The sequence below is a fragment of the Cynocephalus volans genome, chromosome 14, assembly GCF_027409185.1.
Source record: "Cynocephalus volans isolate mCynVol1 chromosome 14, mCynVol1.pri, whole genome shotgun sequence".
In the NCBI taxonomy this organism is placed as follows: Eukaryota; Metazoa; Chordata; class Mammalia; order Dermoptera; family Cynocephalidae; genus Cynocephalus; species Cynocephalus volans.
Window position 1 is genome coordinate 35930286 of NC_084473.1, and position 72089 is coordinate 36002374.

At 39.5% G+C, this 72089-nt stretch overlaps 2 protein-coding genes and 1 pseudogene across 2 annotated transcripts; 2 read left to right on the top strand and 1 right to left on the bottom strand.

Moving 5' to 3' along the window:
- The first annotated feature begins 6743 nt into the window (after nt 1-6743).
- Nucleotides 6744-22795, top strand: LOC134362496 (ubiquitin carboxyl-terminal hydrolase isozyme L5-like; annotated as a pseudogene).
- On the top strand, nt 20322-22354 carry LOC134362807 (cyclin-C-like). The gene is given in 2 exon segments (XM_063078086.1): nt 20322-20336; nt 20338-22354. Coding segments are annotated over 2 exon segments (912 nt in total). The 3' UTR covers nt 21235-22354.
- Nucleotides 22796-55298: 32503 nt separating the features above from the next.
- Nucleotides 55299-59955, bottom strand: LOC134363439 (cytochrome P450 1B1). Its single transcript, XM_063079049.1, has 2 exons — nt 58913-59955; nt 55299-55887 (listed from the first exon to the last, which is right to left on the bottom strand). The coding sequence occupies exons 1-2, from the start codon at nt 59953-59955 to the stop codon at nt 55299-55301; spliced, it is 1632 nt and encodes a 543-aa protein (XP_062935119.1).
- Nucleotides 59956-72089: the final 12134 nt, after the last annotated feature.

Sequence of the window (72089 nt, forward strand, 5' to 3'; positions counted from 1 at the left end):
GAAGTTGCTTTGTGCTCAGCTTTGATTTGAGTTTTGCAAGCGACAATAAAAATAATATTGTTCGAGCAACAGTTAAAAGCTGATGCTGTTATGTATATATTTTTAATTCATGTGGGTATTCTGCAAAGAACAGTCCTCGTTTTGAGATTGTCCTCATTTTACAAATGAGAAAACTATGGCTCAGAGAGGCTAAGTAACCTGCTTGAGGTCACACAACTAGTGAGTCACAGAAATGGAATTCTAACTCAGACCCGGTTGGTTCCAAGTCCACAGACTGGCCGTGAATGGGAGCTGACAAGTGGTCATTAAAGTTTTTCTTGGGCACCCCCAGGCAGTCTATTTTCTAGCTTCTTCCTCCGAAGCCCCTGACTTTATTGTGCCCCTTAAGTAAAGGGGCACAGTCTACTATCTGCATACACCCCCCACTCCTCTGGGAAAACATAAAAGTTACTAATTTGTCATTTATGCTTTGATGAACATTCACTCTCACTTGGATGTTGTCATTTTTCCGCTTTTTCAGTCCTATCATGAATTAGAAGGCCCTGCCTCTAATTAGAGAGGAATTAGGTTTGAGGACAGAGAGAGCAGATCCCTCTCACTCCCTTACCAGAAAATCACCCAGTGTCTGAGGCTGGCGTGTGGGTTCCCTGAAGTGAGTGGAGGACAGGCAGAGTTAGGAAGGACACAGGGAAGGGTGATGGGCTGGCTCTGTCCTCCCATGGACCCAACTTCTCTAGTTTCACCATCTGCTCCAGGATGTCAAGGATCAGGCCTTGCTGTGAGGATTAAATGAGACAACAAATGTGAAGGTGCCCAACACAGTGTCTGACAAATGCCCACTGTACCCTCCATGTGCCGTCTTCTACTGTTTGTAAGCATATCCTCCCTCTTGATTTTCTACTGTTTTCTTCTAGTTCTGTGTTTAACATTTAGATCTGCGATGCACTTTGAGTTAAGTTTTGCAGAAGATATAAAGTTTGTGCCTAGATTCACTTTTTGCATATGAACATCCAATTGTTCCAACACCATTTGATAAAAGACTAATCTTTCTCTATTGAATTGACTTCACTCCTTTGCCAAAGATCAGATGATTATAATTGTATGGATTTATTTCTGGATTCACTAGTCTTTTCCATTGACCTATCGTTGTGTTTACTATTTTATCAGTACTATGCTATCTTGATAACTTTATAGCTTTGTGGTTAGTCCTTGCTATAGTCTAATGTTGGTATACTGCCAAAATTCGTATTTTGCAACCTAATACCCAATGTGATAGCATTAAGACATGTGATATTTGGGAAGTGATAAGTAATAAGGGCTCCACCCTTGCGAATGGGATTAGTATTCTTATAAGAGGCTTGAGCAAGTCCCTTGGCCCCTTCTGCCATGTGAGGACACAGCTAGAATGTGCTAAATATGAAGCAGAGCACACCCTCACCAGGCACCAAATCTGATTGGTGCCTTGATCTTGGACTTTCCAGCATCCAGAAATAGGAGCAATAAATTTCTGTTGTTTATAAATTACCCAGTCTAAGGTATTTTGTTATAGCAGCCAAACAGGCTAAGACAGTTTTATAGTCAGGTAGTGTCAGTTCTCAACTCTGTTCTTCTTTAGTATTGCATTGGATATTCTGGATCTTTTGCCTTTCTGTATAAACTTTAGAATTAGATTGTCATCTAAAAATAGCTTGCCTGGATTTTGATTGAAATTATATTAAATCTACAGACCAAGTAGGGAAGAATTAGCATCTTAACAATAGTAAGTCTTCTACTCCATGAACATAAGATATCTCTGTATATTTAGATCTTCTTTGATTTCTTTCATCAGAGTTTTGCACATTTGCACATATAGATTGTGTACATTGTTGTTAGGTTTATACCTATGTATTTCTTTTTTTGTGTGCTACTATAAACATTAGTGTTTTGAATTTCAAATTCCAATTATTTATTACAAGGTTATAGGAAAACAATTGACTTTTGTGTATTAACCTTGTATCCTCCTACATTGTTATACTTGTTTATTAGTTTCAGGAAGTTTTGGTCAATTTGGGGAGACTTTCTACATAGACTATCATGTCATCTGCAAACAAAGACAGTTTTATTTCTTCCTTCCTAATTAGTATGCCTTTTATTTCCTCTTCTTATCTTATGATACTTGCTAGGACTTCCAATACAGTGTTGAATAGGAGTGGTAAGAGGAGACATCCATGCTTTGTTTCCTATCTTAGAGAGAAAGTGTTCAGTTTCTTACCAATAGTTATGATGTTAACTGTAAGTCTTTTGCTTATCAAGTTGAGAAGATTCCCCTCTATTCTTTATTTGCTGAGAGTTTTTATCATAAAAGTGTGTTGGAGTTTATCAAATGCTTTTTCTGCATCAATTGATATGATCATATGATTTTTCTTCTTTAATCTATTGATGTGGTAGATTACACTAATCGATTTTCAAATATGAAAACAGCCTTGCATACTTTGAATAAATCCTACTTCCTAGTGGTGTGCAGTTGGTTTTATACATTGTTAGATTTGATTTGTTCATGTTTTGTTAAGGATTATTGTATCTACATTCTTAAGAGACATTGGTCTGTAGTTTTCCATTCTTGTACTGCCTTTGTTTGATTTTGGTGTTAGGGTAATGCTGGCCCCATAGCATGAGTTAGGACATGGTCCTTCTATTTCCTGGAAGAGATTGTAGAGGATTGGTATAATTTTTTTGTTTGAATGTGTGGTAAAATTGACCAGAGAATCCATCTGAGCCTGTTGCTTTCCATTTTGAAAGGTTATTATTGTTCATTCCATTTCTTTAATAAATATAGGCCTACTTAGATTATCTATTTCTCTTTGTGTGAGTTTTGGTAGTTTGTGTCTTTCAATGAATTAGTCCATTTTATCAAATTTGTATGTGGAGTATACTACAAAACAAATGTATTTCACAGGGTCTCCAAAGCCCTGTAGTCTCAGGTTTAGCCTAAACTTTTGGGATTACATATAGAAATGTTAACCTTGCAAAAGACAGGAAACTCTCCCCAGGCTAAAGTCTCTGTTGTTAGATATAGAATTGTAACACAGCAAGGTTGCTGGCTCAAGGACAGACAAGTTACTTGACTGATATGTAAAAATGCTGGGGAAATTGCTATAGGGAAAAATAGTGTTTGCTAAGATCAAGCTTTTGTTGGTGGATCAACTTAACCTTTTGCAAATTGCATTATGGAATGTCACTTTGCTTATTTCAATGATGTTACTAGTTTTCCATTTGTTAGCCATAATTCTGCTGATATCCTTGTGTTTTTGTAATGGTTAAATCAACTGAATTTTCTTGTAAAACTTCCTTGTCTTTACAATAAAAGGGAGAGGCTAACTTTGAAGGTGGCCACCACATTCAGTTTTGCTCCTCCTAATGGAGAAATTACTGAAGTGCAGTCCATCCGGACCTCAATGCATACATAGTGCTTGAGTATTCACGTAATTGTTTTCTTCATATCCATTACACAGGGGAAAGTGGTGTAACAAATGGTGACCCCGATGTGATGAATTCTGGGTCCACAGATTGGAGACTGACATGCCAAGCCTTGGAAAGAAAAGGAAAAGGACATCTATTCATCCCATCAAAAGGGAAATCCCAGTAAGGAGGAATCACCCTGGTAAAAAGGATCACAGGTGGCTTTTGATTAAGCAATTGCACACCTGTGGCAGTGTCTAGCTAGGGCTTCACCCCGGAGTTTTGCTTTCTTCCTCTCTCAATTTTCTACCTGTTCTTGCGATTATGGGTAGTTCACTAAGAAGGAAGTTCAACATGGGTCACTACTTCCATGCCTCCTTAAGGTAGTAGGTTATAAAGTAACTAACCATCATCTGACTAAATTATTATTGATTATAATGGTTTGGAAATTATGTCAAATTGCTTTAAAAATTATTCAGGACCTTAACAAGAGGAAAAAACATGTTTATGCCATTAAAAAGGATGAAAAACAGTCCTCGCCTCCTCCTCCTCCTCTCCCGCTACCTCCACCTTTAGAGGCAAACAATTCATTTATTCCCTTGATGGAGTCCTGTCTTAAAGAAGGACATAACATGGGAGTTGATGCTCGTCATGTCTCTCCTGTTGTAAGAACTGGGACCCAGTCGAGACATGAAAACCTCCCATTCTCCTTGTTTGAAAGATTTTAAAAGAGCATAACAGAAAATGGCTTACATAGTACTTTTACTAAGGGATGCTTAGAATTGATTGCTATTGGGTCTAATATGACCCCTTGGGATTGGAAAACACTTGGAAAAACTGTTTTAACTCCTGCTCAATATACCTTATGGCTACAAGAATATCGGGAAGCCTTACATGCTATTTCACTCAAAAATTTACGAAATGAGGTTCAAATTAGTATGGACATATTACTTGACTAAACAACTAGAGCAGCTGTAAAGGCTTGGAACAAAATTCCTGAAATAAAATCTAAACTTCAACCTTTTGCTTCCCCTGATGCATTTTTGATACAAAGATTAGATAAGACTCAGCCACTGTTGACATTATCTGTTGAACAAAAATTAATTACAGATTCAGGGGCTGATGTTACCATAATTGCTAAAAAGGATTGGAATCCATTATGGAAAGTAACTTCTTTGCCAGTTGAACTTACTGGATTAGGTGGGCCTAAAAAAACCCTTATGAAAGTAAAAATCTTTTGTTGTGTACTGGCCCGAAGGGACAAACTGCCTCCATTTTGCCTTATGTTCCAGATCTACCTCAAACTCTATAGGGCTGAGACCTCCCTGCTCAATGGGATGCTAATATTGGGACATCTCTTTCAAAATTTATCATGATGGCCACGGCCACAGTCCCACCATCCGAATTACAGTGGACCCCTGGTCCTCCAGTTTGGGTGGAGCAGTGGCCTCTTAAAGGGGAGAGATTAGATCAGGCTACTTTACTTGTTAAACAGTTACAAATGGGACATTTAGAGCCATTGCATAGTCCCTGAGTACTCCCATATTTTGTATTCCTAAAAAAATCAGAAAAATGGAGATTATTACATGATTTAAGAAAAATTAATGCCTGCAGTCTTCCCATGGAGGCTCTACAGCCTGGGCTCCCTCATCCAGCCCTCATTCCTAACAATTATCATCTAATTATCATAGATCTAAAAGATTGCTTTTTTACCATACCTTTACACCCAGAAGACAAAGAAAAGTTTGCCTTCTCCCTTCCTAGCATTAATGCAGGAGCGCCTGCTCAAAGATATCAGTGGAAAGTTCTCCCACAAGGAATGATTAATAGCCCTACTATTTGTCAAGACTTTGCAGATCGAATGAGCTATTTGACCAACTCATGAAAAATTTCCAACTGCTCTTATTTATCATTACATGGATGATATCCTTATTGCTCATGACAATCCAGAACTGCTGTCACAAATTTCTTTACATTTAATCAAACAAGTTAATAATGCTGGTTTACAGATAACTCCAGATAAAATTCAAAAAAAGGAGCCTTGGAAATACCTTGGTTTTTTGATCACTCAAAGAAATATACGACCACAAAATATATCTTTCCATATTCAGGAGCCTGTTACTCTAAATAATTTACAAAAATTACTTTGCCATATTAACTGGCTCTGCCCTCAATGGGTATTCCTACTTATCAATTACAATATTTGTTTAATACCTTAAAGGGAAACCCCGATCTGTCCTCCTCTCATTACTTATCTGAAGAAATAAAATTAGAATTAAAACAGATTGAATCCTTTTTATGTTCCAGACAATTAACACAAATTGTTAAATCTCAGGTCATTCACTTCATTATTTTAAATACCCCACATAGTCCCACAGGTTTGCTTTGTCAATTTCTTCCTCAGATAGGAGTCATTGAATGGATTTTCTTACCCCATCAACAAAAAAAGAAATTATATACTAAATTAGAACAACATATTCATTTACTCACTAGGGGACAACACTGTTGTCAAGTACTTACTGGATATGATCCTGATATTATTAATCCTGGTCTTCCTGGCCCTTTATCAATTGGAAATGATATGGCTGATCACTTTGTTATGTATAATAATGTTTTACAGAAAGCTATTGATTCTCATCAGTTTTTTCATCAGGGTTCATGAGCTTTGGCTAACATGCATCAGATCTCTTACAGACAAGCTCAAGATATTGTCCATGCTTATCCCAATTGTCAGAGGTTTTCTAAATCTAATTTCCCTGGAGAAGTTAATTCTTGAGGAATAAAAGATAATGAAATTTGGCAAATGGATGTCACTCATTATGCTCCTTTCAGACGTCTTACATATTTACATGTTACTGTTGAGACTTACTCTGGTCTTATTCATGCCACTGCCCAAACAGGAGAGACTTCTAAACAGTTAAAAAACATTGTCTTTCTGCCTTTGCCGCCATGGGGATTCTAAATCAAATTAAAACAGATAGTGGACCGGCATACACCTCCAAAGTCTTTCAAGTATTCTGTGACAACTGGAACATTAAACATGTCACAGGAATCCCACTTAACCCCACTGGCCAGGCAATTGTTGAAAGAGCTAATGGCCTTCTTAAATCTCAAATAAGTAAACAAAGGAGAGGTAATATAGATATAGGACTGGGCCTCTCATGAACAGGTCTTTAAACTCTGTTTACACTACATTTTTAAAATTGTAACTCTCAAAAATTAACAGCCATAGAATGACACTTTATACCTCCTAAAGAGAGACCTAAACCCTTGGTTTTATGCTGCCACCTGCTGACAGAACCACAATGGTCGGGACCTGTGGAATTGTTAATATAAGTAGAGGGTATGCATCTGTTCTTTCACCCACAGATCCACTATGGATTCCTACTAAGGCTGTCAAACCTTATGTGGAACCCCAAACCAGACAAAAAATTGAATCTGATCCCAGAATCTCAATGCCTCACCATCATACCTCAACCCATCTCACCGGGGATGGTACACATGAGCCCACCAGTAATGACAATGATGACAACAAGCTCCAAATCGACCCGAGTAAATTAAAAAACTTCAAAAGTCAAATGGCTTTCATTAGCTCAGTGCTTAAGCTCAGTAACTCATTTGAGAAACAGAAACTAGACTAAAACCTACCTGTTTAACTAGATGGTCTCAAATTTTCTGATATCCAGCTGGTTATCTTGAACAGACTTCTAAATTTTCTTCTAAGCTTGTCTATGTATTTCTTCACAAAATCCTGTGGTAAAGTTCTATGCCACTTTTTTAAAAAGGGAAAACTTTCTCTGCATCTTCTTGAAAAGGCTTGCATACTTTGCTTTACAATGTAAATTTGTTATCTTGCTTTCTTTAAAACAGGGTGAGGCCTCACTGATAAGCTCTAGTATTCTTTAGAAACACAATCTAAACCTGACTGTCCTCTTATGCTAGTGAGGTATTTTTTATTACATTTTAAACAAAATCTATAAGATCTTTACTTGTTTTTGTTGTTCATGTCTATATATATATGAATGTAAGCTGTATGTCTACATGTTCATGTCTGTATGTGTGTTTGTATTGTCTGCATGGTACCAAATTGACTTATAATTAATGCACACTCATTAAATAAATAAGTATACTTTTCAAGTTCACGTGGCTTTAATTTTCTAAAGTTTTAATAAAATAAATATATCTTCAAAAATTGATTTAAACCTTTTACCTAAATTTGGCTCAAGGTCAATATGCCTCTTCCTTATCTCAACTCTGCCTCCTGGCCATGCTGGGAGAAACAATATCTTTTAGACATTATCTTTGCTCCACATGGCCTCTCTGTATTCTACATGGCCCTAAATGCCACATGGAAACTTGGGACCCAAAGTGGCTAGTGAAATGAAACCTATGCCCAATGTCTTATAGGCCCTAGTTAACAATATCTGATAAGGGTATAGATTTAATACACCAAGTTTTTGGTTGGAAAACCATAAATACGTATTAGGTAGAAATAGCTAAGACTCAATCTGGGATTTGAGTAATTTGCTCTGACAAATGGATGCCTATTTACTAACCTGAATGTATAAAAATGTTCTTATCAACACACATTGCTGCCTGGGTTTACTGATCAAACAGGATTACTAGAGGTCTTTTCACTTAACTGCTCTTAATACAAAATTATAAAAGATTTTCTTTATTCTTTAGATAACTGGTTTAAAAAACTTATTTCATGATAATTTCTTGTGCTCTCTGCCTTTAAAATCCTTTGGCACTATGGTTTTTGTAGTAATTTGTGATCTTATTCAATGAAATGTTTTAAGCCTTTTGTTATTTGACAAACTTTCCAAAACCAAATACTGAAAGCTCAACCTTTTGATTTAAACTAACTTTGAGGAGTTCCAAGGGTCCTGGAGTTTCTCAAAGGATATATAAAAAGTGTATCAAAACTAATTGGCTTATTTGATAAAGTAGACAATTTTGGAAATCATTGTCAGTACTGAGATGTTATGAATATGTGTTCCAAAATCTTGTAAAGTTCTTGAACATCTGTGTCTTGATATAAATGCTACTGGTCATAGTCTTGGTTTAATTATAATTTTAAAATGTTATGTCTTCAAATATTTCATGAAAAAACTCTGATAGGTACAATTTCCTGACAAACTTTGAGTTCATACCTTTAAACTAAATTTTCAAAATTCTAATAAAGAAACTGATGAGTTTGTGAACTTTCTCACCAAGGTCAAAACAACAAAAACTAACTAATGAACTGATTAAAAAGAATTATGGGTTTCTACAATTTCCTTATTTTGAAACACTGCTGGTTCTCTTAATGTTTCGTTTTCCAAATTTAAGAAAACTCTCTCTTAAACTATCTATAACTGACAACAGTTTAGTAAAATATCATTTAAAACAGAGATTAAAGCATTTGTTTTCTCTCTATTTGATTCCCTCCAAATTTAATAACCTTAAGTATCTTTATCATTATTATGACTATGTGGCTATTTGGATAACTTTAATAAAAATTAACTCTCTTTATAATGGGATATAATTTAAAACTTTGGTTATAAGATAGCATGTCTCTTCTAAGTTGCTGACCCCTCTTGATGTTGCCCTAATTTGGCCTAACTGCTGTTTCATCTCCCCCCCCAACAACATGGGACAGGACAGAACCTGGGAATGAGCCTTCCCAGCACTGAGGGATTTGTACAAATAAAAGTAAGACCTTTTCAATCAAAATATTGATCAATGATTTTATGAGGAATGCCTTGATCATAAAGGGGGAAATAATATCTTGTCTACAAAAGCAGTTTTCTAAATTTTCTCAGCCTTAAAGAGGTTGCTTATAACTTGGATGAGACATCCTATTTCTTAAACAAAAGATTTATAATTAATCAAAAATTTACAAAGACTAGATGCTTTGGAAACAGGAATGTCCTGGACTGGTGAACATTAACAAACTCTCTGGACTCAGAATCAACTATCATACAGAACAGAACCCCATTCCAGAGTTTCAACAACTGATGATTTCACCCCAATTCACAGCACCTGGAATGGTGTCGATGCAACAGCTCTGAGAGACAATATCATCAGTCCTCACCTGGTATAAATTAAAAGGAGTTGCCATAATAAATGATAGTAACGTTGCTTTAAATGCTTTTGTCTTAACTGTGAAAATCTGGTCTATAGCTTTTACTTTTTCTTTTAATTAAATAAATAAGATTGGGGGAGATATGGAGTATACTATAAAGCGAATGTATTTCAAAGGGCCTCCAAAGCCTTGTAGTCTCAGGTTTAACCTAACCTTTTGGGATTACATATGGAAATGTTAACCTTGCAAAAGACAGGAAACTTTCCCCAAGCTAAAGTTTCTGTTATAAGGTGTAGAATTGTAACACAGCAAGGTTGCTGGCTCAAGGACAGACAAGTTACTTGATTGTTATGTTAAAATGCTGGGGAAATTGCTGTAGGGAAAAATAGTGTTTGCTAAGATCAAGTTTTTGTTGGTGGATTGACTTAACCTTTTGCAAATTGCATTATGGAATGTCACTTTGCTTATTTCAATGATGTTACTAGTTTTCCATTTGTTAGCCTTGTGTTTTTGTAATGGTTAAATCAACTGAATTTTCTTGTAAAACTTCCTTGTCTTTACAATAGAAGGGAGAGGCTTACTTTGGAGGCAGCTGCCACATTCAATTTTGCTCCTCCTTCAGTTCTCCTCCTCCTCAATGCATACGTAGTGCTTGAGTATTCATTTAATTCTTTTCTTTGTATCCATTACTCAGGGAAAAGTGGTGTAACATGTGTAGATGTAGAGTTGTTCATAGTAGATCTTTATTGTCTTTTAAATATCCAGGGATCAGTACTGTTGAGCCCTCCTCAGTTTCTGATATTAATAATTTGTATTTTCTCCATTTGTTCTCTTGGTGAGCCTGTCTAGAGATTTATCAATTTCATCAATCTTTTCAAAAATCATGTTTTAGTTTCATTGATTTTTCTTTATTATTTTTCTTTTTACAACTTTATTGGCATCTGCTCTAATTTTTATTTTTATTTTTTCTGACTGCTTTAGGCTCACATTGCTTTTTTTCCCTTGTTTTATAAGGTTGAAGCTTAGATTGCTGATTTTAGATTATTATTCTTTTCTAACATATGCATTCAATGCAATAAATTTCCCCCTATGGACTGCTTTCACTGCATCCAAAAAAGTTTTATAGGGTATATTTTAATTTTCACTTAGTTCAAAATATTTTTAAATTTCTCTTGAATCCCCGTGTTATTTGTAAGTATGTTATTTTATTCCCAAATATTTGGGTATTTTCCAACTATCTTTATATTTTTCATTTTTACTTTAATTCCACTGTGGTCTGAGAATATATTTGTATGATTTATAATTTGTGAAGATATATTTTATGGCCTACAGTGTGGTCTCTCTGGTAATGTTTCATGTAACCTAGACAAGAATGTGTATTCTACTGTGTTTGGTGGAATATTCTACAAACATCAATTAGACCAAGATGATTGCTAGCACTGTTCAGTTCAACTATATCCTCACTAATTTTCTAATTGCTTTATCTATCCATTATTGAAAGAGGGGTGTTGAAGTCTCTAACTATAATAGTAAATTTATCTATTTCTCCTTGCAGTCCTATCAGTTTTTGCCTAATGTATTTTGACACTCTGTTTTAGGTGCATCCACATTAAGGATTGTTATATCATCTTGGAGAATTGGCCCCTTTAAAATTATGTAATGCCCATCTTTATCTCTGATAATTTTCCTTGTTCTTGTATCTGCTTTGTCTGGAATTAGTATAGATACTCCAACTTTCTTTTGATTAGTTTTAGCATAGTACATCTCTCTCTATCCCTTTACTTTTAACCTATCTGTGTCTTTAGAGTTAATGTTGGTTTCTTATAGACAACATATAGTTGGGTCTTCTTTTTTTATCCACTCCGACAGTTTCTGTTCTCTAATTGTGTAGGTAGATAATTCACATTCAAAGTGATTGTTGATATAATTTGATAAATATCTATGATGTTCATAACTGCTATATATTCATTATACTTGTTCTTTGTTTTTTTTTTTTAAATCTTCCCCTCTTTTTCTGTCTTCCCTGGTTTTAACTGAGTATTTTATATAATTCCATTTTTTTCTCTTCTTTTTGCATATCAATGATACTTCCTTAAAAAATTTTTAGTTGTTGTCCTACAGTTTCCAATATACATTTATAACTAATCTAAGTTCACTTTCAAATGACAGTGTATCATTTTTTTTATTTTGTCGATATACATTGTGGCTGATTATTGTTGCCCATCACCAAAACCACCCTCCCTCGTCCCTCCCCCCTCCCCCCATCATGTCCCCTCTGTTTGCTTGTCATATCAACTTCAAATAATTGTGGTTGTTATATTTTCTTCCCCCCTGCCCCGGTTCTTTTGTGTGTGCGTGTGTGTGAATTTATATATTAATTTTTAGCTCCCACCAATCAGTGAGAACATGTGGTATTTCTCTTTCTGTGCCTGACTTGTTTCACTTAATATAATTCTCTCGAGGTCCATCCATGTTGTTGCAAATGGCAGTATTTCATTCGTTTTTATAGCTCAGTAGTATTCCATTGTGTAGATGTACCACATTTTCCGTATCCACTCATCTGATGATGGACATTTGGGCTGGTTCCAACTCTTGGCTATTGTAAAGAGTGCTGCAATGAACATTGGGGAACAGGTATACCTTCGACTTGATGATTTCCATTCCTCTGGGTATATTCCCAGCAGTGGGATAGCTGGGTCATATGGTAGATCTATCTGCAATTGTTTGAGGAACCTCCATACCATTTTCCATAGAGGCTGCACCATTTTGCAGTCCCACCAACAATGTATGAGAGTTCCTTTTTCTCTGCAACCTCACCAGCATTTATCGTTCAGAGTCTTTTGGATTTTAGCCATCCTAACTGGGGTTAGATGGTATCTCAGTGTGGTTTTGATTTGCATTTCCTGGATGCTGAGTGATGTTGAGCATGTTTTCATATATCTGTTGGCCATTTGTATATCTTCCTTAGAGAAATTCCTACTAAGCTCTTTTGCCCATTTTTTAATTGGGTTGCTTGTTTTTTTCTTGTAAAGTTGTTTGAGTTCCTTATATAGTCTGGATATTAATCTTTGTCAGATGTATATTTTGCAAATATTTTCTCCCACACTGTTGATTGTCTTTTAACTCTGTTAATTGTTTCATTTGCTGTGCAGAAGCTTTTTAGTTTGATATAATCCCATTTGTTTATTTTTCCTTTGGTTGCCCATGCTTTTGGGGTCGTATTCATGAAATCTGTGTCCAGTCCTATTTCCTGAAGTGTTTCTCCTATGTTTTCTTTAAGAAGTTTTATTGTTTCAGGGTGTATATTTAAATCCTTAATCCATTTTGAGTTGATTTTAGAATACAGTGAGAGGTATGGATCTAGTTTCATTCTCCTGCATATGGATATCCAGTTATCCCAGCACCATTTGCTGAAGAGGCAGTCCCTTCCCCAGTGAATAGGCTTGGTGCCTTTGTCAAAGATCAGATAGCAGTAAGTGTGTGGGTTGATATCTGGATTCTCTATTCTATTCCATTGATCAGTGTGTCTGTTTTTATGCCAGAACCATACTGTTTTGGTTATTATAGCTTTGTAGTATAGCTTAAAGTCAGGTAGTGTTATGCCTCCAGCTTTATTTTTTTTGCTCAGCATTGCTTTGGCTATGTGTGGTCTTTTATTATTCCATATAAAAGATATTTCTCTCCATTTCTGAGAAAAATGTCTTTGGAATTTTGATGGGGATTGCATTGAATTTGTATATCACTTTGGGTAGTATGGACATTTTCACTATGTTTATTCTTCCAATCCAAGAGCATGGGAGATCTTTCCATCTTCTTGTATCCTCTCTAATTTCTCTCAGCAGTGGTTTGTAGTTCTCATTATAGAGATTTTTCACCTCCTTGGTTAACTCAATTCCTAAGTATTTTATTTTTTTGGTGGCTATTGTAAATGGGCAGGCTTTCTTGTTTTCTCGTTCTGCATGTTCACTATTGGAGAAAAGAAATGCTACTGATTTTTGTGTGTTGATTTTGTATCCTGCTACTGTGCTGAAATCACTTATCAATTCCAAGAGTTTTTTTGTAGAGGTTTTAGGCTGTTCGATATATAGGATCATGTCATCTGCAAACAGGGACAGTTTGACTTCATCTTTTCCAATCTGGATGCCCTTTATTTCCTTCTCTTCTCTGATTGCTCTGGCTAGTACTTCCAGCACTATGTTGAATAGGAGTGGTGAGAGTGGGCATCCTTGTCTAGTTCCTGTTCTTAAAGGAAAACCTTTAAGCTTTTCCCCATTCAGGATGATATTGGCAGTGGGTTTGGCATATATGGCTTTAATTATGTTGAAATACTTTCCTTCTATACCTAGCTTATAGAGGGTCTTTGTCATGAATGAGTGCTGAACTTTATCAAATGCCTTTTTAGCATCTATAGAGATGATCATATGGTCCTTGTGTTTGACTTTATTAATATGGTGTATCACATTTATTGATTTGCGTACGTTGAACCAACCTTGCATCCCTGGGATGAATCCCACTTGATCGTGGTGAATAATTTTATGTATGTGTTGCTGTATTGTTTGCTAGTATTTTAGTGAGGATTTTTGCATCTATATTCATCAAGGATATCGGCCTGTAGTTTTCTTTTTTGGTTATATCTTTACCTGGTTTTGGATCAGGATGATGTTTGCTACATAGAATGAGTTTGGGAGATTTGCGTCTGTTTCAATCTTTTGGAATAGATTGTAAAGAATCGGTGTCAATTCCTGTTTGAATGTTTGGTAAAATTCTGCTGTGAATCCATCTGGTCCTGGGCTTTTCTTTGTTGGGAGCCTTCTGATAACAGCTTCAATCTCCTTTATTGTTATTGGTCTGTTCAAATTTTCTATGTCTTCATGGTTCAGTTTTGGGAGCTTGTGTGTGTCCAGAAATTTATCCATTTCCTCCAGATTTCCAATTTGTTGGGGTATAGTTGTTTATTGTAGTCTCGAATGATTCCTTGTATTTCAGATGAATCAGTTGTAATATTGCCTTTTTCATTTCTAATTTTTGATATTTGAGTCTTCTCTCTTCTTTTTTTTGTTAGCCATGCTAATGGCTTGTCAATTTTATTTATCCTTTCAAAAAACCAACTTTTTGATTCATTGATCTTTTGTATTGTTTTTTTGGTTTCAATTTCATTCAGTTCTGCTCTGATCTTAATGATTTCTTTCTGTCTGCTAACTTTAGGTTTGGATGGTTCTTGTTTTTCCAGTTCTTTAAGGTGAAGTGTTAGGTTGTTCACTTGCCATCTTTCCATTCTTCTGAAGTGAGCATTTAATGCAATAAATTTCCCCCTTAATACTGCTTTTGCAGTATCCCACAGGTTTTGGTATGATGTATCATTGTTTTCATTAGTTTCAATAAATTTTTTGATTTCCTGCTTGATTTCTTCTTGGACCCATATGTCATTAAGTAGAATGCTGTTTAACTTCCATGTGTTTGTATAGTTTCCAGAGTTTCATTTGTTATTAATTTCTAGTTTTAATCCATTGTGGTCTGAGAAAATACATAGGATAAATCCTAGTTTTTTGAATTTATTGAGACTTGATTTGTGAGCTAATATGTGATCTATCCTGGAGAATGATCCATGTGCTGATGAGAAGAATGAATATTCTGAGGTTGTTGGATGGAATGTTTTGTAGATATCTGCCAATTCCAATTGGTCTAGAGTATTGTTTAGATCCTGTGTTTCTCTACTGATTCTTTGCCCAGATGATCTGTCTAATGTTGACAGTGGCATGTTGAGGTCCCCTGCTATTATGGTATTAGTGTCTATTTCCTTCTTTAGGTCTAATAGAGTTTGTTTTATCAATCTGGCTGCTCCAACATTGGGTGTGTACATATTTATGATTGTTATGTCTTCTTGATGGATCAGTCCTTTTATCATTAAGTAGTGTCCCTCATTGTCTCTTTTTATGGTTTTTAGTTTAAAGTCTGTTTTGTCAGATATAAGAACAGCTACTCCAGCTCGTTTTTCTTTTCTGTTTGCATGGTAAATCTTTTTCCATCCTTTCACTGTTAGTCTGTGTGAATCTTTATGGGTGAGGTGGGTCTCTTGTAAGCAGCATATAGTTGGGTCCTCCTTTTTGATCCAGTCAGCCAGTCTGTGTCTTTTGATTGGGGAATTTAAGCCTTTTACATTAAGAGTTGTTATTGAAAGGTGTTGATTTATTCCTAGCATTTTATTGGTTGTTTGGTTGTCTTAGGTGTCTTTTGTTCCTTGCTTTCTGATTTACTGTTTGGTTTCTGTGTTTGTTGTTCCTTAGATTGTAGATAACGTTTTTGTTTGTTTGTTTTCTCTTCATGAATGCCATTTTTATTATATTAGTGGGTTTAGATTTTCCTTTGGTTTTTATGGCAGTGGTAGCTATTTTTCAGGAACCAAACCCAGTACTCCCTTGAGGATTTCTTGTAAGGGTGGTCATGTGGTAGTGAACTCCCGCAGTTTTTGTTTGTCTGAGAAATATACTATTTGCCCTTCATTTCGGAAGGATAGCCTTGCAGGGTAGAGTATTCTTGGCTGGCAATCTTTGTCTTTTAGTATTTTGAATATATCATCCCATTCCTTTCTAGCTTTTAGGGTTTGTGACGAAAAGTCTGATGTTAGCCTGATTGGGGCTCCCTTATAGGTGATTTGATGCTTCTCTCTTGCAGCTTTTAAGATTCTCTCTTCGTCTCTGAGTTTTGCCAATTTGACTATAACATGTCTTGGAGAAGGCCTTTTTGGGTTGAATAGGTTTGGAGATCGTTGAGCTTCCTGGATCTGAAGATCTGTTATTTTTCCTATACCTGGGAAGTTTACTGCCACTATTTTGTTGAATATGTTCTCAATGCAATCTCCATTTTCCTCCCCTTCTGGAATACCCATGACTCAGATATTTGAGCGCTTAAGGTTGTCTGATATGTTTCTCAGATTTTCTTCAATGTCTTTGATTCTTTTTTCTTTCTTTTTGTCTGCTTGTGTTATTTCAAACAGCCCATCTTCAAGTTCAGAGGTTCTCTCTTCAACTTCGACAAGCCTGCTGGTTAGACTCTCCATTGTGTTTTTTATTTTGCTGAAATATCTTCTTCAGTTCAGCCAGTTCTGCTACATTTTTTTTCAAGACATTGATTTCCTTGTACATTTCCTCTTTCAGATCCTGTATGCTTTTCCTCATTTCATCATGATGTCTAGCTGAGTTTTCTTGTATCTCATTCAGTTTCCTTAGAATTATCACTCGAAATTCCTTGTCAGTTATTTCAATGGCTTCTTGTTCTATAGGATCTAGAGTTTGAGATTTATTAACTTTTGGTGGTGTACTTTCTTGATTTTTTGTATTTCTGGTATCTTTTTTTTATGTTTATTCATTGTGGCAAGGGGTTTCACAGTCCACCAGTTTGAGACTATTGATAACTAAGATGTTGCTGTGGTTGCCCATTTGGTATGGCTACCTCCATGACTGCTCAGTTGGCCTCTAGTGCCTTGTGTGTATGGTTGCTTCGGGTCTTGGTCCTCTCTGGGGAGCCACCTCTCTGGTCAGCTTGGACTCTGCTGGGCTGCTGGATCACGGGGCAGTACCGCAGGATGTGTGGTCTCTGCTGAGCTTTCACTTCCCGTGCAGGACTTCTCCCTGTTCCATGCACTCTGGCCCGGGCTGTTGGATCATGCAGTGGCGGCCCCACAGGGTGTGTGGTTTCTTTCAAGTCTCCGCCTCCCTAGCTGGACGTCTCCCCACTCTGTGCGCACTGGGCTGGGCTGGGACGTGTCTTCTGCAACCCTCGTCTATCAGCTGGGCCTTCAAGACCCTGCTCGGCACCGCCTTGCCCAGGAAGTCTACCAGGTTTCTGCTAGGCGCAGACGACTGGTCGCTCTGGGTGCCTTTATAGCACTGTGTAGATCTTTCTTGGGACTTATCACCTTCCTCCTGGTATCACGGTTATTTGTGTACTTGTCTTATCACCCACACCAGAACGTGAGCTCCTCGACACTGTATCATTTTACATATAGTTCAGATATCTTGTAATAGAGTGTCCCAAATTCCTCTTTCTCATTTTTTAGAAAATTGATGTCACTCATTTCCCTCATCCATATGCTATAATCACCAAATACATTTTGTTATTATTACTTTGAACAGTTATCTATTAAATAATTAAGAATAAAATATTTTATTTTACCTTCACGTATTCTTTTTCTGATGCTCTTCTTTCTTTCCTATAGATCCAAGTGTCTAATCTATCTCATTTTTCTTCTTTATGAGGGACTTCTTTTAAAATTTCTTACAGGGTGAATCTACTGACAATAAATTCCCCCAGTTTTTGTGTGTCTGAGGTAGTCTTTATTTCTACTTCACTTTTGAGGAATAAGTTCACTGGATACAGAATTCTAGGTTGATAGTTTTTTATTTTTTTATTTCAACACTTTAAATACAGTCATGTGCTACATAACTACATTTTGGTGGTCTGTATGTCAATTTACTGAAAAAGCAAACTTCTGATGTACATCTAAATCTACTTTTAAAAGCAAAGTTAAAAAACAAATAATTTAAAGAGTATTTTGGCTTTATAGGTACCTGCTAAAAAGTTCTGTTTTTCTCCACATGTTTTCTTTGTGTTTGTTTCCCTCTAGAAGAAAATCAGTAAAGGCTCTTCAAGAATTGAACCAGGTTTTGTGCTTCTATTAGCATTAGAGGAGACAGAGCCTGTAACCCTTAGCATAACACACTTAGCACAGATCTGACAAATAGAAAGTGCAGGATAAATGTAGGCTGCTGTTATATGTATTAGATTCATAAATTCTATACATATATATTTAGTACTGATGTTTGCTTCTCATCTGGCTTGATAATTAAAAAGGAGCAGGCAACAGATTCCTCAGAGGTGGCACTTCTAGAATAGTGGAATGAAGAGCTTGGAAATTTTCTCCCTGCCTCCCCCCATAATGTTAAAACTAGATAAACTTGTAACAAGAACAGTTTCAGAATGGAATTATCAAGGAAATTGATCAAAGGCATACAAGAAATTAAGAAGCATTAACTGAAGAAAATCACTAAACTTTAGCTAAGAACAGTGGGTGGGAGTCTGAAACGCTTTGCCTAGAGCTGTTCCCGTCCCTCTTTCCCCTACCCCCCGTCTCAGTTGGTAGTTCTACCAGGGTGTGGCAAGCAATAAAAATTAGTAGCTTCCCTGCTGGGGCTGCTGACTTGATTTGGAAGAAAGCTTGGAGAAACCCAGTGCCACTGAGTGTTGCCATAGCAGTAGTGATCTCAGTAGGAAACAAATAAGGAAGGTAACACAGCAGCTAGCCTGGCCTTGTGATCTTGGTTGAGACAAGCCCAAGAGAGACAAACTAACCAGAAGTTTAACAGGATGATCCAGGGAATGAAGTAGCCATAGTGGGTTACCATGTACCTCTGGTATTCTGGAAGGCTGCACACACATTCAAGGCTACACACCGACCCAGGCGAGACCAGAGGGAGCCCTAGCTATTCACGCATCCCTAGTGAATATGAAGCCTTGCACATGCATAGAGGAGACACAAAAGAGCCTGCAAGAAAGTAAAAGTCTAGGGCAGACTTGTACATTTTCTGATCCTTGAGGGCATTTCCCAGCCCACACAAAGATTCATTGCAAATGAATATAAATGCTGTAAGCCTTACTGACTTTTGAGTATTTGAGCACAACTTCTGATCCATCACTGACTCACCACTGAACTATGCTGTCACAGGAGAAACCCCAAGGACCAGGCTTAAAAATAAAAATAAGAATAATCATAATTTAAAAAAAAAAAAAAAACTGATCTGAGATAGCAGAGAAAGAGGGCAGAAGAAAATATTTGATGAAATAATGGCCAGAAACTTCCAAAATTGATGTAAAACACTCATCTACACATCTAAAAAGCTCCAGGAACTCCAAATAGTATCAACACAGAGAAGTCCACCCTAAGCACATCGTAGTCAAACTGTTAAAAACCAAAACAGAGAAAATTTTTGAAAGCAGCAGGAGAGAAAAGACTTATATTCAGAGAAACAATTAACAGCTGACTTCTCAGCAAAAAATAGAGACCACGACGAGCTCAGCAGTGGTTTTGCTGAGATCTGTGGCGGCTGGTGCGGGCTGCAGAGAGGCAGGGGCGTGACAGGCGATGCCGGCGGGGACGCCTCCTGGAAAGCGACCCAGGTCTTTTCAGAGTTCATTAAAGATCCGGTTGCCAAGGAGCCCAAGTAGAGGAAATACGAAGTTTAGAGCCTGAGAATTCTGACAAATTAAAGCCAGTTCATGGGTTAATTTTTCTTTTCAAGTGGCAGCCATGAGAAGAACCAGCAGACTCTGGTTCAGGACTCCAGACGACACGGTATTTTTTGCCAAGCAGGTAATTAATAATGCTTGTGCTACTCAAGCCACAGTAAGTGTACTGAACTGTAACCATCAAGATGTCCGTTTAGGAGAGACATGATCAGAGTTTAAAGAATTCACAAAGTTTTGATGCACCTATGAAAGGTTTGGCACTGAGCAATTTGGGTGATTCCAGAAGTACGCAACAGTCTCGCCAGACAGCAAATGTTTGAATTTGAGGCAAAGACATTAGCAAAAGAAGAAGATGCTTTTCACTTTGCCAGTTATGTTCCTGTTGATGGAAGACTGTATGAATCAGATGGATTAAGAGAAGGATGGATTGATTTGGATGCACACAATCAAGATGATTGGTCAGCACAGTGAGGCAAGTCATAGAAAAAAGCATACAAAAGGGCCGTCGCCGCGGCGGAGCGGAGCCGAGCTGATCTGATAGAGGAGCGAGGTTACCGGACGGGCTGGGTCTATGGTCGCTCCGCGGGCCGCTCCGCCGGCTGGTGCTTTTTTATCAGGGCAAGCTGTGTCCCATGGCAGGGAACTTTTGGCAGAGCTCCCACTATTTGCAATGGATTTTGGATAAACAAGATCTGTTGAAGGAGCGCCAAAAGGACTTAAAGTTTCTCTCAGAAGAAGAGTATTGGAAATTACAAATATTTTTTACAAATGTCATCCAAGCATTAGGTGAACATCTTAAATTAAGACAACAAGTTATTGCCACTGCTACGGTCTATTTCAAGAGATTCTATGCCAGGTATTCTCTGAAAAGTATAGATCCTGTATTAATGGCTCCAACATGTGTGTTTTTGGCATCCAAAGTAGAGGAATTTGGAGTAGTCTCAAATACAAGATTGATTTCTGCTGCTACTTCTGTATTAAAAACTAGATTTTCATATGCCTTTCCAAAGGAATTTCCTTATAGGATGAATCATATATTAGAATGTGAATTTTATCTTTTAGAACTAATGGATTGTTGCTTGATAGTGTATCATCCTTATAGACCTTTGCTCCAGTATGTGCAGGACATGGGACAAGAAGACATGTTGCTTCCCCTTGCCTGGAGGATAGTGAATGATACCTACAGAACGGATCTTTGCCTACTGTATCCTCCTTTCATGATAGCTTTAGCTTGCTTACATGTAGCCTGTGTTGTACAACAGAAAGATGCCAGACAGTGGTTTGCTGAGCTTTCTGTGGATATGGAGAAGATTTTGGAAATAATCAGGGTTATTTTAAAATTATATGAGCAGTGGAAGAATTTTGATGAAAGAAAAGAGATGGCAACTATTCTTAGTAAGATGCCGAAACCAAAACCACCTCCAAACAGTGAAGGAGAGCAGGGTCCAAATGGAAGTCAGAATTCTAGCTACAGCCAATCTTAAAACATTCCGAAGAATTCCATAGCGGACCACTTGGAAATAAACCATTGGACAGATTTCAGTAATGTCTTCAATGGAACACAAATGAAAATGAATAGCTTGTTTCTGTCAAGCATATTGGGAAGTGATTTTATTTTTGCAAAATAAGTTTTTCCTTACCTAGTTTGATTCTAGTACATAACTGATTAAAATCTCTTGATTGTAAAAGTTTGAAAAGGTTCTAAGGGGACCTACAGACAGACATACGTGGACATTTCAAAATTAATAACTTTTGATTAGTATATTTCTTAATTTGGATAATAGAAATTATAGCTTTTTATTAAGCCAGGAAACATGAAGCACCATTTGTTAAAATTCTCTTTGGTCATTGAGGGACCAAAAAAGGACAGAAAAAGTCAATATATGAGGGGTTTGTTTCCCTCCATAAGTTTAACTTTAAAACTGTATTTAAGGAATCAAATCTTACAAAATCCTATAAGATTTTGGTAATGATGTTGATAATTTCAGGGAAATTAATCAAGTACCTATTGATTTAAAAGTGTATTTTATTCAGTACTTTTGGTATCTTGCCATGGAAGATACTAGCCCAGACTAGCAGAAAAGTGCAATATGTATAGCATACTTTGACATTTTAAAAGTTATATTAATTTTGTAATTTGAAATGCTGGGCAAACTTTAAAAAAAAATCCTACGTGAAATTATTTGCAATTAACATACAGTTAATCAGGCATTTTGAAAGCTTAATTGGATAAAACCACCATAATAAAGTTGAAATTTGTAACATTTTAATATTAATTTTTATTCTACTGTGAAAAAGGTTTTTATAAGATATACACACCCTAGTTTAATTTTGTGTCATAGTGTGGATTTGCAAATTTCTAATTTATCCTGAGCCAGGAACACAATCAGGTTTCAGGCCAGTTGATACTGGCTGTTCTTAATTCTCATGTAAGTATAGGACTTCAGACTAAATGTTATGTCAGTGGGACTGTGCTGTCTGTGGAACTTAAAAAATTAATCATTTTCTTCAGACTTGAAGGAGGGTGACAAATAAAATTTGGAGTCATAGGATATTAATGTATAATTTAAGGATTAAAATTTTTTTATAAATCAATTGTGAACAATGGGTTATTAAATTAAATGTTGACTTCCTAGTATAAAACTGTAAGAATAAAAGTAAGTTCTCCAGCAAAAAAAAAAAAAAAGTACAGTGAATGCGAAATTCCATTTAACTTAATGGCCGTTGTGTCTCACAGAAAAATGATATATGAACAGAAGATAGCAGAGTTACAAAGAAAACTTGTAGAGGAGGAATCCATGGATACAGATCAAGGTAATACTATATTAAGTGCTATTCAGTCAGAGTTGCCAAAAATCAGATGCCTATTGAAGGGAAATACAGAAATCAAAAAGATACAAGATTGAACATATCAGAAGGAAGCATAATTACCTGCCTTTCATTATTGAATTGTTAAAGACTTTAGCAGAACACTAGCAGTTAATACCACTAGTAGAAAAGGCAAAAGAAAAATATAATGCAAAGAAAGCTCAGGACACCAAATGAAGAGGATGCTTTGGGATGTGTACACATTTCTGCTTCTGCATTTATTTTCATGGAAACCATTAAGTATAAAGAACTTTACACAGCATCCTGTAGAGAGTACTGACATTAATAAAGCAAATGTATTTCACAGGGCCAAGCTTTCAAAGCCCTGTAGTTTCAGGTATAACCTAACTTTTTAAATTTACACATAGAAATGTTAAGCTTGCAAAAGACAGGAAAATTTCCCCAGGCTAAAGTCTCTGTTGTAGATAAAGAATTGTAACACAGCAAAATTGCTGGCTCAAGGACAGTCCTTGGTGCAGGTTAACCTACTGATTGATATGTTAAGAACGTTACTTGCTTGTTATGTAAATATGCTGAGGAAATTGCTGTAGGGAAAGAAAGTGTTTGCTAAGAACAAGCTTTTGTTGGTGGACTGACTTAATGTTTTACTAGTTGCATTATGGAATGTCACTGTTATTTCACTGATGTTACCAGCTTCTATTGTTAAACTATACGTAGCCATAACTCCACCTATGTTCGTTTTTGGTAACTTTCTGGTCTGGAGAATAAATACTGAGAAAGAACCCCAGTTTGGTGTTAATTTTCCAAGGAGCACTGCCTCTCTCTTGAGGGTTCCTGGAAATTAACCCCTTCAGGGCTTCTCACTGCTCAGAAGAAATGGGCTTTGAGTAATCCTTTGCTGGGGATTTGTATTGGTGACAGCTTCCTTATTGGCTCAGTGCACATTTGGCAATAGTACCAGTCTGTCTTGTCTTTAATGCATGGATACATAAACTTCTCCCTGCCTGCATCATGTGCATGTAGTGCATATTAAATAAAAGTGATATTAAGAGTGCTTGCCCAAATCCCATTATTTGACATTGGATCTCAGAACTGTTGTTTTTCCCATATGTATAACTACTGTAGTGAACCTTGAAAAATGCACAAATGATATTCTCTACCTTTAATTGTTCTAATTAATTTTTTGATCAGTTAAATACTTACAATTTATAAATGTCCAATCTTGATTAAACTGGATCTCCCATTTCTTCTCATCATTAATGAAAAAAAAATTAGTATTCATATCTTTGACACCTAAGTGTCTTGAGGATTTTAAAACTGAGTTTTATCTCATATACCAATTATTTGAAAAAATACAATTTTAATACAGATCATTTGAAAAGGACAAAAGTACAATTTCTAGTGATTTTCACTGCTGCCCATAGAAAAGGTAATAAACATTCCAATTTTATTTTAGCAAACTTTCTTCAAGCATTTGGGGTTATTCACTTATGTAGTGTAGAATTATTTCAGGAAGGTGTGAGTATTATGCTTCGAAGCAAAATTTCAGGTTAAGAACAAATTGTAAAACTTAAGCAGTTTTGTGTTACTCTCAATTTGGCGACATTTTTTCCAAGTTGTTAAGCTGTGTCTTTATAAAAAATTGGAGGTTTAACACTTCAGGCTGCTTTACAAAAAAGATGGCAGTGTGATGGGGAAACCTTCTATGCCAATTGAACAAAATTAGTACAGCCCAGTTTTCAAGAGCCATGTACAATTTGCTCACAATGGATTTTTTTAAATTGCTTTGGTTTTTATTTTATAAAATAATACTGTATTCTTGCTTCTAATTTTCCTTTCCAAGTTAAAGATTAAAGGAAATCTTATAAAACTTTTTTTATAAAGGAAATAATCTACTTTTTTCTTTACCATGCACATTTATGAAGTTGAAACATGACTTTTTAACATTTTATTATTTATTATAAAATAAATTTAATGTAATTTATTTTATTAGGGAGACTATGTACCCATCTTTCAGCTTCAATACATGAATTTCCTTATAAGGGTTGTTTCTAAGCTTAGTATTTGGGGTATTATTAAATGATATATCTAATGGGAGAAAATCTGGTGGGAAATTGAATAGAAAAATTAATTAAATACTTTTTATACATAAATTTCAGATGAAGGTAAGAAGAATATGTTATTTTTCAGTTATTTAGGGGTAAATATATTTTGCTCTTCATACAGTATAGTAATTATGGAGTGTTTTTAAAGCCATTATACAATTTTTAAAAATGATTTCCTAAGGATTATTTTGGGCTCATCTTGATCCCATTCATTTATTTCAGCTTAATTTATATACCCCCTATTATTGAGGTTTAAATTTTGTAAAGCAATACATGGACTATTGTAGTAAGTAGAATCTAGTAATCAATACGATGTGATACTGGCATAAGGATTGACAAATAAATCAATGGAATAGAAGAGAGAGCCTAAAAACAAATCCACATTTATATGATCACTCAATTTTTGACAAAAGTGGACAAGCAATCCAACAGGGAAGGAAACTCTTTTCCACAAATGGAGCCAGAACAGAATAGTTGAATATTCATATGGGAAAAAATGAACCATGACATTTTACCTCACAAAAATGAATTTGAGATGGATCATAGACATAAATGCAATACCAAAAAGTTATAAGTTTTTTAGCAAAAAAAAATAGGTGACTATTTTTGTGACTTGGGGGTAGCTAAAGGTTTCTTAGGTCATAGAAAGCAATTACCATAAAATGGTCTAAAATTAGAGTTCATCAAAACTAAAATCTTGTCATTGAAAGACACTTAACGAGAGTAACTAGTATCAAATGACTTTTTAAAAATAGCTTAATAAAACTAGTATGTTAATAGGTATAAGGATTTTTTTTCTCAATCTAATTCTAATACAATTTTTTGATAGGAATTTCCATAACTTAAGAATGGTTTATTTTATCTGCTTCTTCCTTGATGATCACAAGTGCATTGAGATTCTCTATGATTATTTCTGCCCATGAATAAAGAGGAATGACTTGTCAAAAAAAAATAAAAAAAGAAAAGAAAAGAAAAAAGTAGAGGCCAGTGGAAATAAGATGCCATAACCAGTTGTGCTGAAAGGAAAAAGAGTTCTATATACAGCAGAACTATCCTTCAAAAGTGAAGGTAAAATTTTCACATATACAACGACTGAGAGAATTTATTGCTAGCTGAGCTTCCTTGCCAGAAAGACTTAAAGATGTTCTTCAGACTGAAAGGAAATGACACCAGATGGTAACTTAAACCCACACAAAGAAACAATGAGCACTCATAAAGGTGCATACCTAAGTAAAAATAAGTCTATGTAAATATGTTCACCCAAAAACTTTCATGTGAAAGTCACAGCAGTAATATGTATTATGGCCAAACAGTGGGAACAACCCAAATGTCCGTTAACTGATGATAAAATGTTACATATCCATACAATGGAAGGCCATTTAACAATAAAAAGAAATAAACTGCTGATATATGCTTACAACATAGATGAATCTCCATAGCATCATACTACGTGAAAGAAGCTGGATACAAAAAACTACATATTATATGAGTCCTTTGATTCATGAACATGGGACATCTTTCCACTTACTTAGGTTTTCTTTGATTTCTTTAAACAATTTTTTGTGGTTTTCAGAGTATAGGTTTGCACATCTTTTGTGAAATGTATTTCTAAATATTTCATTCTTTTCGATGCTATTGTAAATGGAAACACAAAAAAAGGTTGACTTTCTATACTTTGTTCAAGAAGCTATCCTGTGACTACATGGCTACTTGCACTTAGCTGTAAATCCTTGAGTTCCTGAAGCTGAGTCGTTAGAGCAGATACATGTGGCTCTTCTTTCTCTTTTCTTACCCTAATTTGAATCATTTCTTCTATCTCCACCCCACCCCTTCCTTGTATGGTTCATTATACCTGAGAACAGGAATTATGTCTGCTATTTCTTGCCAAAATGCTCTGCTCACTTTGAGTTTAATCAGAAAATTCGTGGAAATGGAGCACTGTGGCTAACCAAATGTGCGGGTTAGCTGAAATATAACAGAACCTCTTTTTGCTGAGAGAAAAGTTTCAGATCGATCATTCTGAACTTCATTTCTCCCTCATTTGGCAAATCTGTGTGTGCATAATCAGGTCCTGGGAGATATGGGGGCAGCAAAGGTGGCTTTGCTACAATCTTCCCCACCTGGGACCCCTGTATGTGCTACTTTTTCTTAAGCTTCCCCCTTCTTCCTAAAGGTAGAGCAAAACAGTTGGGTCCATTATGGTTTTATTGTATACAGCACGTGCTAAAAGACAAGCCAACTACAGTCTCCAATCTGAGCCCCAGTAGAACACCAGGGCCTTGCAAGTGGCTACTTTTTTGGCAGGACCTTACAAACTCCCTTTTATCCCCTCTCCCTGTCTTCTCTATTACCCCTAAAGAAGAAGAGTAAACATCAGCATCCAGGGAGTTTGGAGAGCTCATAGGCTCACCTGTGTGCTAATTTTTAAGAGGGAAGCACAGGAGGATCACTGTGTCCCAGAAAGTACCTCCATGTGAACTAGCCCCTTCTCCTGGTACAGCAGGCCTGGAGCTGATCTCTTAAGGCCTGGAGCTGGCTCCTGCTGTATACAGAAAACTGAGGACTCAGAGTGGGAGTCAACCCATCTGGAAGAGGATCTCTATCAAATGATAGAACCACCAAGCAGCCAGAAATCCTTCCAATTGAAAGCTGCTACCTCTAGACCTAATCTACAGAGAAAGATGTTTAAAAGCTGTAAAAACATCTGGACTGCACCCCAGCCGGCCCACATGGACAGTGGGCTGGGGGGCTTTATTAGCATCATTTTTACTTAAGATGCAGGGAGAAGTTCACAGGCTGAGTTCCATTTGTAGCTCCATAATAGATTATGCTTGTCTTTAATGGATTAATGAACTCATTTCAATTATTCAACAAGCAGGTATTCAGTAACTGTTACTGTCAGGCACAGTGTTAAGTGATAGGGGTATAAAATGAATAAAATTTAACCAATGTCTTTTGGGGAGCTTGCTTCTTGTTGTAAAATATCTTGAGGTTTTATTATCTAGTCTATAAAATATGGAGAACATGGTCCCAGCCTATTTCCCAGGAAGCTGGTTATCAAATGGAGCTAATTCCTTCATAGTGTGAGAGGTTGTTACTTATTACACTGTTACCTGGGCTGGGGCAAGTTAGGCCTTCTCCCTCCATGGGGGATAAAGGAGAGGGAGTGGGGAGGAAAGTTAGATCCATCACTTAGAGGCCCAGCAAGACCTGCAACGCCCCGACAGTGGATGGGACCATCCTGCTGAGAAGGGGAAAGAGGGTGATCAGATAGACACCTTCCTGTGGTCTGCTCACAGGCCTCTAAATCCCTAGAGAGAGTGAAATGTGAAGGCTGTGGAAGCAATGATTTAATTCTGCTTTGTATTACCATTGTTTACATGTTTCTCTCACGCCCGAATTTTCAAATCCTCACTAGCAGACCATGGTTTATACCTCATCTTGTCATCCCATTTCTCCAGCCTCTGTGCCTCATATAACCAAACATAATTATTATTATTACTATTATAGTTAATCTTTGCTGCATGCTTACTTTATTCCAATCCTGTGCTAAGCTTCTAGCATGTATTATTTTCTTGAACACTCACAAGAGTCGATGAATCTGGAACCTCATTACCTCCATTGTATACATGAGGGAACGACCACTTAAAGAGCTTAACTGCCACAAATTCACATATTTCTACAAACTGGCAGACACAAGATTTGAACCCAAGATCTGAAGAAAGTTCCTAACTCTTTATTGCACAAACTCCATGGAGCCTAACGTTGTGTCCCCAGGTGTCGTGCATCCCATCCCCCATGCCTTCTCAGGGACATCACTCCTACAGCATCTCCTTTCTGTCCTGCCTCATCTTTTCTCTCTCCCTGCTGGACCATCCTCACCAGTATACACACGTGCCTAAGTATCAACTATTTTACATATATCTCCTTCCATGCATCCCCACATAGAGTCCCAATTTCTCTGATTCTTCTCTCGTGTTCCTGAAAAAGCAAGAAATGTAACTAGTCCACTGTATTTTTTTTTTCAGGCCTCAGATATTTTTATGAAGCCTTAAAAAGTCCATAGGGCCTGTGCCCTGCACAACTGGGATGCAATGCAGGTTTTAGCTGGGCAGAAAAGCTGGCCTGGATATCCTACCATTGTTCAATGTATTTTTTTATTTTATTTTATTTATTTTTTTTTTTTATCTTTTTTCGTGACCGGCACTCAGCCAGTGAGTGCACTGGTCATTCTTATATAGGATCCGAACCCGCGGCGGGAGCGTCGCCGCGCTCCCAGCGCAGCACTCTACCGAGTGCGCCACGGGCTCGGCCCCCATTGTTCAATTTATAATAGAGCTCCTAGTGACCTCACTAAGAACTTGGAGTTGTCTGGTCCAAAGTCAGTGAGTGGTCTCAATTGATTGTTACAGATTGAACACCTCATTCTACTCTTTTCTGCTTCTCATTATTACATTTGACTGATGTTGAAGAAGAAGAAAGGAGGAGGAGGAGGAGGAGGGGAGGAGGAGGAGGAGAAGGAGGGAAGGAGGAGGAGGAGGAGGGGAGGAGGAGGAGGAGAGGAGGAGGAGGGGAGGGGAGGAGGAGGAGGGGAGGAGGAGGTTGAGGAGAGGAGGAGGAGAGGAGGAGGAGCTTGGAGTTGAGAGAAAACACGATTCTGCATGAACTTCCACGTAAGTTTCTTAATGTAAGAACAAAGGGCCATTTTACTATATGAGGGTACTTCAAAAAGTTTATGGAAAAACAAAATTAAAAGATAAACTTTCCATGAACTTTTTAAAGTACCTGCATATGGCTCTGAGCAGTTAACCTCCTCATCTATCTAATTGATATAATGTGTTATTCTATTGAATTAGGACTTACTACCGGCAGGATCTATGCAAAGGCAAAATCAAGCAATAAATATAGAAAGACTATAAAAATTAGAGGCACCCTACAAAAGCAAGATATGAGTCAAAAGACTTGACTTTGAGAAACTGAAATGGATTCTTAATTAATTTGGGGTGATTATGCTTATGATTTTTATTTATTGTTTTCTTCCTGATATGCTCTAAAGGAAGTGTCAAAATTTGAAATTGAATAGTAATTCTTTACCTGAATCCAGCTTCCTAGCTATGAGAGAGATTCATTGCATTTTAGAACTCAAGTTGGGCAAGCCCAGAATGGATGATGCCTGAGAATCAGAAGGAGGTACGAGAAAGGAAGCTCACATGTAATCCTTTGCTTTTGTGAGCCTTCCACCTGGAAAAATTAGCTGGAAAGTATCACAGAGGGCACATTACTTACTGGTGCCAGAATCAGCACTGTGCAGGGGGAAGAATAAGTTGTAACAAGTGGCTAACTGAGGCTGGCTGTGCCCCAGGGAATGAGCCTCTTCAGGAAACACATCACCGATGTCAGTGACAAGGATTAAGACATACTTCAGGGCATGAAACCTCATTAACTCAGTCTTCATTAATCTGGAATTTATGCAATTAGATTGAGTTTGTCAACTCTTTCTTCAGGGTCATGCAAATGCACAGCAAAAATAAAATTGCAAGAGAGTGTTTAGGTATAGTAGATCGTTCATAGGAGTATTCAACCGGGATATGTCTGGAGGCATTTGCAAATGATGGTAGAACTTTAAATTACCTCTGTACAATGCAGTTGAGTAGAAATGAAAATTTTGAGTTGCTCTCAGATTCTTAATGATTCTCTATAGGCACTTATGGACTTGGCTAAAGATCCTTCTTCTTTGGGTTCCTTCTCTTTCTTTGTACTGCCATAACCAGCAATTGTTGTTTATGCTGAGGCCATTTTATAAAAACTTTTCAAAATTGCTTACTAAGAATTACAGGGACTTTGCAGTCCCATAGAAAATGTTAATGACACTTTGAGATGGGGGGGGCAACACTGGGCTCACTAGCTAATGGACTCACTTCTGTACACTAGCCTCACTGTCCATGGATTCAAATTTGTGCCCCAACAAAAATCACTATGTGGAATGGATCCTCAGTCACTAACTCTGTGACTGCCAAGTCTACAAATGTCAAAGCTCTGTTGTAGTTCAAAGCAGTAGTTCTTAATCCCAGTTATGTCTTAATCCATTGTAATTTGTTGTGAAAAATAAACTGCCTACAAGTGCAAATAACTCCTGTTAAAAATAAATAAGACTGTCCACAACTATAGTGAACTTGCCCAGAATGGCTACTCCAGCTCAACAGTGATAGAGGGCCCCAGCATCCCTCTTGGGGGTGCATGATCCCACCCAAAATTGCTAAAACCTCACCTACAGTAGCCCACTTCAACAATGGTGTTGCAGACCATCCAGTATCTCTCCTGAGAATACAGGATCCCAAACACAAATCCAGTGACCCCCACTGAATATCACCCACTTCAACAGCAAAGCTATAGAGTACCTCAATGCCAGATACACTATTGAGTCACCTACTCTAGCTGAGGGGCTGCTGAGCACCCCCCATTACCGCTTCAAAGCCTATGATCCTAATCCCAATCCCCAGTATCCCCACCCATGGTTATCCATTTAACCTGGAGACCTTGGGATCACTCCAGAGTACCCATCAGGGTGACAGGGTGCTAGCTGGGGTGACAACAAGCATGCCCAGGGTTATCCACCACAGCCAAAGAACCACTGTGCATGCAGGCACTTCTTCCAAGAACTGGAGAGCCTTCCTACATCCTCAGTGACCCAACACAGTGTTACTAATCTCAGAAAGAATCACTAAGTACCCCAGTACCTAGGCCACAGAGGCACGCACACACAATTCCAATGTGGAATATGGCTAAAGTACCCACACAAAGACTACACCACTCTGACTACCCAGAACCAGTATTGAAACACTCCATTCAATGGTCAATATAAAACACATCTATAGGAGGAAGTCTCTCTCCTCAAAGCCCACTCCAGAGTAACAGAAGAACCAAATGCTCTAGTGGGTGACCAGATGTCAATGTCAAAATATTAGAAATGTGGAAAAAATAAGAAAATATGACATCACCAAAGGTAAACAATAATATCCAAGTACCAGGCCCCATAGAGCAGGAAAACTTTAAAATGACTGAAAAAGAATTCTGAGTAAAAATCCTAAGGAAACTCAATGAGATACAAGAAGACTCAGTTAGACAACAAACACACACACACAAAAAAAAATGAGAAAAACTATCCAGGATATGAAGGAGGAAATCTACAAAGAGATTACTACCTTAAAAAAGAATGTAGCAGAACTCCTGGAACTGAAGGATTCATTCAAAGAAAAAAAACAAAAAAAAAACAGAACCAAAAACTTAAGCATCAGGCTATAGCAAGCAGAAGAAAGAATTTTTTATCTTGAAGACAGTCTTTTTGAAATAACCCAGGCAGACAAAAAAAAATTTTTTTAATGAAGAAAATCTAAGAGAGCTACTAGATAACCCTAAGCACACAAACATCCAAATCATGGATGTTCCAAAAGGGGAAGAGGAAAAAAAGGGCACTGAAAACACATTCAATAAAATGAAAGTGAAAAACTTAACAGGTATTGGGAGAAACACAGACCTTCAGATCCAGGAGATTCAAAGATCCCTAAAAAGATTCACTTAAAAAGGTCCTCTCAAAGACACATTATAGTCAAACTGGCAAAGCTCAAAGACAAAGAGAGATCCTAAAAAAAAAAACAAGAGAAAAGCATCAAGTCACCTATAAGGGAGTTCCCATCAGACTAACAGCATACTTCTCAACAGAAATTATGCATGCCAGAAAAACATAGAATGAAATATTCAAAATACTAAAAGAAAAAATTACCAGCCAGGAATACTATACTCAGCAAGGCTATCCTTCAGAAATGAGGGAGAAATAGTGTATTTCCGAAACAAACAAAAACCATGGGGGCTCACCACAACACAAAGAACAAAACCCACTGGTAGAACAAAAATGCAAATAAGAAAGAGAAAGAAACTTTATCTTGCCACCTCAAAAAACCAACAAACACCAAAGACAACCAATAAAAGGGGCAAAAAGGAACAAAAAGTAGTTAAAACATCCTAACTTAAATCAATAAAATGCCAGTAGTAAGACAATACCTTTCAGTAACAACCCTAAATGTAAATGGATTAAATTCCTCACTCAAAAGACACAGACTGACTGATTGGATTAAAAAGCAAGACTCAACTATATGCTGTCTACAAAAGACTCACCTCACCTGTAAAGACACACACAGGCTAATAGTGAAGGGATGAAAAAAGATATACTATGCAAACAGAAACCAAAAATGAGGAGGAATAGTTATTCTTACATCGAATAAAATAGATTTTAAACCAAAAACCATCAAAAGATACAAAGAAGGCCATTATAGAATGCTAAAAGAAACTATCTAGCAAGAATACATAAAAATCATAAATATATATACCCCCAAAACCAGAGCACCAAGATATGTAAAGAAAACCCTACTAGAACTAAAGAAAGAGATAAACCCAAATATGATAATAGTTGGTGTATTACTCCATTTTGTGTTGCTATAACAGAATACCTGAGACAGGGTAATTTATAAAGAACAGTGGTTTATCTGGCTTATGATTCTGACAGCTGCATCTGGCATGGGCCTCAGGCTGCTTTGACTTATGGCAGCAGACAGTTGGCTGGTAGAAGCAGATCATACAGCAAGAGGAAGCAAGAGAGAGAGAGGAGGTGCCAGGGTCTTTTAAACAAACAGCCCTTGTGGAAACTCAGAGAGTAAGAACTCACTCACTACTCTCACCCCTCAGGGAAAGCATTAATCCATTCATGAGAGATCTGCCCCCGTGACTCAAACAGCTCCCAAAGCTGCCACATTGGGGATCAGATTTCCACATGAGTTTTGTGGGGACAATATCATCCAAATCCTATCCGTTGGGGAACTGAACACCCCTCTCTAAGCATCATCTAGGCAAAAATCAACAGAGAAACACAGATTTAAGCTTAAACTACACTTTAAGCCAATTAAACTTAGCAGATATCTACAGAGCATTTCATCCAAATACTACAGAATACACATTCTTCTCCTTACCATATGAAACATTCGCCAGGATAGGCTACATGTTAGGTCACAAATCAAGTTGAACAAATTTTTAAAAACTGCAATCATTTCAAGTATCTTTTCAAACCACAACAGATTAAAACTAGAAATTAATAATAAGTGAAACTCTGGAAACAATGTAAATACATGTAAATTAAACACCATGTTCCTGTCCCAGCCCAGCAAAGCGTGTGCCAATGAGAGAGGCACCCTACCAGAGAGGCTCAAGATCCATGGAGACCAAGCACCCTGTGGTGCCAGCGTGCAACGAAGCAGGAGGGCCTTACGGCTGCCAGACTCCATCCCCAGCCCAGCTGAGTGTGCAACAATAAGAGAGGTGCCCCACCAGAGGGGCCCAAAACCTGTGGAGACCACGTGCCCTGTGGTGCCAGCATGCAACCAAGAAGGTAGGCCTTGCCACGACTGGACTCCATCCCCAGCCCAGCCGAGTGCATGCCGACCAGAGAGGTGCCCACCAGGAGAGGCCCAAGACCTGAGGCAACCAGGCAGCCAAGGCACCAGTGGGCAACCAAGCAGACACTGAGGCAGCTGTACCAAATTGGCAGCCCCAGCAGCATCCTAGCCAGACAATACTGTTGAAACAGTGGACCATGAAATCCCTTGCCCCAATGACTAAACATCAAAGGAAAGATATGAGAAATATGAAAAGTCAAGAAAGTACACCACCAAAGGGTAATAATTCAAGCTCTAAATCCCATAGAATAAGAAGCCCTTGAAATGTCTGACAAGGAATTTCGAGTGATAATTCTAAGGAAACTAAATGAGATACAAGAAAACTCAGCTAGACAACACAATGAAACAAGGAAAAGTATACAGGACCTGAAAGAAGAAATGTACAAGGAAATCAATGCCCTGAAAAAGAATGTTGCAGAACTTGCCGAGCTAAAGAATTCACTCAACGAAATAAAAAACACAACAGAGAGTTTAACCAGCAGGCTTGCAGAAGCAGAAGAGAGAATTTCTGACCTTGAAGATGGGATGTTGGAAATAACACAGACAGACAAAAAAAGAAAAGAAAAAAGAATTAAAAACATTGAAGAAAACCTAGGAGAGATATCGGACAACCTCAAGTACTCAAATATCAAGTCATGGGTATTTCAAAAGGGAAGGAAAAAGGAGATTGCATTGAAAACATATTGAACAAAATACTGGCAGAAAACTTCCCAGGTATAGGAAAAGACACATATCTTCAGATTCAGGAAGCTTATAGATCCCCAAATATATTAAACCCAAAAAGGTCTTCTCCAAGACATGTTATAGTAAAACGGGCAAAACTCAAAGACAAAGAGAGAATCTTAAAACTGGGAGTTCACTACCACATGACCACCCTTACAAGAAATTCTCAAGGGAGTACTGGGTTTGGTACCTGAAAAGAAACTACAACTGCCATAAAAACTCAAGAAAAATCAAAACCTACTAGTAAAATAAAAACACCAACAATGAAGAGGAAAAAAAAAAAAAGTTTATCTACAACCTGAGGAACCAACAAAAACAGAAGACAAACAGTAAATCGGAAAGAAAGGAACAGAAGACACTTAAGACATCCAAACAAAAATCAATAAAATGCTAGGAGTAAATCAACACTTTTTGATAACAACTCTTAATGTAAATGGCTTAAATTCCCCAATCAAAAGACACAGACTGGCTGGCTGGATTAAAAAGGAGGACCCAAATATATGCTGCCTTCAAGAGACCCACCTCATCTATAAAGACTCACATAGACTAAGAGTGAAAGGATGGAAAAAGATTTACCATGCAAACAGAAATGAAAAACAAGCTGGAGTAGCTATTCGTATATCTGATAAATAGATTTTAAACTGAAAACCATAAAAAGGATAATGAGGGCCACTACATAATGATAAAAGGGTTGATCCCTAAGGAGACATAACAATCATAAATATATACACACCCAATGTTGGAGCAGCCAGATTTATAAAGCAAATTCTATTAGATCTAAAGAAGGAAATAGACACTAACACCATAGTAGCAGGGGACCTGAACACCCCACCATCAATATTAGACAGATCATCTAGGCAAAGAATCAGCAGAGAAACACAAGATCTAAACAATACTCTAGACCAATTGGACTTGGTAGATATCTATAGAATATTCCATCCAACAACCTCAGAATACTCATTCTTCTCTTCAGCACATGGATCATTCTCTGGGATAGATCACATTAGGTCACAAATCAAGTCTCAATAAATTCAAAAAAATTGGAATTATCCCATGTATTTCTTCAGACCATGATGGATTAAAATTAGAAATCAAGAACAAGTGAAATTCTGGAAACTATACCAACACATGGAAATTAAACAGCATTCTACTTAATGACATATGGGTCCAAGAAGAAATCAAACAGGAAATCAAAAAATTTATTGAAGCTAATGAAAACCGTGATACATCATACAAAAACCTGCAGGATACTGCAAAAGCAGTACTAAGGGGGAAATTTATTGTATTCAATGCTTCAGAAGAATGGAAAGATGGCTAGTGAACAACCTAATACTTCACCCTAAAGAACTAGAAAAACAAGAACAATCCAAAGCCAAAGTTAGCCGATGGAAAGAAATCATGAAGATCAGAGCAGAACTTAATGAAATTGAAATCCAAAAAATGATACAAAACATCAATGAATCAAAAAGTTGGTTTTTTGAAAAGATAAATAAAATTGACAAACCATTAGCATGGCTAGCTAAAAAAAGAAGAGAGAAGACCCATATAACAAAAATTAGCAATGAAAAAGGTGATATTACAACTGATACATCTCAAATACAAGGAATCATTACAGACTACTATAAACAACTATATGCCAACAAATTTGAAAATCTGGGAAAAATGGATAAATTTCTGGACACACATTAACTACCAAAAGTGAGCCAAGAAGAAGTAGAATATCTGAACAGACCAATAACAATAAGAGAGATTAAAGCTGTTATCAGAAGGTTCCCAACAAAGAAAAGCCTGGGACCAGATGGATTCACAGCAGAATTCTACCAAACGTTCCAAGAGGAATTGACACCAATTCTCTACAAACTATTCCAAAAGATTGAAACAGAGGCAATTCTCCCAAACTCATTCTATGAAGCAAACATCACAATGATACCAAAACCAGGTAAAGATACAACTAAAAAAGAAAACTATAGGCCAATATCCTTGATGAATATAGATGCAAAAATCCTCAATAAAATACCAGCTAACAGAATACAGCAACACATATGCAAAATTATACACCATGATCAAGTGGGATTCATCCCAGGGATGCAAGGTTGGTTCAACATATGCAAATCAATAAATGTGATACACCATATCAATAAAATTAAACACAAGGACCATATGATCATCTCAATAGATGCTGAAAAAGCATTTGATAAAATTTAACACTCATTCATGATAAAGACTCTCTATAAGTGAGGTATAGATGGAAAGTATCTCAACATAATTAAAGCCATATATGATAAACCCACTGCCAATATCATCCTGAATGGGGAAAAGCTGAAAGCTTTTCCTTTAAGAACAGGAACTAGACAAGGATGCCCTCTCTCACCTCTCCTATTCAACATAGTGTTGGAAGTTCTAGCCAGAGCGATCAGAGAAGAGAAGCAAATAAAGGGCATCCAGATTGGAAAAGATGATGTCAAACTGTCCCTGTTTGCAGATGACATGATCCTATATTTCAAATAGCCTAAAGCCTCTACAAGAAAACTCTTGGAGTTGGTAAAGGATTTCAGCAAAGTAACAGGATACAAAATCAACATACAAAAATCAGTAGCATTTGTATTCTCCAATAGTGAACATGCAGAATGAGAAATCAAGAAAGCTTGCCCATTTACAATAGCCACCAAAAAAATAAAATACTTAGGAATAGTTAACCAAGGATGTGAAGGATCTGTACAACGAGATGTACAAACCACTGCTGAGAGAAATTAAAGAGGACACAAGAAGGTGGAAAGATATCCCATGCTCTTGGATTGGAAGAATCAACATTGTGAAAATATCCATACTACCCAAAGTGATATACAAATTCAATGCAATCCCCATCAAAATTCCAATGATATTTTTCTCAGAAATGGAAAGAACTATCCAGACATTTACATGAAATAAAAAAAGACCATGCATAGCCAAAGCAATGTTGAGCAAAAAAAATAAAGCTGGAGGCATAACACTACCTGACTTTAAACTACACTACAAAGCTATAATAACCAAAACAGCATGGTACTGGCATAAAAACAGACACAATGATGGAATAGAATAGAGAATCCAGAAATCAACCCACACACCTACAGGCATCTGATCTTTGACAAAGGCACCAAGCCTATACACTGGGGAAGAGACTGCCTCTTCAGCAAATGGTGCTGGGAGAACTGGATATCCATATGCAGGAGAATGAAACTAGACCCATACCTCTCACCATATACTAAAATCAACTCAAAATGGATTAAAGAATTAAATATACACCTTGAAACAATAAAACTTCTTAAAGAAAACATGGAAGAAACACTTTAGGAAGTAGGACTGGGCACAGACTTCATGAATATGACCCCAAAAGCACAGGCAACCAAAGGAAAAATAAACAAATGGGATTATATCAAACTAAAAAGCTTCTGTACAGCAAAAGAAACAATTGACAGAGTTAAAAGACAACCAACAGAGTGGGAGAAAATATTTGCAAAATATACATCTGACAAAGGATTAATATCCAGAATATACTAGGAACTGAAACAACTTTACAGCAAAAAAACAAGTAACCCAATTAAAAATGGGCAAAAGAGCTAAGGAGGCATTTCTCTAAGGAAGATATACAAATGGCCAACAGACATATGAAAAAATGCTCAACATCACTCAGCATCCAGGAAATGCAAATCAAAACCACACTGAGATACCATCTAACCCCAGTTAGGATGGCTAAAATCCAAAAGACTCTGAACGATAAATGCTGGCGAGGTTGCGGAGAGAAAGGAACTCTCGTACATTGTTGGTGGGACTGCAAAATGGTGCAGCCTCTATGGAAAATGGTATGGAGGTTCCTCAAACAATTGCAGATAGATCTACCATACGACCCAGCTATCCCACTGCTGGGAATATACCCAGAGGAATGGAAATCATCAAGTCGAAGGTATACCTGTTCCCCAATGTTCATCGCAGCACTCTTTACAATAGCCAAGAGTTGGAACCAGCCCAAATGTCCATCATCAGATGAGTGGATACGGAAAATGTGGCACATCTACACAATGGAATACTACTCAGCTATAAAAATGAATGAAATACTGCCATTTGCAACAACATGGATGGACCTTGAGAGAATTATATTATATTTCTCTTTCAGGCACAGAAAGAGAAATACCACATGTTCTCACTTATTGGTGGGAGCTAAAAATTAATATATAAATTCACACACACACACACACACACACACAAAAAAAAAAAACGGGGAGGGGGGAAGAATATATAACAACCACAATTACTTGAAGTTGATACGACAAGCAAACAGAGGGGACATTGGTGGGGGGGAGGGGGGAGGGAGGAGGGAGGGAGGTTTTGGTGATGGGCAACAATAATCACCCACAATGTATATCGACAAAATAAAATTTAAACAAAAATTACACTACAAAGCTATAGTAACCAGAATAGCATGGTACTGGCATAAAAACAGACATTCAGACCAATGGAACAGAATAGAGAATCCAGAAATCAACTCACTTACTTACAGCCAAATTATTTTTGACAAAGGCAATAAGAACAAGCATTGGGGAAAAGACTGCCTCTTCGATAAATGGTGCTGGGAAAAGTGGACATTCATTTGTAGAAGAATGAAACTACAACTGTACCTCTCACCATATACCAAAATCAACTCAAAATGGGTTAGACTTAAACATAAGACCTGAAACTGTAAAACTCCTAAAAGAAAACAGAGGGGAAACACTTCAGGAAGTAGACCTGGGCAAAGACTTTATGAATATGACCCCAAAAGCACAGTCAACAACAACAAAAAACAAACAAGTGGGATTATAGCAAACTAAGAAATCTTCTGCATAGCAAAAGAAACAATTAACAGAGCAAAAGGACAACCTACAGAATGGGAGAAAATATTTGCCAACTATGCATCCAACAAGGGATTAATATCCAGAATATATAAGAAACTGAAAAAACTTAACAGTAACAAAAACCCACAAAACCCAAGTAACCTGATTAAGACATAGGCAAAGGAGCTAAATAGGCATTTCTCAAAAGAAGATATACAAATGGCCAACAGACACATGAAAAAATGCTCAACATCACTAAGCATCAGGGAAACGCAAATCAAAACCACTTAGAGATCTCATCTCATCCCAGTTAGACCAGCTGTTACCAACAAGACAAAGAATAACAAATGCTGGCAAGGATGTGGAGAAAGGCGAACCTCCTCTACTGTTGGTGGGACTGTAAATTAGTGCAGCTGTTATGGAAAGCACTATGGAGGCCCCTCAAACAACTACAAATAGAACTGCCATACAATCCAGAAATCCCACTGTGGCGTATGTACCCCAAGGAATGGAAATCATCATGTCAAAGGGATACCTGCACTCTCATTACATCACAGCTCTATTTACAACAGCCCAGAATTGGAACCAACCTAAATGTCCATCAGTAGGTGACAAGATACGGAAAATGTGGCATATACACTCAATGGAATGCTACTCTGCCATGAAAAATGAATGAAATTCTGCCATTCACAGCAACATAGATGAACTTAAGAAAATTATGGTAAGTGAAATAAGCCAGGCACAGAAAAAGAAATACCACATGTCCTCACTTATAAGTGGGAGCTAAAAAAAGAAAACAAAGAAAGAAAGATACAACAATCACCATAATTTGTTAAACTTTCAAAAGGAGAGAACAGAACTGAGGCTACTAGAGGTATAGAAAGGGGAAGGAGAGAGGGTTAGCGAGAAATTGGTAAAGGACCACAAAAAACGATTACATTGTGTAGTGTTGAATATACTAATTATCCTGGAAAAAAAATACATAAATAAATGTTTTTAAAAGACTTTGAAAAAATTAATTGAATAAATGAATAAATAAAAGTAAGAATGGTTGATTTAAGATTATCTTTATAATAATGTAAGTTTTTCACTTGAATAGTGATACGCTTTTTTGAAAGGAAAAAATATTGCCTTCCAAATACAATTGCATAATACTCACAGCCTGTCTTACCTAAGACTAAACATTCAACGATGGATGACCATTAATGACGTATCATTAACACATGGGTATCTTCAGTATTATTAGTTTAAATTTTCTGAGACGCTTTTGGGGTTTCACGGGAATGTCAAATGTGCACATTAGTCACTATATGTGCCACTGTAGGCGATAGCTCTAGAAATGCTGCTGAAGAAAGTGTACAGGCTATTTGCGAGGGCTCCAAGTAGTTCCATTTATTTGTCCACAGACACTTGAAATGTTAACTTTAAGTCAGTCTTGTCTAGTCCACAAAATAGTTCACAAATACATTACTAAGCAACAATTTGCACGAATGAATTTGATTAATTCCAATAGTAACTCAATTTAACTGAAATAAAATATGCATTTCAAAATTCAGATCCCTATTGTTTCACATAAACGTTTCCATGCTAAGGTGATGGGCTTTTTCTGTGTGAACTCTGTTTATACCTACTGCTTTGCAAATCTGGCTGCACATTAGAATTTACTGGGGTACTTTGAAAAAATACTAATGTCAGCATCCCACCCTAAAGATTCTGATTTAATTAGTTTGGGGAGGAGACTCACAACCATATATTCTAACGTGCAGCCAAGACTGAGAACCCCTCATTTAATTAGTCATTTTGGCAGGCAAATAGAGTCAGTAAACCTGACCAAGAACCATTCATTGGTCCAATTATTATTCATATATGTTAGGAATTCTATTGATTAACGTCCATTTGACCACCTTATCAGATTGTATGCAACTTATCAATGTATGCATTCCACTCCTATGGAATATACAAATAGATGTCTCACATTCTGACCACCCATGGCCAGTGGGCTGATCTTGACCTTGGCTGTGCAAGATCTGCTCCCTCTGATTGAGCTCCATGTTCATCAAGAATCAGTTGAGTTTGTTTTAAAATTACATAATTTAATTAAAATTATGAAATATGAGTGTGAAAATAAGAAACTGTTGTATCTATGAACACAAAAAAGAGTGCTTTGAAAAGAATCGAGGCTCAATGAAGTTGAGATGCTAAAAATATTTTGCTGTTGGATTAAGCAACTGTAAAAGACTGGGGAAAATATTACAATGGTCTAGAAAAATGTTGCATTCAGATTGATTTACAACTGCCTTTTAAATTTTGGCTCCACTTTAAAGACACAGAAACTAGACGTTATAGGTGATGCATTATAGACATAATTTACTAGGAAAAAGCCACTCAAAATTCAAGAATGGGAATGCGTGGTTAAAGAAAAGACCTTAGCCTTACATTACAAGATTGATGAGTTAATGTATATTTATGTGTTTTTAGTGAAGATACATATTTCAGAAAAATATTTATCATTTTTTAATGATTCCCCACTTTGTTTTCTCAATTAACTGTTGGGTGAGGCAATTCACCACGGGACCCAAGGACTCTTGTACGTTCTTCCCGAGGATGCCAGGGACACAAGGCCCTGACCACTCTTACTCAGATATTTTTCAGAACTGTATTTGCAGTAGCAAAGTTAACAATGAAGTAACGTCTCATCCCAGTTAAAAAAGTAAGATTGCTTACTGTGCTGTAATAGAGGTAAACTCTCCAAACTTGGTGTTCCTCAGCTATGACACACATCTGCTACATGCACAGTATTCATCTAGGCCCTTCCACTTTCCCCTGTTGAACTTAGAGGACATAGGGAACCAGCACCAAAATGATGCTCATGCTGCTTGCTGTCCTTTGAGTAATAGTCCTTTGTCTGTGACCTGGGAGTCTCATGTCTTCTCCCATTCATGAAACAAGCTGTAAGTGGGGTAAAATTTCAGACCCTGACACTGGTCAACGACAGTCCGTATTGCTTGAGATAATAGGGCTCTTACTGATCTTACAAGTTTTAAGAACCCTTTCAGTATAAGAAGCAGGTTCCTGCAGATGCATGGAAACTCATACGCCACCAAGGAGTCTTCCTGTCCATTGTCCCCTCCTGTCTGGCTTTGCTGCTCCATCTCTTTTGGCTCATTCTGTGGCTCACAGCATGACCACTTACCCATTTATGGATTATCCTGTCTCTTTCCTACCACTTTTGTTAAGGAACATTTCTTCCAATATTTGCCAGCTAGCTCCATGCCATCAAACTACCCAGTGCATGCCCCTGGACCTTCACTACTGAACCATCCTTCATTAAGCCCACACCTAATATAGAATACAGTACATGCTCTGTAGATAGGGACTCTGCCCCCTTCACAAAAGACAGGGGGACAAAGGGCTCCAAGTGTTCAACCAGGAAATTCTTTGGATATAATATGATGTTTGTAAAATCAGTAAAGTATATTCAGAAAGTTACCAGAAATATTTTATGTACCAAAACCCCTAATTTTTGTGAGGAATGTTACATCATTGACTTTATTATGCAAGCATTGCTTATTATATCTCTGAAATGTCTCTCAAGTCTACTCCTTCTTCTCCATCCCCTCAGTGAGGCCAGAGCCAGGTCTACTTCCTCTCTTGCTTAGACAATTTCATAGCCATCCCCCTTTGATGGTCCACCTAGTTTCACATATTCTTTTCTGTAAGTCATTGTTGCATCTTGCAGGCAAAGTTACCATTCTAAAGCACTGGCCTACTTTAATTCTTCCTGTGCTACCCACCCCAGAATCCTACAGGAAAAAAGCCAAACTCCTCAACCCAACATGTACCCTTTGCAGCCTGACTCAACTCACCTACCCAGCCTCACCGTCTCCATACACGACCGCTGCCCCATAGATTAAGATGTCTTCAGCTGTCAGAACCAGAAAAATAAAACTCCAACTTGATTGTATTCTATAAACGAGGAAATTAATTGCCTCACATAGGAGGAAAATCAGAAACACAGGAAGCTCTGAGCTGGTTTACTGATGACCCTCTCGAGAGCAGGACCTTTGCACCTTTCCGTACAGTCATTCTTGCAGTGTCCGCTTGGTCCTCAGGCTAACTACCCTCTCAGCTTCAAGATCACTGCAGCGATCACATCCAGACATGATAACATCCTGTAGAGGAGTATAGTCTGTCTCTTACTCGTGCTTCTTTTTGAGAACAACAAAACCCTTCGAGAAGCCCTCTAATAGACTCTCCCCTTGCAACTCATCAGCCAGAATGGATTACATGCTCATGTCTAAACCAGTTACTCCAGGGGAACAGGAATACTATGACTGGTTTAGACTAGCCGAAATTTACCCATGAGCTGAGATAGAATCATCCTCTCTGGAGACTGGATATCTGAAGAAGATCAAGGTTTTGTTAACAAGTAAGCAGGACAGTGGGTGTTAGGTAGACACCATAACCAAAAGAATCTGCTCTGACCGGGTCATCTAAATTATAGTGACTTGGGAGATCTGAGATAAGTCAGTAATCACATCCACCTGTCCTAGAACATGTTATCCTAAGACCATTTTACTTAGAAGCAGCCATAAGGGCACCAGAAAGCCACAAAATAACCTATAGTACTTCTTATGACCCTTACCCCAGAACCCTGCGGATTGTATGTAACTCAGTAACACCACCAAATCTATACGTCATTTACTGCCAATAGAAAGCCTGATAAAGTAATTGGGTGGAGCTGTCTTTCTCTCTCTCTTTTAACCCTTCCTCCTTCTTGTGATTATAAAATGTTAAGCTCTGTCAGCTCTCTTTAGAACACATTTTGAGGGCTCCCTGATTTATGTATCTCCTTGGTTGCAATCGTCATATGGACTCAATAAATCCTTGCTGTATGTATTTGGTCTCAGTTCTTTTTGGGTCAACAGGGTGCTTGAGTGTGTCTCCTTAAATAGTAAATAAACACCTCTGAATCAGGGAATGTGTTTATTTTTATAAATTCTTATTTTGTAACAGTATCTAATGGTGCTTAACAATATTTAGAAACATAAATTAGATGCTGAATTAACGATAGCCTGGGTAATCTGAATGTATATAAAATTATATTATACTTGATTTACTGTGCTCTGAATGTAAGAACATTCGAGAATTCTCCAAAGTACATTTGAGAATGTCCCATGTGACTGATGAGGATGAATTTTGTTTATTTGATTGGTTGCATTACCTTAGGCTACGTATAAGAATTGTGAAACTATGGTAAACCCCAAATGATATAAAATTATGGATCCCAAATCGAGAAGAAGAATGTAATCAAGCAAGGGCTTCAAGTCCTGAAGCTGCAATCTTTTTTTTCAATTGTTTTAGTTATGTTATTACACTACATGAGTCTGAATTTTGCCTTCCATTTAACTGCTGTGTTCTCTGGTCGATGATAAAATGCCTACATTTTCAAACAATCTGGAATATTGCCTTCATGAAAAACGCCTTTGATCTGTTTCTGTTTCTGCATGCTTGATTCAGGGCTTGGCTTTGCGGGTTCGTGTCTTTTTGTGGAACACCGTCAGCCAGCCAGGGTTCTAGCACAGCCCAGGGCCAATTCAGACAGGGGTGGAACGATGCATGTGGAAGTGCTTTGTCAACCCTAAAGTACTTTAGAAACATGAGGAGGGTGTTGTGATTATTGGTCTGTGCCATGAGAAGCTTATGGTATAGACCAGGGTTAGCAAACTTTTTCTGTAAAGGGCCAGATAGTAAATCCTTTAGACTTTGCAGGCCATACGGACTCTGTCACAACTGCTCACCTCTGCTGTTGAAGAATGAAAGCAGCCATATGCAATAACTGAACAAATGAGCATGGCTGTGTTCTCACATAATTTTATTTACAGATACTGAAATGTGAATTTCATAAAATGTTCATGAGTCATAAAATATTACTCTTCTTTTGATTTCTTTCAACTACTTAGAAATGTGAAAACCATTCTTAGCTCACAAGCTGTACAAAAACAGTTGTGGACAATATTTGGTCCATGGGCCATAGTTCGCTGACCTCTGGTGTAATCTGTAGACACTTCATGTACCAAGATAGCTGGGGTGCAATGGAGCCTATTGAGGTTATTTGGACAGTATCAAAGTAAGCACTCAGCAAAACAATCAACTTGTAGTAGAAGCATTAGAAAGTCACGCTAGCTCTGAGAAATTTAATTGATTTCTTTGGAAATAATTGTGTTCCTCTCATATCTTGTTCTTAAGACCTGAATTCACTAAGAAGGTGAGATCTGAGCTCAAGCCAGACGGAGGCAAGGGCTTGGGTAAAGAAAGTGAGAGAGACGCTGACTTCTGCAGAGCCAAGGGCAGGTCTATATGATGACCTGGACTCCCCAACACGTTGTCCCAAAGAAAATAAGCCCTGGTGGGACACTGAGGAAGGAGGAGAGTTTTTGTCACGTTTTTGTTGTTGTTGTTGTTGTTGTTGTTGTTGTTGTTGTTGTTGTTAACAAAAGCTTGATAGATGTTTCCGGAGCCATCTCTTGAAGTTAGAAATTAAAACAAGACAGCAGGCAGGCTTGCCCTGTTTTTACAGCAATAGGTTCCTGGAAACCATGCTGGAAAACACACAGTGAAAAAATCACCCTTATTCTTCCACCACTTTGTCCAGCCTGTGTTTCTCCACATTCTTCCTCAATGTTAATGCCAGGCTCTAAGATGCCAACTATATTTGCTTGGGGGCTGTGGAAATTGCAGAAGCAGAATCCTATTAAAATGTCGGTTGCTGTAAAGGGCAGTAAGAGCACAGAGGTGGCCCTTTGGCCTTACTGAACCAGAGCAGCCGTGAAATGTGAGCACAGAGAGAAACAGGGGAGGTGCAGGAAAGGGCAAGCACAGAACATGCTGTGTTTCCTAATCACCCACAGATCCAGCGGAACACTAGCAGCTTTCACTAAAGTGTGGGAAGTGCGGGGAGGGAACTGTGTGGTGCTCTCAGTGCTGGCTATGATCTGCCACCTGGTGTCCCAAGGTCTAGATAATAGCTAGAGCTGTGTGGCTGGGTGTGCAGTACAACAGCAGGAGTATGAGATCCTGAAAACAGTTACTCAAGGCTGCCTGCTCTCCTCAGCAACCCCACTGAGATTAAGGTAGAAATCCTTTTAAATCAGATATAATAAAAGTTTGATTCAAGGGCCAGAGGTAGAGTCTATCACATATTCCAGAAGATGCATTAAGTGCTTCGAAGAATCAAGTTGGAGTCCATCGGTGCATGTGAAATTAAAGAATCAGCAGGCCATTATAACTTGCATATTTTAAAGATATTGTTGAAAAGTATGTTAGCTCCAAGAATCTGCTGCCTGGTTATTCTTCAGGAATTGTTTTAGTGCTCCAAGGGCAACATGATCGGGAATGAGCTTAGAAGTCAATAACAGGAAATGTTCTGGATTATACCAACACCATTGGGCGAAACCAGGACCCAAGGCTGATTAAGGGGCTTAACATCTGATATGGAGTGGGCTGGGATTATTTTACTTCAAAACTGTCCAGATTTTTAGTAACTATAAAATCAATTTAATGGGTTGCAACCAGCTTTTTTTTTTTTTTTAGGTGATTAATTTATTGTCTGATAATTCAGGGCCTGTACTTCCTTCACACTAGGAGGATGTAAGAGGATGTTTGTCCTTAATGCCCACCCCTTGATATTGCTTCCTTCAGAAGGGCTCTCCTTATTGTTCATTCTAAACAGTCCTCCAGCACACACACACACACACACACACACACACACACACACACACACACACACACACACACACACACACACACACACACCCTACTCTGTTTCGTTGTCTTTACGGCACTTACAATTAACTAAAATCTTATGTGTTTTCTCTCTCCCCACCCATCCCACTTATCAACTCGATGAGCTCAGGGCCTGAGTGTCTTTTTCATTGTTATATCTCCAGTGCCCAGAACTGCACCTGCCACCTAGTAAGTGCTCAGTTAACACATATGGCATTGCAGTAAAATTGCCCTGAGTGGGAGGTTCTAGCCCATGGCTTTAGCTGCTGCTGCTCACCATACAGACACCAGCCTTCCCTCCCAAACGCCCTGCCTGAAAAGACTCAACACAGGCCATGCGACATGTCAAACATCTGGGCTGGACCTTCCTTGTTCAGTGTTTCCACCTTGTCTGCCAGCAGCTGTTGTGCTATCTGCCACCCTCATTTCATCTTCATTTAAGCTCATCCACACCAACTCCCCTTTGAAATTTCTTTCAGTCAATTTTAATCACTTTTTGGTGTAGTTTTAGGAATTTTAACACCTACGTATACATCCGTGTAACCAGCACCACAATCAGAAACCCCCCCAAAAACTCCATTATGCTATCCCTTTGTAATCACCCCCCCCATGCTAACCCATGGCAACCACTGATCTATTCTCCATCGCTGTAATTTTGTCTTTTTGAGGATGTCATATAAATGGATTCTCATATAAATGTCATATAAAGGTTACTCAATATAATTCCTCTAAGATTCATCCAAGTTGTTGCATGTATTGATAGTTTCTTTTTATTGCTAAGTAGTATTCCACTGTGTGGAGGTACCACATTTTCTTTAACCAATCACCCTTTGAAGGAAATTTAGTTTGTTTCCAGTTCTTGGTGATTGTGAATAGAGCTGCTATAGACATTCATGTACGGTTTAATGTGCTATGTTTTCATTTTCTCTAGGATAAATATCTAGCAGTGGGGCCATACCTACCATTTTGCACTTTCCTCAGCAATGTATAAAAGTTCCAGCAGCTTCACATCCTCCCCAGCACTTAGTATCATCAGTTTTGTTCTTTTTTAAATTTAGCCACTATTATAGTTTGTAGTGGTATCTCACTGTGGTGCATTTTTAATGAAAAAACAATAAAATAGATTTAAAAATAGATTGCATCACAGAAAACCATGGTAAACACTGTTTGTACATGTATATGTATTTGTATGCATCTAAGTACACACAATCATAAACACAGATATGTACTAAGTCATAACGTAAAATATATTTCATGAGTTATGGTAAAAAAATCTTTGTAAGTCATTTGTTCATACCAAGGGATGGAGAATCAAGGGCTGGCATTTTGCTTGCTCCACAGTGAGTCAGCAGAAATCTAAAAACCTTGAATATGCTCAATACTACAGCAGGGAGAACAAACTTGGACTTCAGGTTAGACTTCAGGGTAACAATTGAAAACTGAGTCAGGGGAACAGTGAAGATGTTATCAGTGTCAAGAAGCAAATTCAACAGAACTCACTCCACTTTGTTCGCTCATGCTTCTATATGCACCATATCAAAATTTGGGGGGCCTGTCCTGGTTTTTCAATGAATGTACCATCTAATAGAGGAGATATGATGTAAATACAAATATGGCTATGGGAAGTATTGAAAAATAAGTGTTGATGTATCTTTTTCTCCTTGTTTTATTTTAAAATCTATTTAATGCATTATCTCACCCAAGAGGATATATTTCATTTAAAAATAAAGAGGTCAGGTCATAGTGGGGAAGTAGGTATAGGGGAACCCTCATTCATAGATGATGGGATCATGGACTAATTTGGTATTCTGGAGAACACACTTGCAGTAGTTAAATGACGTACACATATACTTGCTGACCCAGCACGTCTAATCACGAGTATGAAATACATTACAAATTTTACATAGGTCCACAAGGAAATACAAGGATGTTCCTTGCAGCATCATTTGGGGGCTCATAAAGTTGGAAGCCATCTGGGTATCCATTACCAAAAGAGTTGATAGAGAAAATGTTGTGGATGAATACCACGGCATAGTAGGCAGCAGGTAGAAGTCATGGAATTACACAGGGAAGGGACTTAAAAATATCGTGTTAAGAAAAAGACTAAGCAACTGGATGAGATATGTACAGCACTTACATAAATTAAAAATACATGTATACAAACAATAACACAAATGTTGCCGGTACACACAAACAAAAAGCACATCGTAATGGTTGTCCATTGAAAGAGAGAAGCAAAAACTGGCAAATAGGAGTAAAAACAGAATTTTTTTTAAAAAAGAAAAAAAGGCTGGTCAGTTTTTCAGGCTTGCTCCGTGACTCTTGGCCCTGAGCCAAGGGGGTCTCAGTGGCTGTTAGGTTTCTGCTGTAGTGGTGTGTGTTGTTTGTGTAGTATACAGCAGCCTCTCTCTCACCTAAAGGGATCTCAAGTAGACCAAAACCAGTTCCAGTAGCTCCAGTCATCCTGTTCGCAGAGGCAGGCTTCCCGTCAAAACGCAGTCTCTTGCCTTGGTTTTGCTCTCTCACTCTGGCCGGTGTGCAAGGGCTCTGAGAAAAGAAGAGGCTCTGATTGGTCGATGCAGCAACATCTGGTCGGGTGTGGTGCACCCCTGTGGATGGACAGGCCACACCCAGGCACCTGGACCAGCCTGTGGATGGCCTTTGGTTCAGGCAAGGATCCCTGGTCTAGACAGTTTCGAGGACAGAGGTTTTAGAATTGTAAGACAAAGCATGACATTTTCTGCATAAAGAACAGCTTGAGGAGGTTTTTCTCAGAAGAGTCTTCTTGGCATGTCACAATGTCAATTCCTCCCTGACTGCAGTATGGAATGCATCATAAACAAAGGAGGTAAACCATGAAACTCCGAGGATAAAAGGGCTTAGAAAATAGACGGACTACCCTGCATATCCAAACACGGGCAGGCTGGGAAGTGACAAGGTATGGTATGAAGACAATGGGCTTTTAAGTCAGTTCATCTCTAGGGAAAATCTGGACACAGTTCTAATGTATAATTTTAGCACATTTCCTTACCGCCTCTCTGGCAAGATTGTTGTGCAATAATGCATTAAAGAGTTTAGCACGATGATCCAAAAATGTTAAGTGCCTAACAGATTTTAGTTCCATTTCTTTCTCTCATACCTGGCACATGTTGAAAAGTGTTAGTAAAGACCACAGCATTCTCCCTCAAATCCCGAATGTAGCTTAGCAAATAAAGGAGCTGTAACAAGCAGAAGCTTTTACCTATAGCTAGCCCATATCTATTTAAACCAGATTATTTTCCTCCAAAATTCCAGGTTAAAAAGAATTGTTTCTGAATGTTTGAATATGTTTAAACTTTTTTTCTTTCTCTTCCCATCTCTGAAAATTGTAACTAATACACTAAAACTGAGAGCAGAGAGTATGTGAGAACCGCCGAGCCAAAATAAGAGAGAGTTAACTGCCAGTTAACTTCTGTAGCACTCATGCAGAAAATGGACTGGCTTTGAGGTTATAGAAACAACCTCTATGAATTTCCAGCAATGATGCCTGTCTTATGTCTAAAGCTGTATTTATTTCCCACCTTGCACTCCAGTCTTATACTCTATCGGATTGATTGCGTAGAATCCAACACTGCTTGACAGTTTTGCAAAACCCTAAACCCAATTAAGATTTTTAAAGGAAGTTTTCCCCACGAAAATATTTCCTTCACTTGTATGGCCATTTCCAAGACCCTATTGTAGTACATGTGAAAACAAATGAGTATTCTTTTAAAGCAATTCATAGCCGTATCTTTTGGCTGCTGCAGTGATGTTTCCAAGCCAAGGTATCGATGACATGTGTGCAGTTTTTACTTCACTATTTCTTATCCTGTTTTCATAGTAATTGGAGCCATGATCTGGAAGAAATAAGGGCCTTTGGCAGTGCACAGCCCTGCCATCTGACTGTGCAGCAGTAAAGGCCTGGAGACTCATGGCATGGGCCTTGTGAAGTCAGTCTTTTAGTAAGTAAAAAGGTCAACAGAAAAATATTTCTACATATTACAGAATACTCTTGCCCAGTCTATTTCATTTGGCATTGATTGCACTTATGAATTAAGGCACATGTACCTCAAAAAAATGAATGAATGAAATACTCAGAGAAAGGATTCGTGTACTGCTGAGGGGGAAAGTATGTCCTGAATTTTTAAAATGAAGCAGAAGTACTATGTCAGTGTCTTAAAGTCTCGATATACTCAATCTTTCAAAATTGTAAATTAATTCTCATTTTGCTTGATTGCTTCCCACTGAAATTTAACTTCTGTGTTGGATCTTATAGATCCAGAAATATAGAGATCAGGAATTTGGTAGGAAATTGGATGCTTAAAGCCTAATTAAAAAAAAAAAAAAAAAAAAAAACCAGCCTAAAATGTAGAACGGCCAAAAAGAATGCTTATGATCCAATATTTTAATTCAGGAATGTATAGTAGTAGTTGAAATAAATAGATGCATTAGAGTATATTAGCTACAACATAAAATGAAACTTCATAATGAGATTATGAAAGTGATTTTTATTATTTTGGTAATGGTGTCCCATCATAGATAATCACAGATACATAATTTTTTTTTTAATTTGGTATATCAAATGGTAAAAGCTACAGATTAATGTTGTGTTCCCAGAATCTATTTCAGAATCTACTGTAGCTGCTATGCACATACTAAAAGCATACATTATAAAGTACAAAAATAAGAAAAGGTTAAATAAGAAGTTATTGTTGTGTTATAAACATCTACTAAAGTAAACATTTTAATCACACATTTGTGTCACAGCTAAAAACATACAAATTAATATATACTGCTATGCAACTATGTGATCTAGTATGAAAATATTAAGGCTGTAATAACATTTCACAGGTAAATGCTAAGTTCTGGGATGTGAAAGCTTCAGAAAATCCACAAAACGAACTTGAGATATCTTCTTTTTGTTTTGGAAAAAAGCAATTTTCTTACAAAGCCAAAGCTTTAATATATAAATGAGGCATTTAATAAACAATATACTTTATCTATTGCAATAACCTGGAGTAAATGTTCTGACTTTAATGGTGATCAACAAATACAGTCTATCTCTGGCAGAAATAAAATGAGGTTTTCTAATTAAGCCAATATTCTGATTACCATAGTCTCCAAATTTGGTTATTTTTGTTCATTTTGGGGTTTGTTTTCCTTCTTTTAACTAGGCTATACACATATTAAATAAGCCAGGTTACCTCCAAGCATCCACATTACTTTCTTCTATATAAGCACAACTTTTCCTTTGCCGCAAGTATCAGATGACAACTGAGCCTACATGCATAAAAACATCTTACAGCACATCTGGACCTGGTTGACTTAACGAGACATCCAGATTGGTACATGATTATTTTTGCTGCTACACATCTCTCAATCAGAGTAAATAAGCTATGGCAGCCATAAATCACCATCTCAGCCCTGCTGGGGAATAACGTTTTGGAATAGCCAGTGCCCCCAAATTTAAACGTACTGGGAAAGCCTGATTTCTCTATTTGACTTTATTGCCTTTAAAAATACCAGCATGAACAATTTTTCATATTCAAGAGGTACAGCTATGAATATTTTAAAATAAAAAGTACGTGAAATTTTTATTAATAAAATATTCAAACTGCAAAATAGATCTACTACGTTGTAGATTTTTTTTTTTAAGGCTTATTTGGGATTTAATGCTAGCATGCCAAACATCTTTTTTCTAAATGTTCATGATTCAAATTTTTTTCTTTAAGTTAATTAATTTGGAATGAGTGGGAAAACGTGTAACCATCTTTCCTCCTTTTCATTCTTTCTCTCTTTTCTCTTACCACCCACACACACAACCATCACACACTCCTTCCTTTGTAATTTTACTACAAAATTCCAAAAGGCTTACCAAAATGGAACAAGTAATAAGCTCATAGGACACTGTATAACATTCCTTGGAAGTTTAAGTGCAATGAAAATTAAAACTTGAAACTTCACTTCATACTTCTAAAACTTTCCATCACTTTTTAAAAGATTTTAAGGTTATTTACATAAACCAAACACATACATTTTGTTCAAGCTTTATGCTTTTTCAGCTACCAAAGTAATTGCTCACATGGTTGGCCATCTTAGATAACATCTTAAATAACTGATCTGATCCATTCCACTGTCGTACAATGCAATTCTCAAAACAGTCTCCCAAGACTGTCTTCTGATGCTGACTTTCCAAAAAACAAACATTAATGCAAACGTTTAAAAAAATAATCTAAAAGAAAAACTAGGTCCGTTATAGTGGGAATTCCCCCCTTTTTACCAAATAAAGAGAACATCCAGATAAAGATTTCTCGGCTTTCTATGGGATAATGGTCAGCTTTCCACTACCTTCAACTGCAACTGAATTCTCAGAGAGGCCTTAAAATTAAATTAAAATGTAAGCATGCGAGAGCTTGGAATTTTAGCATACTAATTAGATAATTTCAAAAAGAATTCTAGTTATTTTGAATACAATTTTAATTTAAATGTTATAAAATAAGAAAACATCTTACAGATCTAATTTTGAGATTTGTCAGTTCTCACCCAAGTTTTGGATGAGAAAAAAGACCTTGCTTTGATTTGGTTTTCATGGTGTCAAAATAGGTATTGATTTAATCAGCTCACTTAATATATTTGAGCCACAATTGGTTGAATTGGTTGTACTTTTCAATTTGAAATATTATACCAGACATATATTATTCAACCTTTTCCTGACCAAAAAATTAATACTAACACTGCTTATTGATAATTATGCAATATATGTATATATATTGAATACTATTTGGTGACGCGTCTTTTTTATTTTTTTTTTTAACCTATGAGACTTACTGAAATCAGTACATCACAATCACACAATTTAAAGCTTAGCTGTGCTGGCAATCTTTTTTTGTGTGTGTGCGCTTATAATTGAAATACTGTACTTTGGCAACCAAAAGGGGTACAACTTCAGTTTGGAATTTTACAGTTTAACAATTTACACTTTAAAATTCATGATAAATCACTGAAACGCACCATAATCATGAATTTAACTATTAATTTCTTTTTGAGCAACTGACTTTATGATTCATCCTAAAAAGTAAGGAAGCATATCAATATCAATAGGGAAAAAGATAAATCCACCCATAGATTCTAGAGTCTATCTAAGCTGTTTTACTGAAAAGGTAAGAAGGGACTTCCTAGCCTTTATACCTCTTTACCTTTTCCCTTCTCATCCTCAATCACATATCTCACACTGAAATTACTTGCCTTTACATCTTCAACAATATATTCTGAAACTTTGATTAATACAGTTTTCTATGGAGTAAATATCTGCACATGGAAGCTCAATCTTGGATCCCACTCACAAAGGCATGGTTACTGGAAAGTGTCTTCACTAGATAGGCGTGTGTGTGTGTGTGTGTGTGTGTGTGTGTGTGTGTGTGTGTGTGTGTGTGTGTGTGTGTGTGTAACTCCAAAGAATGCCCCCTTAAGAAATTATTATTACCAGGACCCACTATATGTATAAAAATTCCTTGGGCCCTTTAACTCTTTGACTCAAAAAAATCTTCTAGGAGTTCCTGCACAGCCCAGTAGTCATGAGGGGCCCTTGATGTGGGGCACATCTCCTCTGGAACCAGTTTATGCTCACTTAGAAGCTAACTGAGAAGTGGCACAAAAGAGAAGCTAGAAGAAAACCTGAATCTTACTCCCCATCCCTAAGGCTTGAGTACTTCTGAAATCTCAGTTTACCCCTGGCTTCTCACTGACCAGCTTCCTCAGCTTGTAATTCTTGGACAGCACTATCGAGGAGCTCCATGGACTCTCTGAGAGTGACGTTGATTTTTAATGACTTGGGTTTAATGGTCAGGCCATAACTGAAATTCATTTTCGAGGGCTCGTCTGGGTTGGCCCTGAAATTGCACTGGTGAGCCAGGATGGAGATGAAGAGAAACAGCTGCATCTTAGAGAGCTCTTCACCGATGCACCGCCGTTTGCCCACTGAAAAAATCATCACGCTGCTGGCCAGGTCCTTGTTAAAGAAGCCATCTTCGTCCAGGAATCGGGTTGGATCAAAGTCCTCCGGGTTAGGCCACTTCACTGGGTCATGATTCACAGACCACTGGTTAACAAAAACCACAGTGTCCTTGGGGATATGGTAGCCCAAGACAGAAGCATTAGCAGTAGTGGCATGAGGAATGGTGACAGGCACAAAGCTGGAGAAGCGCATGGCTTCATAAAGAAAGGCCATGACGTAGGGCAGCTTGGGTTGGTCGCCCATACAGGGCAGACGGTTTCTCCCCACAACCTGATCCACCTCCGCTTGCACTCGAGCCTGCGTGTCGGGATACCTGTTTGGTTTTTAATGCAGAGGGAGAAAAAAGAGTGAGAAAATTTAATTCTTCTTTCATCTAGAAAGTACAACTTATTTTAATTTCACTTTTCTTTAAACAGGCTATCGAGATCAGTGACTGAATTAATATTTCTGAAAAAAAAATCTAAAACATTCTCCTAGTTTTTCACTAAATTACAAGATGGACCTTAACAATTATATTTCCTGTAATAAGCCTTGCATGGCTAAAGCTCTCTTTGCCATCATAAGTCAAAAAAACACTAAGTTTTCTCAGCAGGGAAAAGCATGCTAATGAAAAGGGCCAACTTAGCCATTAGGCTCTGCAAGAACAGTGGTCCACAATACCTTTTAGGGGCCGACAGAAATGTTTCCATATCTTTTAAAATCTTTAGACCCCCCAAAAAATGGACTTTTAGGCAGAAGACGATGTTTTAATATATAATTTTAATGTATTCCTCTTTATATGAATGTAGTAATTAAAATATAATTTTTAATTTTTTTTATGGACTAAGAAGTCTATAAAAGCAAAAGCACCCAGGGTCCACAAAAGTTAAAATTTGGCCCTAAAAGTGGACCTCCCCGTTCCCTCATTTCCCTGGATAATTCCAGCAGACATGCTGTTCTCATTTTATACAAAGATAATCGGTACCCTGATAGATAAAGATATGCATTTTCTAAATTTAAAAGCAAATTCCCAGTGTTCATAAGGTTATGGTAAAAATTGTAATACTAACTGTGGGTGATATAAACTGGTATAATCCTTTTGAAAATTAAATCGTAGTACAAAGGAATACGTATAAAGGTAACTCCTCTCCCCTCATCTTAAACCCAGTAATCCATACCTAAAAATGTATTTTCAGGAAATAAAAGGCACAAAAATATAAAACCACAACAACAGCTAAATTTTTTTTAAATGCAATCAAAGCCAATGACCAACATTAAAGCTCAAGAAATGATTATATATAATAATGCCATACATTATTAATGGCAAAATATCATGCTATAAAATTTACTAAAATCAATGTTAAACAGCAGGTAAATGTCCATTGTAATAAACAGAAGTGTCAGAAGTCAAAAACATGTAACTGATTATTGCAACTCAAAAAAATGTAAGCATGTCTGTCATGCAATTATAGGTGATTTTAAAAATTACTTCCTCAACATCATATTGCAGGGGTCTACCAACTTTTTTTCATAAAGGGCCAGACAGTAAATATTTTAAGCTTTGTGGACGAAACCCTCTCTGTCAAAACTATTCAACTCTTCCTTGTGTTGTAGTGTGAAAGTAGCCATAAACAATACCTAAATGAACGAGCGTGGCTGTGTTTGGGTAAAACTTACATACAAAAGCAGGTAGTGTAATTTGCCAACCCCTGTCATATTGTCTTTTCACTAAAAAGGAAAAAAAAATGTATTTATCAGCTGTATTGAATTGAAAGTAACCCTAAAATTGTTTTATTTCCTTTTGCTGCCCAATTGGAGTACCTGGAGAATTATTTACAGTTCAGCAAGAAATTGAAAAAGGGCCACAACAAATGATTACATTGTGGAATGTAGAATATACTGTCCTGGTCTGAGTTTCTGAGTATCTCACATTGCACACAGGTATTAATATTCAACGCTGTACCCCAGATATGTACAATCCATTACGTTTCAGAAAAAGAAAAGAAAGCAAGCCTGTTTCAAAAGAGAAAATGCTTGCATGGGAATGCAAAAGACCTATTGATCTGATTCTGGGATCGTCTTTTCCCTGATCCATGGTTGATTTCTCATTATTCAATTTCTGCTTCCCCTCACCATATATGTTTGTATGATTTTAATACTGAAAAACTATTTTAAATATGCAAAACATTTTAACTTGTGAAGGTAGCTGCACAGCATCTAAGGAAATATAGGTTGCGGTGGATTTTAATAAGAGAAACTGTCTCTCTGCCTTTCTAATATGGGGGCGCCAGCATATTCAGCATCCCTGACTGATTACTTGAGCGCCCAGAAATGGCACAACCAGGATTTCTGGTCTCTCACGCAGTTAAGATTTGCCTTGAGCACGACAATAGCCCCGGGTGTATGGCTTCCAGGTAAAATACAGGCCGCCCAGTTACATCTGAATTTCAGATGAACAACAGCTAATCTTTTATTGTAAGTATGTCCCATGTAAAACTTATTTTTTATTTGCTAAATCCGGCAACCTGGCACTGGGGACCTGCTTAATTCGTGCGTGTTGGAGTGTGGTAAAGGTCGACATCCTCATCGATGTGGCCATGCGGGGGGAGGAGGGGGGCAGCCGGGCGCAGGGACCAGCGAGGTCCGCGGGCGCCTCCTGGATACCCGATATGCCTTTCTAGATGCTGCTCTGCACCCGGTAACAGTGACGGCTTCTGTTCTTTACCCTGACACTTTTCCTCCTAGCTCAGCGTGGTGATTTCATAAACCCAGCACTGCCCGCTGGTTTCTGGCCGGCTTCCTAAAGCTTCTGTGCGCTTTGGAGAGGGTTCCGCTAAGCCGGCCTCCTCGGGCTTCCTTTGTCCGGGAACAAAGCCCCGCCGGGCGGCTCGCTCTTAACGCCGGGGCTAGGCAGCCTTTGACTAGCCGAGCCGATGAGGCTGCTGTTTATTTAGCGTATTTACTGCGTTACCCTTTCTTTCGGAATGGTTCCAATTTTGCTTCTACTACGCCAGGGAGAGAGACATCAGAGTTGATTTGTGGGCACTTTTAAAATCTTGTATTTCCCAGGGGGGTTCTCACAAATTTGTCCCTACTCCCAAGCCGGGGAGGGGAGGGTAGAGACGACATCCGAGATGCCGAGAGGCCCGGGCACCGCGGGGCGGGGTGTCAGCGCGCGCCTCTCGGCTCGCACTGTGCGTCCCTGGGAGTCGCTCTCTGGACGCGCGATCTGTTTTGAGGTCCCGGACCTGGAGCGAAACCCAAACCCTGCACGCTGTTTGTGACCTCAGTGTATTCTAGCCCCACTCCGCTTTTTCAGAGAAAAGGAAGGCCCGACCCACGCCTCCTGGAGGCTTTACCTGCTGAAAAGGAGGAGCACCCACTGCAGCGCGGTGGAGAGGGTGTCCTGGCTGGCGCCGAAGATGTCAGTGACAGTGGCCGGCACGTTGTCCAGGTCCAGCTGCGCGCCACCGTAGCCCGAGTCCCCGGCCGCCTTCTTTCCCGCGGAGAGGATGAAGGCGTCCATCATGTCGCGCGGGGCGGCCCCGGGCCGGAGGCTTTCGCGGTGCCTCAGGAACTTGTCGAGGACGAAGTTGCTGAAGTTGCGGTTCAGCTGCTCGAACTCGCGGAAGGCGGTGCGCACCGGGTTGGGGAAGTGGTGCAGCCAGGGCAGCACGTCCACCAGGCTGCCCGCGCCCACCGTGCGCCCGAACTCCTCGTTGTGGCTGAGCAGCTCGCGGAACTCGGCGTCGTCGTGGCTGTAGCGGCAGCCGAAGCACACGGCGCACATGATGTTGGCCACGGCCACGACGGTCAGCGGCCTCGGGTCGAGGAAGGCGCCGCCTGCGCTGCCGCGCACCAGCAGCGCCACCAGCTCGCGCGCCTCGCCCACCAAGTGGCCCTCGAGGACGCGGCGGCTACGCGGCTGGCGCGTGGAAAAGGCGCGCATCGTGCCATACGCCGCGCGCCGCTGCACCTTCCAGTGCTCCGAGTACCCGCTGAAAGCCAGGCTGCGGCCGCCCGACACCACGCGGAAGGAGGCAAAGGGCGGCCGGTCGGCAAAGGCGGTGCTCTGCTGCACCAGGGCCTGGTGAATGGCGCGCTCGCCGTTTAGCACCACCACCGGGCAGTTGCCCAGGCGGATCTGGAAGACGTCGCCGTAGCGCCGCGCCAGGCGCGCGAACGAGAGGTGCGCAGCCTGGCCCACCGCCGCCGCGTTTCCGATCAGCGGCCACTGGAAGGGGCCCGGGGGCGCGGATCCCCGTTGCCGCCGCCGCTGCCTGAGCAGCCACTGGCCCATGTGCACGGCGGCCAGCACCGAGAGGAGTAGCAGGAGCGTGGTCTGCTGAGTGGACAGCGGACTTAGCGGCCGAGGATCGTCCTTGCTGAGGCTCGTGGCCATGCTGAGAACAGAAAGGCGAAGGCGTGGCACTCGGGTGTGCAGAAAAAGGAGTGGGAGCCCCCACGCCGCTACCCCAGCCCCAGGCTACTGTGCACCGTTGGGTGGAGACGAGGCCATGCGTGCGTAGTTCAGGTCAGACCTGGCTCTCTGGAAAAGTGGCTAAAGTCGCCCCTTCCCATTCCCAGCCCAGTCTCCCATGGAGAAAGCAAGGGGCGTGTTCCCGCCTCTCTGCGACCCAGCGCCAGCCCCTACTCCCTGCCGGGTAACGGTTCCTGCAATTTGGAGACAACGCTGCGGGCCTCGGGGCGGTGGCGCTTGGTTTCCTTTAAAGTGCCTACCACCCCGCTCCCGACCTACAAGAACCCATCTGTAGAGGCCGCGGGAAGGCGACTCCGCGGACAGACTGACCTGCGGGGAGGTGCCGTTTCCAGTGGCTCGGACTGCAGGCTCGGAGAAGGGGTGGGGACTTTGCCGAGGACAAGATGTCAACCCGAGAGTCTCCGGGAACCTGGAGGCCAGCCCTGGACACCTGCTGCTCGCTCGGGGAACTTTAGTACCCACTCTGGAGTTTCTTGGCGTCGTCAGAGCCAGGAGCGCTTGGGTTGGGATGGGGACGGAGAAAAGTGCCACCTTTGCCCAGCCCTGCTGTACCTGGAGCTCTGGTAAATTCGGGTTTTTCTCAGAGAGTTAGGATTGAGACTGGGGGTCGATGAGTGGAGTCAATTCCTATGCCTGCCGCGTGGCTCTCACAGCTGGCGTGGCAGAGGTGTCTGCACACACTCCGGAGAGTCAACCGCGCCATCCCGCCTCTCCGGGTTTTAAGGACTATGTAAAGGGAGGATGAAGCTGGACCTGCGGGGGGCGGGGCTTGTGGGGGGCGGGGCGCGCCGGCACCTTCCACGTGGCTCCAACTCCGGTCCGGGCGCGCGGGTGGTCCCTCGAGGTGGCCGTGGCGCGCCCCGACGGCCTTAAACTGCAGCCCGAGGCTTTACTGGAAGAGGCGGCTCACACTTTTCGTTGGTCCGATAACCGCTGTCAGTCGCAGTTAGCCCCAATCCAGGCCGCACGGTTTCCCCAGAACCGCGCTCGGGACAGAACCTGCGAGTACCGCTGCGCTCTCCTTGGGAGCGCGCCCCACGCCCCGAGTGCACAATCTCCACGTCCTCTTCGGGACTTGAGCCTCGTTCCCAGAAAGAAACCGGCTCAAGGGCCTTGGGCGCCAGAGCCGGGAAAGGAAACCTGTTTGGAAACGAAGGTCAGGTTGTCGTGCCCGTGTGCCTTGCAGCGTCCCTGGGTTTTTTTTATTTTATTTATCTTAAGTTCTTGCAAACGAATTGGCCCCTCAGTTGAGTCCCTTGACGCTCCAAGTTCTTTCCACGCGGCGAGATCAGGAATCCCTGAAAGAAGCTGCTGCCCCGCCCCGCGTCCCCGACAGTCCCTGGTACACAAAGGCCCGCACTCCCGGGGTGCAGCTGGCCCTGAGACTTCCCGCGTAGAAACGACTCCAGGTGGCGCCGCCCGCTGGAGGGCGCCGGGCCGCCCTGGCCGCTCCGAAGCGGTTGGCGCCGGACAGGGAGCTAGGATGGGGCGCATACCCGAGGCGGGAGACGGGGAGGGACCCGAGCGGGGCGGGGACGGGAGGAGGCAAACCTCCGCCTGCCTGAGAATTTTATCGGGTTGAAAAGTTTCCTCTGCTGTCGCCTCCCCCTTGCGTGCGGAGCTGTGCCTTGCGTGCGCCGCTTCTGGAAAGTCGGCTCCAGTCACATCCCTGGGCGCTCCTCGCGGCCTCCCCTCCCGCGCTTCTCACGGCACCTGACACGCAGAGGCGACGGCGGGGGCGGCGGCCGAGGGTGGGGTGCTGGCCGCCACCACCCTCGGCCGCGCACGCACGGCCATGCCGGCCCGGGCCAGCGAGGCAGACGCTCCGGCCACCACCCCGGGGCGCCCTCCTCTTCCCCGGCGCGCGTGCGCTCGCGATGGGGCGCGTCCTTCAAATGGGAAGCCGGAGTGGCTGAGGCTGGGGTTGCTTTCCTGCTGGCTGGTGCATGGTATTTTAAGACACCTGAGATAAGAAGGTCTTCTCAGCGAGGCTGGGGAAACGGCGAGGCGGGCGGACTGGGGGGAATGTGTCTAGTTAGCCAGGTAGGAAGGCAGCAGTGCTCACCACTATACCACCAACTATGGCAAGGCTAGGAATTGTTCCCTCCCGGGGTCAAGTGTAAATATAAAAGTTGTGCATCTACCAAGGCACAGCCCCGTGCTTTGAGCTCTGCGGGAGCTGCGAATATTGTGTTATTATTGAGTCATGACTGTACGGTTTACAGATGAGGAAAGGCCCAAATGCCTTTTTTCCTGTCTGCAGTTAAAAAAAAAAAAATCACCAGGAAGATATTTTTAATTGTTTTTTTTCATAATGGAGGCTTCTGAGGATAATAAGAAGGAAATAGTATGCTCGCCCTTTGCAATTAAATTGGTTATGAGGGAACATGTGGACTGTGCCTCATAAATGACCTCGGAATAACTGACTACAGTGAGAAGAAACATAAAGGGTGTCTGAAAAGAGTTTCACTTCTTGAGAGATTGAAACCAGCAAAATATCTTACCTGATAAGAAAATGCCTTTTTGCAAAAGCTTCATTCCTAACTTTTGCAGCTTCTTGGGGAATGATTTCCCACACCATGATGGAGTGCTCAGGTTAGTTTTTGAGCAACTGCATTGGTTTAATAAAAGCATTGGTTTCCCAGACCTGAGTTGGCCTACATACATATCCCTTGAAATGAATTTCCTCACAACTTTATAATGTTCAGCTTTAGCAAGCCCCTTGCCTAATAAATCAAGACTGCTGTATGCATCAGTGTCTCACTAGACTTTGATTTAGTAGATGGGAATTATCTGTGGGCTAATTTCAAGCCGTCAACATTCCTGAAAGTCTTTGACACAGTATCTCTGCCTGAATTAGAGCAGATGGAAGTTGCCTTTAAACCAAGTAAATTCTTATTTTATTAAGTAAAAAACAAGGCTGTTCCTAAGACCTCCTGTTTGAAGCCTCAATAATGCCATACAGTTTTTAGAGCAATTAGACGCATGCCTTCCTAGCACAGCAAATAACTCAGATGCACCCTCCCAGGTATGGTTCTTTCGGCTCAGCTCTTGTTCTGGGACATGCCTCCAAAAGAAGGAACCAGTTGGTCAAATGCTGTCAGAAAGATAGGCACTTATCAGTTATGACAAACCAAGATGCTGGCTATGGTAACACTTTCTTCAGAATCTTCAGGCCTCAGGTTCTTCGGGCTTTATGGCACAAACCTCCTCAGAAGACCCACCTGGTACCCTGTGAAGACTTTGGTTGAATCCAAAGCAGACTGTGGGTACCCACAAGGTGGGGTTCTCCCTTTGGTGAGAATCCACACCACAACTTCTCAACCAAAGTGGGGATTTTAGGCCCTGGGATCTCCTTTCAGTCAGAGACACAAAATATGGGGACTTCACCCTCCCAGTTCTCAAATTGAATTGTTTTCTGGAAGTAACTTTCAAAAAGAACAGCTAAGCTAGAGGGATAGAATAAAGTAGAGGTTTAAAATACCTTATATTGTATTGATTCCAAGCAAGAGTTTAAGCTTGCTTAAGCAGGACAGGAATGCACTGGCTCATGTGGCAGAGAGTAACTGTGGTATTTCACAGTGGAAGGAACCAGGGCTACCCAGTCTCTCTCTATGCTGGTCTTTGCTTGGCCTTTGTTCTGCTGTCTCTCCCATGTGGCTGGTGTGGCTAGTGGAGAAACTGGCCATGGGCAGTCTCAAATTAACGACCCCAAGAGAAAGAGAACATCTCAATTCCAAGGTCCTAGAAGGCCTCAAATGGGCCAGGATAGCATCGGATTTCCCCTGTAGCCAAGGGTTTTTCTGTTACCAGAAAAAGAAAGATGGGCAAAACCTGCTAGGAAGCCGCAGAGCAGCCACAGTCCACACCATGTATACATTTCTGCCCTTTACTCTCTGGATTGGAGGATGACCCAAACCCATCATCATCATCATCATTGTTTTATTACTGTAAATCAGCAGATAGATGCATTGCCCCTAGAGCTAATAGACAAGCAAGCCCCACCCTCCTCCTATCAGGCTGGAAGTCGGCTTTCTTTGTGGTCATTCTCTCTAGCATGACCCCTGTGTTAGTTGATGGCTAAGCACTGTGCTCTTCCAAACCCCCACATGCACTGAGAGAAGAGTGGGGTGGAAGCAGCCATCTCTGGCAAGCCCTGGATGTTGGGGGTGGGCAGGAATCAGAAATCAGGCACATGCTGGTAGGCAGGAGAAACAGGAATAAAGAGACACACCAAGTGTCCAAAGTGACTGAGGGTATGACTGAGGGAAGAGCTGGACAGGATTATGTGCATCATGTGCTGGTAATTGAGAGGATTCTTAGGCATTGAAAAGAATCAACTTGTGCTTCACCTGCATTGTTTCCACTTCCTTCCTCCTGGTAATACACAAGCTGGGAACCACAGAGCTAACAAAGATACCTTATTTCATCTAAACTCAGAAGCCATCATTTATAGGATGCATCATTACTTTCTGTACTAATATATAAATGGGGAAGCTACCAGTTTTAATTGTGCCATTGATTGTGAGACACATCCAGATTTCTGAAATGTTAAAACATTAAGTTAAAGAAGGTGTGTTTTAGAGTCAAAAAGCATTATATATGCTAACAAGGATTCTCTAGATTCTTTGTTTTAAGCAATGCTGGTTCTGAGGTTTTTTGGATAAAGTGGTTGGGACCAGGGGTGTTAGCTGCCAGAGTCATCCCCTTTTCCATTAATATTACTTGATGTAGACAATTTCCTTAATCCTATGTAAAATTTTATTAGAAGCTGCTTTGGAAGATTTTGTTGTTTTTATTGACCTAAGTAAATCTAAGAAAAGACAGTCACTTGCTAAGTCAATGTACCTTAAGACAAGTTTCTTAGCCCCCCTCCCCTTCCAACCAGATTGCACCATAAGCTCTTTCTATACAGTCTGGTATTAGTGAAAGCCACAGAACTACACTGTGTAATGCTAGTTTCTCACCAAAATGCTCCCATAAGTATTTAGAGGTAAAGGTGCATCATTGGTCTGCATCTTACTCTCAAATGATTCAAGGAAAAAATAGAGAGAGGGATGGAGATAGAAGGAAAAGAAGGGGGCTGGAGAGAAGAATTAAAATAAATGTGGAATAATGTTAATAATTGGAGAATCTGGGTAAATGAGAATTCTTTGTGATATTCTTGCTACTCTTTGGTAAGGTTGAAATTATATCAAAATTAAAAGTTAAAAATAAAAACATAATAAAGAAAGAGCTTCATAACATTTTGATCTTACATTGTCTTCTCAGCTCTTGTTGAGAGTTTCTTACAGGAAAGGACCATGAAAAGAACCTGGGATTGATACTTAGTTCAATGTCCTCCATGAGAGGAACTCTTAGAGTTCAAGGCTAAGGAAAAGCTTGGGCTCAATTGCAGTAGTTTTCCTCAGCACTATCTCTGCTGGCCCTTACCTTCTTTGCTGCTCTTGATCTTTGAACGCTTTGAGTGCATCTGTGTCTTTTATTGTAAGCTTCTTTCTATTCGTTTTGAAAGCAGAAGAAATATAATATATAAACAGTGGCCTGTCATTAGTTTTGCTCTGTCCCTGTTTTAAGGACATAATTCCCTGCAGGTTCCACATGTTTCATTAATGTAGCAAATGGTGCAGTGCTCTAATTGCTTTTCCCAGAAACACCCACCGCCTTCTCCCTCTTTCCTTTGGTTTCCTTCCTTCTGTATCTTTTTTCCAGTTCCTGAAATTTATCTAACATTGGAACGCCCTAGGGAACCTGTGTCCATGACTTTGGTTGGCAGAAAAAAACTCTGTTCTCCTAATTCTTTGACCAAGCACAAAAAATCTTTTGACAGATGAAGGTTACTACTTTTATTTTTATTTTCATTTTCAAAAAATAAATATTTACCAGGTTACCAAGAAAATATATAAAGCAACAACAAGTATAGTATCCCCACCAAAAAAAAGACAGAATGTACATTTGGACTCAGCCAGATCACATCTAGCCATGGGTATGTTGGTGGGTACTGCTTTCAAGTTTCAGATGGTTTCTTGGTTAAGAATCCAGATCCCAGTCTTTTTTTCTCCACCAGTCTTTTAGTTTTTAGTGGTAGATCTGTATTTTCTCAGAGGTTTTCTTCTTTTTCTACAAAGGGATTCCAAAAAAAAAAATTCAGTTCCAAATAGACATATCCAGGGTGTGAGAGAAAAATTGGTAGTTAAATAACTTAAGTGGTTATTCTTCCTCTACACAATCCCAAAAGAGAACATGAGGATCGGATAATTATATATCAGCTTTTTAAACCATTGATTCCCAACAGGATTTTTCCCTTCTATTTTCGAAGTGGTCATTTCTCAGCTGTGGCCTGTTCTGTTGTTGGACTACTTTGGTTAGAAAGCTCTAGATGTTAGGAGGTTCTTCCCAATATTAAGAAAAAATCTAGAGTGGACTTTCTTGTCTTCTGCTGAACCTAGACCTACCCTTTGGAGTGACATAAACCAAGATTAATTCTCCTGTCATATAACATGTCTGAAGATAGCTACTGTGCTGCCTCTGAGCCATCTTCCACCAGTTAAAAAATACCCCACTTCCTTCAATCATTGTTTGAATGACTTGGCATCTGGATTATATCCACTTTATCTGTGCCTTCGATTATTCTATGAATAAAACTTGGTTTCTAGAACTTTATCCAGCTTATCGTGCTTTCTGGACTATACAGTTTTTCAATATGCCTATCTAAGTATGTGCCTGAAACTGAACATAATATCCCAGAGGTGGTATTCTGCTCAGCCCAGAGGGATATGGTTACTTCTATCACACATAGTATTTCTTTTAATGCAAACAAAGTTTGGGGCTTATTTTAAAAATATCTGCATCTCATGGTTAAAATATCTGCATTCTAGTAAGATTATGATCAACTAAAATTTTTATCTTTTAAATAGGACTTAATAGCTGGCTGAGTCTTAATTGCACTTGTGCAATTGATTTTACATCTATTTCTATTAAACACATCTTGTAGCTTTAGGATGGTGTTCCAGCCCTTGGAGGCTATGTTGATACTCTTGCTGGCCTTGAGGGGGCAGTGTCTAGAATAGGACCGAAAAACCATATGAGAAAAGCATGTCTGTGGCCAGGTGACTACTGGCCCACTTGGGAATTATTGCTTCTAGGCAATAATCTTCGGACTGTAGTTTGTTATATATCCACATTATTATATATCTACAATATTATACGTATATTATTTTTCTATTTTGGCCACATATAAATTCTTAAAACACACACAAACACACACACGCACACGCACACGCACACACACACACACACACAGTACATAAACAGACTCTTGTTGCAAAAGAGTCAATCGGTATATGAGAATATGCAGAAAAATGCGAAAACCCACATTCTCACCCCTTCCCAGATGTAATCATGGGAGCCATGTGCCTTGTATTGCTATAAATGCATGTGGTTGTGTGTATGTGTATATATATATATACATAGATAGATAGATAGATATACATTTTTTAATACAAATGAGGTCATACTAGAATTACTGTTCAGTGACTTTTTTTTTCAACTTAACGATTATCTTGGTAACCTTAATAGAAGTTATAGACCTGTCTCATACTTTTAAACTATTGCATAGTGTGACTGTGACATAACTTTTTTAGCCATAAATAATGACTTACATGGTCATTGATGTTTTTCTCAACTCTATTTTTATAGGTTCCACTGCAATGGCTTCGCTTTTCTGTGCAATTCTCTATCTATTTGCCAGCGTTTTCCCAGTAGCAATTCCCAGTAGAAATGCTAGAATGAAGGGGATATATGCATATATGATTATATCATTGTCTTCTAAAAAGGCGTGCCAGTTTGCTTCTCCATGAGCCTTGGTTTTTGTACCAAGTAGCATGTGCCCAAATACTTTTCCTTCTATAAAGGACTGTTACTTCGATTTAGCTTTGCAAGTATGGAACAAAAATGAACAAAACAAAGGTATTACTTGTGTTTCAGACCTATCACTTATTTTAAATAATATGTATGCTTGTGTTCTGATCATCTCCTCTTCCTGACAGATGAGGGAAATCCCCAGATTAAAGCTGATGAGATGTTGCGGGGGGGAGGGGGGGATCTCCACATCCCTACGGAAGACATCACAGAAGCCGGGATGGGGTAGAGACCTTAATGCACCTCCATATTCCCTTTGAGATGATGACGATTTTTTACAGGTCCCTGGGCACAGGCCCAAATGCCTTCTGGGCTTGTCTCATTCTTCAGAGGAGACTAAAAGCAATACAGCCAGCAAACCCAATCACTAGGAGGTGGGCTTCTGGGACCAGGCACTCTCGGGTGAGAGGCCCAGCTCTCTTATTTATAAGCAGTAATCTTGACCATGTTTTTAACCCTTCCGATACTGAGTTTCCTCACTCATACAAGATAGATAATATCCCAACCACAGAGGGTGGTTGTGAGGATTAAATGAGATATTGTCAGGAAACCAATTAGCATAGTTGATGGCAGGGTGAGCTCTCTATAAAAGTTAGCCATTATTATCATTATTATTCTTACTCCTACTAACTCATGCAAGCTAAGTTTGGGGCTTATTTTAAAAATATCTGCATCTCAAGGTTAAAATATCTGCATTCTACTAAGATTATGATCAACTAAAATTTTTATCTTTTAAATAGGACTTGATAGCTGTCTGAGTCTTAATTGCACTTGTGCAGTTGATTTGACATCTATTTCTGCTAAGTCCTTCTTCCTATGTAGTAAAATCAGAGTAATGACAAGGGCCTCGGGAATAGAGACATCACTTACTTGGTTCAGTGTGACAGCTCCCAGGGTGGCATACCCTTACCCACCTGCAAGGTCCTGACAGCCCACAGTGACACTGATCACTCTCTCCTTGTCTTTCTTATGCAGAACATTGAGTGGTTAATAGCGTCTCTCTAGAGCCAGACTGCCAGGGTCTGAATCCAGCTCTACCACTTATAGCTGAGTGACTTCTGCTGCTATAAATCACTTCACTACACCCAGTTTACACTTAAGTAAAATGGAGATGAGACCAGTACTTATTTCACAGTTGTGAGTTGTGGAGAAGACTAAATGAGCTAATACATGCAAAGCTTTTTGAAACGTGCCTGGCACGTGGTAGGAGCTCAGGCAGTATTAGCTATTATCATTCTTCTGCAGGAAGCCATTTGCTGCTGCCTTTAAAAGGCTGATCTCACAGAACCATCTGCTCTTGGCAGAAATGCTCAGCACCGATAGCCAATTTGTGTTTTCCTCCATCTCCCAGATGGCAGCTATGCAGTCCTTCTCCTCACCTCATTTCACCTCACCCAGATGTGCTCCACGGCAGGACCCTTAATGCAGAGGCAGTTCTTTAGGCAGGAGGATGCCGTAGTACTGGGCCAAGGCCCTGGAGGAGGCCATGCTGGGTTCCTTCCTCCAACCTAGGCTTTTGGCCATTTGCTCCATAGCTTTCACGGATGCTTTGCAGCCCTGCGGCACTGAGGCTCCAGGACAATACTCACGCAATTCCCAGCCAAGGAGAGTTGAGAAAACACCACTCTATGCAGTGCAGCTGGGAGAAAACTCAAGGGAGGGCTGTTGTGGGACCTCCCAGTGATTTGTACAAATGAAGCAATGCTCTCCAGCTTCCCAGAAAACACCACCTTCTTTTCTTACTTCACAGCTCTGGGTGAAAGTGGACTGTGACCTCAGACCTCATCGGCCCATCGGACAGCCGCACTGAGGGACACTGAACCCATCTCTGGAGCCTGTACCAGAAGGCAGGGCAGTGAGCCTTTCAGCTCTCCCTTCTTAAATGCCAGGAAGGAAACTGTCCAGAATACTCCTCAGTCCAGAATAGAAAATTAGATCCAATAATCTGTACCTTGGCGCTGACTAGCAGCCATTTTTCCTTTTCCCATTGTGCTGTGTCAGTCCCTGGTGGGTCACACATTTTAAAGATTCATATGCAGAAGAGAGGAGAGGCTTGTCAGTTTCTGAGCCTTGAGAGCATGGCACTGTGGTCTGTTCCAGGATGGCTGAGACTTGTTACCAGCAGCCACACCCTCAGGCACCTCTCTTTCCTACACTCTTTAGCGATTTCCTGATGCGGTAAGGGTGTGACTGAACCCTGAGCCCCCAGGTTACCAGTGGAATCCCCAGGCTACAGGGTAGAATGGAAACCACATTTTCTGTTCTCTTTTACTGATGGGCTCTGAGCACAATACCTGAGGCTCCCTGTGACAGATCAGAGGAGTAGAAATCAAATCACACACATCATTTAACAAAGAATAAACACACCAACAACTTGGAGTGCTACACGCAGAGCACTGTGCCCTGCCAAACGGGAGGATGACCCTCCTGTCTGGTGTTACAATCATAAGGCTAAGGCCTGTGGCTTCTGCTCCTCTGTTCTGTTAGAGTCCCCAATGCCACAAAGCAAGTTGGGGGCAAAGAAGGGAAAGGAGCTAATACTCCCTCGCCCCACCTTCCCCCCCAAGTGCCAGGTACTGTATTCTGTTTTACATCTACTGTTTCATTTATTTCTCCCAGTCATCCTAAAAATATTGCTATTTTTAGCCTACTTTACATACAAGGGGATTAAGGCTCACAGACAGTGAACTATTTGCCAAAAGTCACACAGGTTGCAAGTGAAGGGGGCCAAGATTTAAGCTCGAGTCTGTGGGCTACAAAGCTCATCCTCACCACACCAGTAAACATTCACTGACTTGTTACCTGTCATCATGAATCTTGCAGAAGCCCCTCCCCTCTACCTGTGGACCTCCCTGGTACTATTATGCCTCCTAAGGACCCAGACCACCCCAATGTCCTCCCCACCAGGAGATCTGACTCCCTCCAGAGCCCAGGACCACAACAGGCAAAGCCATTTTGGTTCCCGTGCCAGACGTGATTCAAACCCTCCCGCCCCCTCCCCTCCCAGTGCAGAATATCCTTGGTATCTTCCCAGCATAATTTATTCTCCATAATTTACAATCAAATCTTAAGAGGGCTTACAAAATTTTTCTTTAAAACAGTGGCTGGAACATGCAGAGAATTGGCTTGAAGCCTCTGCATGGGCTTCACGACTAGATCTGCTACATTCAAATCAATTATATTGAAACTATCATAAAATTCACACTATTTCAGTCCTCAGAAATGATCATTTTATCTAGAAGTAAGTAAGCAAAGTGATGATTTCATAGGCCTCAGTGCCAATATCTTAGCTCAGTGTTTCTTGAACGTTTTGTTTTCAGGACCTCTTCATACTCTTAAAAAGAATTGTAGAGCACAGAGAACTATTGTTTAAAGTTATATGTATCCATATTTACAATTTTTGAAATTATGGTTGAAAAAAATTAAAATATATATTCATTAATTTATTCAAAAACAATAAACCTAATGCATGTTAACATAAATAACATATTTTATGAAAAATAACTATATTTTCCAAAACCAAAAATATTTAGTCAGAGTGGCATTGTTTTACACTTTTATCTTTACTTTCTGACTTAACAGAAGACAACTGACTACTCATATCTGTTTCTGCATTCCATCTGTTGTGAAATCAAACATCGTGTAGCCCCTGAAAGACCTCTGATAAACTTGGGAAAGAATGAGAGTGAAAAAGACAAAGAACGTCTTATGACCATAATTTTAACATTGTAAATCCCCTGAAAGCATCTCACTGACCTCCCAAGAGGTCCTTGGACCACACTTTGAGAATCACTTAAGAGTGTGATTTTTTTGTGTGTAGGAGCTATGGTCTTGGCCTAGGAAGTTGGTGGGAGTAGGGGTGGATTTCACAGGGAGTGATGTCCCAGATACTGATCTTAAGAGAGAACCCTTGAGACAAGTATGCGCATATCCAAACAGCACTGTATCCCTGCTGGGCTGGTACAGAGGTGCCACCACCAGGTATCTGGCCAGAAAGGTGTTATCTTCCTATGGCAGCCACCCAATGATGTACCTTAACCCCAGTAATGACTAAACTGTCTTGACATGGTTGCCATCAGCTGGAAAGTTCCAGATCCAACACCCCCACCTCCACC

What these genes read in the sequence shown, in the direction of transcription:
- LOC134363439 (XM_063079049.1), bottom strand. Translation starts at nt 59,955, where the DNA reads ATGGCCACGAGCCTCAGCAAGGACGATCCTCGGCCGCTAAGTCCGCTG. An exon ending in GTGCTCCTCCTTTTCAGCAG is followed by an intron (nt 55,888 to 58,912) that starts GTAAAGCCTCCA and finishes AAAACCAAACAG; the next exon opens with GTATCCCGACACGCAGGCTC.